General features: G+C 33.5%; 4 protein-coding genes, 2 long non-coding RNA genes and 2 pseudogenes across 6 annotated transcripts; 6 read left to right on the top strand and 2 right to left on the bottom strand.

Moving 5' to 3' along the window:
• The first annotated feature begins 17,976 nt into the window (after positions 1-17,976).
• LOC128133780 (uncharacterized) lies at positions 17,977-19,641 on the top strand. Its single transcript, XR_008232080.1, has 5 exons — positions 17,977-18,558; positions 18,634-18,764; positions 18,875-18,977; positions 19,151-19,250; positions 19,362-19,641. It is a non-coding gene; the product is annotated as an uncharacterized LOC128133780 (long non-coding RNA).
• Positions 19,567-20,606, bottom strand: LOC128133779 (probable fructokinase-7; annotated as a pseudogene).
• An 8,091-nt stretch (positions 20,607-28,697) lies between these two features.
• Positions 28,698-30,447, top strand: LOC128133375 (uncharacterized). Its single transcript, XM_052770769.1, has 2 exons — positions 28,698-29,703; positions 29,987-30,447. Exons 1-2 carry the CDS (start codon positions 28,698-28,700, stop codon positions 30,445-30,447), a joined length of 1,467 nt encoding a protein of 488 aa, XP_052626729.1.
• Positions 30,448-30,531: 84 nt separating this feature from the next.
• On the top strand, positions 30,532-31,035 carry LOC128133374 (uncharacterized). Its single transcript, XM_052770768.1, has one exon. It carries the CDS (start codon positions 30,532-30,534, stop codon positions 31,033-31,035), a length of 504 nt encoding a protein of 167 aa, XP_052626728.1.
• A 19,317-nt stretch (positions 31,036-50,352) lies between these two features.
• LOC128133778 (uncharacterized) lies at positions 50,353-51,478 on the top strand. The gene is made up of 5 exons (XR_008232079.1): positions 50,353-50,455; positions 50,531-50,661; positions 50,772-50,874; positions 50,988-51,087; positions 51,199-51,478. It is a non-coding gene; the product is annotated as an uncharacterized LOC128133778 (long non-coding RNA).
• On the bottom strand, positions 51,404-52,443 carry LOC128133777 (probable fructokinase-7; annotated as a pseudogene).
• Positions 52,444-60,584: 8,141 nt separating this feature from the next.
• On the top strand, positions 60,585-62,334 carry LOC128133373 (uncharacterized). Its single transcript, XM_052770767.1, has 2 exons — positions 60,585-61,590; positions 61,874-62,334. Exons 1-2 carry the CDS (start codon positions 60,585-60,587, stop codon positions 62,332-62,334), a joined length of 1,467 nt encoding a protein of 488 aa, XP_052626727.1.
• An 84-nt stretch (positions 62,335-62,418) lies between these two features.
• On the top strand, positions 62,419-62,922 carry LOC128133372 (uncharacterized). Its single transcript, XM_052770766.1, has one exon. It carries the CDS (start codon positions 62,419-62,421, stop codon positions 62,920-62,922), a length of 504 nt encoding a protein of 167 aa, XP_052626726.1.
• Positions 62,923-72,089: the final 9,167 nt, after the last annotated feature.

The following is a 72,089-nucleotide window of genomic DNA, read 5'->3' as shown; positions in this document are numbered from 1 at the left end:
TCATAGGTTTTCTAAATTAATGAAATATTATTTTATTATATAATTAATTTTTAAATTCAATTAGAAATCAGCACCCATGAGTTCCGAGGGTTTTAACCTAATTTCTTTAATAAAAAAAACAAAATATTTGCATCTGAGTTTTTTTTGACAAATGAATAATTTGTTAGTTTGATTGACGCAATTATGAATTAGATTAATTTTGATATATCTTAGTCAAGTGAATAACTCACCATATTTGAGCAAACTAAAAAAATCCTTTAAATTTTGTTTCAAGGTTATGATTCATTTTGCACCTCTTTATGAGTGTACACCAATCTTATTGTCTCATTTGTGTGAAAAATGCTTGTTTCACTTAGTTAAACCCCATGTATCAATTGTCGATGGTGGAGTTTTAATGATTCTTGCGAAATCTAATTTTTCCAACTTCATTGGTTTGGATTGTGCGCCAACAAGCCATTCATATTATATTGTTGGATTAACAAATGAAATTAAGAAGCCATATTCCATCAACTTGAGAATTTGACATTGTACATTTCTATATTCTATCAAGTTGAAATTGTTCAGTGATACAAACACAGTGATTTAAATTGTTAACTAACCCTATTTATTAAAATACCTATGATATATTATTTAAATTGTTAACTGGTGCAAAAAAATAATAAAAAAAAAATAACAGGATTTTGATCAAAGAAAAGAGACTTCTCATCCTGACCATTAATTCATAGTGCCTCCACTATGCATGAATAGAATGATACTTGAACATGAATGTCTTTCAAGAACAGCTTAATGGCTTACAAAAGTTTGTTCTTTATTATAATTTTATGCCTTCGTCCATATATCAGAAAATGTCCCAAGGAAGAATACAAAGAAACCCCTAGAAAGTATATGGGTGGGTTATTTTACAAAAAAAAATGAAAGGTTCATCAGAGGAAATCAACAAAGGTTCTAAACTTGGTGCCAATAACATGTATAAGCACCCAACATGTTTGATTAAGACACTGCAAACAGAATGTCATGCATCTGAAATTAGCAAGGGGCTTCATCAGATTCCATCAAATGTACATACTAATTGCTGAAAAGTGAAAACCTTATATGTATCTAGGGAACATTTGCATGAATGGGTAGCCGATTTTGGTAGGAAACAGTAATAAAGCCACAACAATCATGGATCGTCAAAACGGCACATTTATATTTCATCAAAAACATATAATTACAAGCCATAAAGAATTAATCGAAATATACTCGGTCACAAGAGCAAAGAAAGAGATTCAACAAAAATTACAGGGAAAACACATGAATGACGAACTTTGTATTAGAGACGATAGATAAAAGATTTACTTTTCTTTGGCGCCATATCAAATAAAAACTTCAAATAATGAAAGTTGTAGGATATATGAAGAAACAATGGTAATTCTTCAATAGTAACTGATTATTGATTGATTACATTGATTTAAATAACTTTCCTATTTGCTTCTGGTAGACATGTAAATCTATCTTTAATTTGTTTTCTTTTATAATTTGAACCGTTTATTGGTTCTCCATGTTAATTACTTTATACATAACGAGGAGAGTAATTTATATCAAAATTAATGTTGTATTTTAGTATATTTTTTTAATCTTTAAATTAATTTTGTAACATCCATAAATACCCAACATAGATCTTCTAAAACTCATATACATTTTTTGTTTTTAGTCCCTAATATCAATATCATTGTTCTATATTGAATACCTATGAAGCCTTTTGGCTTTCTTGTTATTTTGATGATAATTCTCACACTGCTAGCGGGAAAAGTATATCCACAATCCAGGGTTTGCAACATGCTTGATATTCAAGATTGTTTTTTACCACTAGATGACCCTGGTACACCACCAACCGAAAAATGTTGTGATGAACTCAAACAACACAGAAAATGTTTTTGTGTTTACAACCGACGCGGATTCACACTCGGTTTCCTTTCTCTTGTTGACGCTTGTCATATCGAGTTCCATGATGTTTGCCCCTTTGTATCTAAATAGTTTCTCCATTGCTCAATGAAATTTGTCATTTACAAAGAAGTGGGATATGATTCTATTATATATTCAAAAGATTGTGTGTTCATATATTCTCTTTAGTTTTGTTTGGTTTTTTAATATTCGTTCTTGTGTCCCTTAGTTTCTACTTTTCGTATCATACTTGTATCTGCATAAATAATTTCATGTGCACAAGTATTCACACAAACATTATCTTTTTTATTTAATAAAGATCAACAAGAAAATCCTAAAAACAACGTTTCACGCGAGAAACACAATTTGAAGAAAAACGAACCTTGATGTCACTATATCTAATTAAAACTTTCTCTAAAACACATATTTATCTTGAATAATCATTTTGACAACGTTTACATAACAAAAACGTATATCTTTTTGGGAAAAAATTACTTTTTAAATTGAATTAAAAAGACTAAACAAATAATTCAAATTAAAAAAACACTACATGTGTTTTCATATTGAAAATAAATAAAGCAGCTTATTTTTTATTCGAAAATCATAACTGAATCTATCGTTAGTCTTAAAGGATTAAAAAAATGAAACTTTCATGTTATAAGGTATAATTCTGAGTTTATTGGTTTTAAACATTCAACATAGTAGATGCAATCCTCCTATCAGTTTCTGTTTCGATCATCTTTGTCGACAGACCGGCTGCATTGTTGTCGAACGCGCCATGGCTCTTAAATTCGATCCTCACCAGTGATAGTGGCTACGTTAAGTGATGTCATCCTCCGATATGTTTCGATCAGTGAAGGCCCGTTCAGTTTTGTTTTTCAGATTGAGCCCAACCATATATAAGGAAAGCTTCCCCCGCTGTACCGAAAACAAAATTACAGCGACATGGGTGATGTTTTTACAGATCTTTATTTTTTTGATAATAGATTCAGAGTTGAGGATGAATTTGTAATGTGTACCCAACTAATCATTTCATGAGATAACTGATTTTAGGTGGGGAAGTTTTGCGGTGGCCGGCCTGAGCATGACAGCGGCCCATAGCATAAAAAATCTCGAAGCGTTAATTCTCTGGGTCGTGTTACCGTCACCAAAGTGGTTGAAGACAGAGAGGCAGGAAACGAAAGGCGAGTATCATAGTATGATGTCGTAGTTCTTCATGTGTTGGAAAACATAAAAAGGAAATAGTCAGAAATGTTTGAGAGAGGAAGTAGTACACAATCTTTATCTCATTTTCTAAATTTCTCTCTTTGCTTTAGTGAGTTTATGGATGCCCTAAAGTCTTTGCATCTTCATCCTCCACAGCTCCATGCTCATGCCTAAAAACTAAACATGTCACCTTCGTTCATGAGCTACTGAAAGTTATTGGCTCTGTGGTGAGTTGTGAGCAATCATTTTATGTTAGTGGTAGAAACATTTTGGATGGTCCTTTGGTAGTTAATAAACTTATCTGTTGGGCCAACAAACGGAAGAAAAAAAGTTCTCATGTTCAAGGTAAACTTTGACCTAGCTTTTAACTCGATTATTTGGAGTTACTTGCAAAATACCGTGAAGCAACCAGGGTTCGACGATATGTATTTAAGTTAGGTAAGGGCCATCCTTTCATCCTCTAAGGTCTCAGTGCTCGTTAATAGTGCTCGTTAATGGTTCCCCAACCAAGGAGTTCTTCTTGGAAAAAGGAGTGAGACAAGGAGATTCCTCTCCCTTTTTCTTTTATTATTGCAACCGAGAGTCTCAAAGTAGCTTTAGATGAGGCTACTAACAAAGCGATATTTAAGGGGATTACAATGCCTAATTTTGGGCATAGTATTTCTCTTTTCCAATATGCATATGACACGATCTTTATGGGTAAATGGTTAAGGGACAACACTAAAAATCTTATGAGAATACTCACATGCTTCCATTTAGCATCTGATCTCATGGTCAATCTACACACGAGCAATTTAATGGCTATTGGAGTTCCTTCTAGGGAAGTCTCGTCCACGGCTAAGTGGTTGAAGTGCCTTAAAAGTGAGCTTCCATTCTCCTATATTGGTATGATATACTGGTAGGAGGAAGGTCGGGTGGAGCTTCCATGTGGCTTCTTCTTATCGATAAATTCAACAAAAACTATTGATGTGGAAAGCTAGAACTCTTTCAACTGGATAGCGTTTAACGCTTGTTAAGTTTGTGCTTGGAAGCCTTGGAATGTACATTTTATCGATCTATAGTGTCCTAGAAAAATCATAACAATGCTTGAAAGTATCAGAAACGTGTTCTTTTTGGGAAATTCTATAGTTCACAAAGAAAATCACTTGGATAGCTTAGAACAAAATGATGAAATCCAAAGAACTTGGTAGGTTGCAAATTGGGAACTGAAAAGCTTTCAATCTTATTCTTATCTTGAAATGGTGGTGGAGGTTTAGGGTTCATACTAACACAATTTGGAAAAGCGTTATTAGGTGCATTTATGGTGATCGTGGGAGGTTCGGATTGTCAGCTTTAGTGTCTTATAGGATGACCATGTGGGGCATAATCAATAATGTTAACATCGATCTAGAACATCTTAACATCTACTTAAATGAATTCTTTTACAGAACCGGTGATACAGGGGGGAAGTCATTCCCATGAAATTTGTGTTGGAGTATCACTGAAGGAGGAGAGTTTATTGTATCTTCCCTAAGGAAGTAAATTGACAATAACTTCTTGGATTGCACACACTTCTTACTATCTAGTCTAAGTTGGTTCCAAAGAACATAAACGTCTTCATTTGTAGATCAGGACTTAGGAGACATTCCACTAGATCGAATCCAGCACGGAGGTAGTGAATATTTCACACATCTCATTTATGTTGTGCAATGCTTTTAAGGAGACGGAAGTACATATTTTCAAGGATTGCTCCATAACAGAGGAATTAAAAGGGAAAATGCTCACTTAGTGGAAAGACTTACCTGCCATTAATGACTCATTAGAAGACGTGTTGGGGGTGAATTTTAACTACACTAGGGGCAACAATAGAGAAAAAAATTTGGAGGCGATTTTAAGGGCGTTCTTATGGACCATCTGAATACGAACGAAATATATTCAATAACAAAGTGGAGGGATCGATTATACTAGCTTATGATGCCAAGGCTTTGGCCTTTTATGCCTAAGAATAGAGCTAATGCAGCATCCCATTTTCACAAACAAAATTTTCATGTTTAATTTAGGTAAAACCACCAGTTCCATAAAACCCATGTTAAGAAAACCCCATTTGTTCCATGATACACTAGTTTGAAAATCAGAGTAATATAGTAAATGTGTAATCTCCAAAACTGATGATGAGTGTATTGGATTAAGGTGTCTAAGCCAGTGACTAACAACTAACTTGATATATTCTTGTAATTAGAAGCGAATTCCATTTCGGGTTGCCCTCATGACCAAAACTGGCTACAAATGATTTTAGGAGAGAGAAGTATAATTTATTATATTATTATATGATTAATAAACTAAGTGGAAGTTATACGGAAATGATTTGTTAATATATTATGTGATTAATATATTAATTGGAGATACATAGTTGACTTGTTGATTTATTATGTGATTAATAAATTAATATAAGATCAAATGTGAAATAATTGTTTTGTTAATTTATATTATTAATAAATTAATCCCAATGGTTCGTGGAGATGACATAAATTGACTTATGACACTCACCAGAAAAGGAATGTTTGGACGTGTAATCGTCAGGTAGTTTAATTTTGCTACAATTCTTCTCTATTTCTCTGGTTTCTCAAGCGGATCTCCTTCATCTACTTTCAATTTCATATTTAGAACCACTGGAGACTCGTAAGGTTTTGTTTCAATCATCCCAAATTCCTTCAAAATATCCAAGCAATATTTCCGCTGAGACAAACAGATCCCTTTTCGAGTACGAGAGACTTCAATTCCCAAAAATATTTTAAAGGACCTAGGTCTTTTGTTTGAAACCGAGATGCAAGGAAATCTTTCAGCTTCTTAATTCTAGTTCCATCACTCCTTGTACTCACAATCTCATCAACATATACCACTAATAGAATGCATCCTGAAGACGACGAAGCAAAGAACACAAAATGATCATAGCAAGTGAGTATGGATGACACATAGTAACCAAACATCATACATTAAGGATACCAACATATATTGTTTACAAATTGTACTTGTTCATCGATTACCCAAAAATAACATAAATTATGGTGTCTAAAAAGAAAAGTAGTAGGATATCCAGATCCAAGGCTCGAGTACCTGTTCACTTGCTGAGTCCCTGAGAATACAAGTCGTTTTGAAAAGCGACAACATAGAATGTTAGTGAGTTCATCAGCATATTTGTAGGAAAAACTTTGTAATATCTTTGTTTATAATAAGTTATAAAACTCCATAAAAACCAATATTTTCTATAAAAAGTAGTTTTCTGAGTCTCGTTCCAAAATTGTGTATAGTTGCATGCATGTTCTTTATTTTCCTTTGTTTGTATTATAAAGAGTGTATTCCAGAAAATCCTATATTTTCTGTATATAAAAGAGTTTTGGTCTTAAAACCCTAAGACTAGAGTGGTGAGATTAGCTTGCTTACAAAGTAAACGAACATAACTTTGTGTTTTATAAAACTAGTAGAGTGTATATTCTTCGTAAATCCAAATTAATATGGTCCTTCTCTATATGAGTCGTTACAACCATATTAATATGACTAAAGTGCCTGTCTTGATGTTCTTTAGGCGTCGACTTCTAAAGATATTTGTCACCCTAAACTGGCCCGTCTAGCTATAGCGAACAACTCAGGTGTGGGGGTGTCAACCCGGTATAAATCTATACACAATTACCTCGCTCTCCCTTCAGGAGACTCTGGTTATAACTATAGGACTTATGATGTACGCTAGGTAGGTACGGCGAAGGAGAGTCTCACAAGAGCGTTAACAGATTTACGTGAACTATGACTCCGTTTTACTTGCAAAATAGGATAATTATGCCTTTAAATAACTATGTGTACCTTTGTAAGTGTGGTTTGTGACCTTCAACTATACTAATTATAGTTTATTATGCTTGTTTTTCAAGACAATTTATATAACCGTATATATAAATACATATAAGTTAACATGTCTAGATGTTTTAAAAGTATATATAAATCATATAAACTTGCATCTAACACAAGTATAACAACTTTTAGCATGATAAAGACAATTTCTTGTTTTTGACTTTTCTGTCCCTATTTTTAGCAAAATTATAGAAAAATCATCGTAAGTCGAAATTCAGATCTGCAAACTCTGAGAGTTTGGAAAATGAATCTAATTTGTTAATAATTTTTATTATTATTTTTAATGGCCTCAAACCAGTGTTAAAATGTTCATCTTCACAGACTGGTCTGAAATCATTCTTGAAATGATAGGCAGCTTTGTAAAAATCGCCAAAAATTGTAGAAAATCATATGAACACATGATAGTAGTCCTTAGAAAGGTATAATCCTAAACTATTTGCATCTTAAATAGTTTTGAAAAATATTAAGTTCAAGGTGGTCAAAACATCCCGTAAATGGACCATAACGTTTCTGTTGAAAGTTGAGGTTTAAGTTTAACTTATTTGTGTTTGAAACTTACACTCATTTTTGCTATTTTTGAGGGTATAACCCTTATCTATGATTTTTTATGCAATATATATGTTAAAAAACACATTTCTCATGATTTTTATGAATTTGTATAAGATAAACTCCATGTTCATGCAAATACCCAAAGATTGAACACATTACACACCGGTACACGCAATTATCCATTAGTTAAATGAGATTTGACTTGTATTCCTGCCCCCACCCCCCTAAATAGTATGAAAAACATAAAAAATAGTGGGGTATGAAGCTCACCTTGAGTTCTTGGTGAGATTCTTGAAATGTGGGTGTTCTAATAGTTCATATTCATGAAAATAAGAGTGTAAGAGGAAAGATATTAGAATAACATGAAACAAAACAATGGGGTTTAACCTAGAACTTACCAATTTTAAGACCCTCTGAAGAAGACTTCTTGAAGCTAACACATGCACACACACCCATGAAATCTTTGAGAGGAAGGAAGAAGAGAGACTTCTTGAGTGTTTGAGAGAAAATGAAGGAGGATTCTTGAGGCTAAGTGAGGAAATGAGAGTGCTTTGTGTGTGTGAGGGTGTGGCCGAGAATAGAGAAAGAGAGGGGAGAAGTTGACTTTGGTGATGTTTGAGGTGCGGGCTAGCATGGATATATGGGAGGTAAAAGCTTGGAACATGCTAGTTAAAAATGAGGTGTCATGGCCATTTTCCTTTCTTTTTTTCCCTTTTCTTTTCTCTCTTTTTTTGTGTCATAACCAACCCTAACCGATCCATGAAATTTTCGGCCCAAAGGGTGGCCCAAAATGGTGGTGTTCGGTTTTTGACTTGATCCAATAAGAGTTTTTGGCCCAATGATGCTTAATAATAGGTTTTCAGTTCAAAGGGCCCAAAGATAAGAGTTCTCGGCCCAAATAGGGAGTTTTCGGCCCAAATAAGGACCAAGTATGGGTTTTCGGCTCAATATAAAATCCAATAGGAGTTTTTGGCCCATTAAGGCCCAAAAAGAGGTTTCCGGCCCAAAAAGGCCAAAAGGAGAAGTTATCGGCCCAATAGGGCCTAATAAGGAAGTCTTGGTCCAATAAGGGATTTGGATTGACAATTCTTGGGCTAAGGCCCGAAAATGATTGGATTTGGCTTATTAGATCGAGTTTTGGGCTTATACGTGGTTGTTTCGACTTGAATGACAATATGTGAACGTATGAACTTAAATGGTATTGTAGTTTGAATTTCACTAAATGGGGTGTTGCAAGTTTACATGGATGAAATTGTCTTGTACAAGGATCAAAATCTTAACCCCGATTTGCTAGTTGTGACAGAACGATATAATCTAATGATTCTTATCAATATATGTTAGAAATATGGTTTAGTGGCACCTGGAAATCTGAGAATCGTGATAATCACTTTCAAATCGAAGTATTTGGGTGGTACTCCCAAATCCTCAATTGGATAAGACTCAGAGAAAATCTGAGAGAATGAAAGAGAGAATGAGATGCTGTAATTTCGTGAGTACCAGAAACAACTGACTAAAATTGGTTATAAACATTCCTTGTCTGAAAACTGACAAAACTGTCATATAACAGTTTTTCTCAACAGCTCGACCCCAGCCAAGGGCTCTGCCCCTTGGACCCCACTCCCAGGGGCGCTGCCCCCGGGCCCCCGTTCGTTCAGGGGCTTCGCCCCTAAATGACAGTATACTTTGATACTTGATCAAACTTAAACAAGTGTGTACTCCACACCTTCCTTACTTGTTTAATATTTATCAAGATCATTTTTAGTCAACAAAGTAATCTCATTACACTTAAATAACATTGATGATAACAAATCACCAACAATATACATGATAATAAATCAAGCATAGCATGGATAACTATAATACTCTAACACAATCAAAGTTAATAATTTATATTACCTAGCCCTATGATTGGATAAATTACTACTCTTAAAAATTTAATGATAAAAACAGTTAAAAATCAAGCTAATGTAACTAGATTGATCATCTAAACTACTCAATATATATATATATATATATATATATATATATATATATATATATATATATATATATATGGTTAAGTTATTTTGTTTTCATTATCTATTGTGTGCATGTATGATTGATTCTGGACCAATTATTTTAGTTATTTTAAGAAAGTAATTAATGCATATTACAGATTGAAGATATAATGAATAGTAATTACATCTTCAGCATTTAATATGCATTAATTACTTTCTTAAAATATCTAAAATGATTGGTACAGAATCAATAATACATGCACACAATAGATAGTGAAAACATTTGAACCTAACTCTCTCTCTCTCTCTCTATATATATATATATATATATATATATATATATAGGAATATAGATAATCAAAATTGTAACTTTAACATGAAAGATTAACAATCAATTGAACACAAGTTAGAATCCAACTCACATAATCCAACTAACGAAATTGAAACATATAAACTAGGGTTTATCTACACCTAATGAAAGTAAAAGGTTTGTAGCCTCGCATCATAACGAGACTGTCTAGAATAGTCCGTGGTCGTCATCTATACTCTGCTACCACATTACCGAAATACCTTCGATAAAGCTAAAAGGAAAAGGAATTAGAACAAAATAAAGGGTATACATGCCACGTCCAACATAATAATGTTCCTTAAAAAAATAGAAATTCATATTATTGTAATAAAGTAGAGGATTATAAAAAGAATATGAAGTAACAAAAAGTCAAGGCGGGTCAAAGAAAGCTATATAGAATATCAGTATGTTGATTGTCCAAAAAAATACCATAAGATGAATATGTTTGACTATCGTAATGGTTTCAAGACAATAGATGAACTTGTGTCAAATAGGCAACCAAGTTTAAGGTGACTTTGGGACTTAAAAAAATAGATGGTGTTCAAGATAAAGAATTAAGCATCATTAAAAAGGTATTTGGAAGAGCAAATTGGTAATAAACAACTAACTATTTCCTATAACAAATCTTACCGGAAGTACTCATTGAAATCAACATAATTTCACCATGCAAAATGAGGAGCTTTCCCATTTTCATTGTTATCAGCTTCCTGAAGCAAATCAAGACTTTTCAAATACAAAACAATATTCTTGAAATGGAAAAATGGCAAACTTGTAAATACATGTACAAGACATACCGCATCAATAACATCTAAAAGAAGGCATATGACTTGTTCAAGAAATGAAACACCATTTTCAATAACACTAATTGTGGCTGGCTTTACAAGCTGCTTGCTCAATAAGCCACACATTTCGTCTTAAATTTATTTATCATACTTTGAGTTAAACCTTCTAGAACATATGAAGGACTTTTTAGACATGTATATATCAAACAAAATATCTTAAAGGATGAAATATGTAGCATAAAAATTCCATGGAGAATCGAACGTTGGCAGCTTCACCCTATATCAATAAGTATAAAGAGATAACAATATATATATTTTTTCTTTACTGATATATGAACCGCAAAAGCAAAAGAAAAAAAAGCTAAGGGTTTTGTGCTCTAGTTAACCCTAAAAAGATGTGGGGGTAGAAATGACATACTTGCTCCACATTATTGGATCGTTTAGGTAAGTGCACCACAACTACCAATTGATGTAGTTATCAAGAAACTTCAAGAATACTCTCTCCATAGGAGTCACATCTAGTTTATAAAACAAATTATAAAATGTCATTTATAACAGAAGCAGATACTCATTTAGCAAAAGAGAAAAAGAATATTGGGTCCTTACTAAAGAGTGCTTTGTCAAGAAGAACGTCATCTGATCTTTCAACAACCCTTGCTGTTCTCTTTTAAAAGAAACTACAGTTCGTCTATTTAACAAAAAAAAAACTATGGTTTCATTGGTATGAGGATTAAGTTTGTTATAGCTTCATTTTAGATCTTTTGTTCTTGGTGTAATGCTTCTTATTCTAAATTAGAATGTTAGGTTGTTTTATTAGAAGTTTATGTATCATTTTTGTTTGTTAAGTATGTAAAGTATTGATCTTGACTTTAATTATCTATACTCTAAGTAAGTCCTTAGTTTCCTTGATCACGTCTTAGAAGTACCATTCACAATACATTTACTTAACACGTTAATGTATGTCTCTGCTTTATAATTGTTGACCTAATTTTCAACCCGTTTTCATTTTGATCACAAAAATGAGGTAATCTTGATAACGAAATTTAGGTAACAGGTTAATCTATGTGCCTCTTGTTGACTTATTTTGATTTACTCTCCGTTTTGATAATAAAATTTAGATTTAGAATGCATTTGATTAAAATAAGATAAACAAGAGAGAAAGTATTCTAGTATTCACATCAAACTCCTAAACTTAATCGGTATGTTAATTTGTATGGTATCAACAATCTTCGTTAATTGAAAGCTAACAAACATATAGATAACCAAATTCCAAGTGAGATCTAAACAAACTTGACCAAAATACAAAATACCCCTACAAACAAAATTGATCGAAAATACAAAAAAAAAACCTACTACAACAAAATTAGTTTCATATAATCGCTACTCTTAAAATCGAAATTACGGATTTATACCTTGATGTCAGAGAAGACGACGAGAGCATCTGCATCGTCGACGAGAGCATCTGCATCGTCGACGAGGAGCATGGCCGACGTGAGGGTAGGGCGGACGAGAGGACGAGCTGAGTCGAGAGATTGTTGATTTCCCTATTTAAAAAAAAATTATCATCAAAGTTTTTCAACGAGGGAACATGTTTTTGACTATTTTTCTCCTCTTTAAAATTTTGGGGACATAAATACGGAAACGAGGGGGGAACGAAAATTAATCTGATAAAATTTAAAGTGTCATATAAACAGTAACTTGTTAAATTTGAAAAGAAAACATTTAGCGGCATTGTATGATTCAAAATAAAAAAAAAATATAGTGGCATTTTATATTACGCAACAATTAAAATAAATATTAGCGGCATAAAATATTATGTACGATTAAATTTATTAATTTTTATAGTTGCGTATGCCGTATAGGGATGAGAATTTGGATATGTCCGACTTACTATCATCAAGTAAATAAATATTAGATACAGCTGATGCAGTTGCCTCGACTGTTGTCTCTGCAAGGGCTTCATAACGCTCATCGAAGTACTCCACCGTGAAGGTATTGATAGACCCAAACGTCTCTGGTAGCTGAGCCCGGAACAAGGTAGCAACCTCATCATGCTGGATTTCCCAAATCCTGGAATCAAGCTCATCCATCCCTATTAGAACCACAACCTCGGGCGTTGTCGGCCGCTCCTGACTGCTCTCACCTGATCCTGATCCTGATCCTGATCCAGATCTAGTCGCAAAGCACCTCGTAACCACCATACTGAAAATATAACAGGAAAATATCTGACATTTCGCATCAAAACTGAGAATCAATTTCTGACTGAGCCCTAACTGTTGTGACTTCCTTGCTACGCGTATGGGTCCTGTGCTTTCAATATTACGAGAACATACTACCTTCCACACCTACCCATATTTGTCTCAAGTATCACCACAACAACGCAACATCACACATGAACCTGATACCCGCTCAACCTCACCACTAGAGGAAGGCTAACTGTCTCACAACTGACCTACCGATCACGCCCAACCACTAGACCATGAAACTTCCACCAACCCCCTTGTAGCACTAGTGCATGCTAGCTCCACATAACGTGGACCCAATAGACATTCGAATATCCAATCCTACCCGATGTGCCCAAATGAGAATAAAACCTAAGGCCAACCCAACATTCTCGGGCGATAAGATCTTGATTATATACGGTTGGGAAGTACACACTAAGTAACTACAGTAATGATGTCAATATCATATAAGGAACCCTAGGCTAGCAGGCATCTTATAGTTAGGCAATTATATCATGCAATTCCCGAAGATCCCTAGCCTATCTCTAGCATGTTGTTCTAACACATCAAAAAAATCGAATAACAGAATGGTATTTTGGGGTCAACTTACTAGCTCTGGTTGATCGTACACTCTGCGTTCTCCTTTGTTTATTTTGAAAACCATTCTAAAATCATTTTTAAATTCCGTTCCTTGATTTGAGACTAGATTCACACGAGTGTTCCTCCAATTCTCTCAAACCAAGACTTTGATACCAACTTGTAATACCCAAAAGTTTCAAGCTAATTTAAAACTTTTTCAAAAACATATTTAAACCAATATTCATTACATATTGTTTTCAAAATACTTTATATCAGAGTTTTTCCCAGAAACATATTCAAAATGAGAAGAGTTGTACGATCATGCCTTCGCCTTGCCGCGGTCCCCGGATGTACCTGAAACATAAAATTGAAACTGTAAGCCTCAAAGCTTAGTGAGTTCTCCCCCAAAATACCAATCTCACAAAACCGAATTGACAACATATCAACAACTACATAATAGCATGCATAGTGAGCCTTCAGCCTGACTGTACCGCCTCGTAGGGCCTTCAGTCTATCTGGACCACTCCTGAGGCTTCAGCCTAACTGGACCACCTCGCAGGGCCTACAACCTATCTGAACCGCTCACTGGGTATGTTGGCCTACAACACAAAGCAGGACCGCCTCAAGCCACACCCATCCCAAAATAACTATGTGCACATAAATATCATAAGCTAGCATATATAACAGTCAAACCGATCTAACAGATCACAAAACATAGCAACATTCCTACAACCAGGATACCGACCTAACAGGTCACTAACATAGCATCATCCTAAATACCATGATAGCGACCTAACCAGGTTACTAGCATAACATCATCCTAAACATCAGGATACCGACCTACCCAGGTCACTAGCATAGCATATCACCATCCTAACTACCAGGATGTAAATCAGTAAGCATATTATAGAATAACCAGAAAACAATCCATAAAGGGCCGGCCTTGGTGCCTTAGACCCTATGGGTATAGTGAGGATAACTCACCTTGCAAATGTCGGCTTGGAAGATAAACTCAAACTCTCGGATCACTGCCACAAACTCCACCACCTATTATCACAATAGAACCATACTCATAAGTTCCAACCTTTCAAGGTGTCCCATAAGTCAACTAGTCAACCCCAAGTCAACAGTCAACAGTCAAGGTCAACAGTCCATGTTGACCTCAGCTCGTCGAGTAACCTCAACTACTTGTCGAGTTCTTGCTCAATTCTCCAACTCACCGAGCCACTTCAACTGGCTCATCGAGTCCTAGGCAATCTTCATCGGACTCGCCGAGTCACTCATTTGACTAGCCAAGCCCACGACCATCTTCAACGGACTCGCCGAGTTGACATTGCCATTCGCTGAGTCCCTTCAGTCCACAATCCATACAAATGCTTTTTATGCCATGCAAAAGCTCTAAATAGCAGATCCCACCTCCCTAGGCATGCTTATGACGTAAAGTTGCAAACTTTATGTGCATGCAAGACTTTAGAGCCCTAAAATGACAAATCTAAGCTTTCAATGAAGTCTAACACTTGAGGGAGGGTTGATAATTGACAAGGTTGATAACTTTATGGATCTAGAGACCAAAAGGAGTCCAGATCTGAAGTTACAAGTTCACATCTTAGCTCAAACATAAAAAGCCTTTCCTAAAACCCATCCAAAAGAGATTTTAGATGAAATGAGCCAAGGAAACAGTCTAATACCTTCAAGAGAGTGTCCCCTGATGTAGATCTTGAATCCCACGAGTTATTGCTTCTACTTGCTTGCTTTCCCCACGTGTTTCCTCCACCAAAAATCCCTCCTCCAAGCTTAGACACACCAAAAGGCAAAAGGACACACACAATCGATTTAGGGTTTAAGAGGGACAAGAAGCAGTAAAGGGGAGGCTGGGGGAGGCCAATGATCCTTTAAATAGGGTGCAATTCCCCGAAATTTAGGGTTTCATTAGCCAGTTCCTACTCGTTGAGTCCCTTCTTGGACCCAACGAGTAGATCATTAAAACACGCGGACCAACCTGCTGCTACTCGACGAGTAAGGCAACCAACTCGTTGAGTAGACCCAAAAATCAAGTAGATTCTTACATGAATCAATACCTGGTTATCGGGGCGTTACAAACGGTGATGATTGAATCAAAAACTGATTGGAGGATTGCATCTACTATATTGCATGTTTAAAACCACTAAGGTCAGATTTAAATATTAGGACATCAAGAGTCCCTGTTGTTTTTTAATCTTGTAAGACTATAGATTTAGTTATGATTTTCAAATAAAAAATCAGTTGCTTTATGTATTTTCAATATAAAAAGAGTTGTAACTTTTGTTTGAATTTTTTGTTTGGTCCTTTAAATTCAATTTAAACAGTAATTTTTTTCCCAAAAAGATATATTTTTTTTGTTACGTAAACGTCGTCAAAATGATTATTCAAGATAAAGATGTGTTTTAGAGAAATGTTTAATTAGATATAGTGACATCAAGGTTTTTTTTCTTCAAATTGTGTTTCTCGAAATGTTGTTTTTAAGTTTTTCTTGTTGATCTTTCTCATATAAAAAAGATAATTTTTATGTGAATGCTTGTGCACATGTAATTATTGATGGAGACACAAGTATGATACGAAAAGCAGAAACTAAGGGCCACAAGAACCAATATTATAAAACCAAACAAAATTAAAGAGAATATATGAAAACACATTCTTTTGAATATAAAATAGAATTATATCCCACTTCTTTGTAAATGACAAATTTTATTGAGTAAAATATAAACTATTTAGATAACAATGGGCAAATATCATCGAACTTGATATGGCAAGCATCAACAACAGATCCGAATGTGAAGTGACGTTCTTGATAAACACAAAAACAACGTCTATGTTGTTTGAGTTCATTACAACATTTTCGGGTTGGTGGCACATTAGGCTCTTCTATTGCTGTGAAGCAATCTTGAATATCATGAATGTTGCATTGTATAGATTGTGGATATACTTTTCCAGAGAGCAATGTGAGCATTACCATCACAATAACAAAAAAACCAAAAGGCTTCATGATTATTCCAAATAGATCAATATTGGGGAGTGATTAAAAGCAAACACTTATATGAGTTTTAGAAGATATATATGTTCGGTATTTATAGATGTTTGATAGTTATAGATGTTATAAAATGAAGTTAAAGATTTTAAATATACTAAAATACGGCATTAACTTTGACATAAATTACTTTGTTCGTTACGAATTTAAGCAATAAAGAGGTATAAATACAAAACACAATGTCAAATTCATTATGAATAAACTAATTAATAAGGAAAGCCAATCAACTAAATGGTTATAAACATTATAAAAAAAAAGCAATTAAAGATAGATTTATGTGTCTACTAGAAGCAATTAGGAAAGTTAATTAAATCAAGGAAAAATCAATCAGTGATCAGTTACTATTGAAGCATTACTATTATTTCCTCATATATAGCCCTTAACCGTTGGCCACTTTAATTTAAACACTACTAGAGAACAGCCCTTTAATGACGCGCAAACAATGACACTCGCTGATAGAGGACGTGCATTGGTGTGTGCCGTAAAAAATAATGTCAATTTTGCAAAATTTGAAGGATAGTGGACACGGATTTGTGCGTGCCCTAAAATTAGTGTAAGAAAAGAAAAAAAAAAGAAATGCGGATGGCGCATTTCATAAAGTGTGCGTCCTCTAAATGTGACGCTTTATATATATTTTTTGCCTAAACGCACGTTTTTAAAGGGGGAAAACGAAATCGTCTGAAATTCTAATATTTTGAAGAACCCCGCTTCTACCCTCTCTCCGCAGTATCTCCCTTTTCATTCACTCCTCCCTTCTCTTTGTAAACCCTAAGCTATTGCCACTGCCACCGCCATTGAACCTTAAAAACTCAATCCACACTAGAATCCTACAATAGAACCCTAAAAATCCTTTTAAATCAGCACATCCTTTTGAATCGACTTCTCTCTCTCTCTCTCTCTCTCTCTCTCTCTCTCTCTCTCTCTCTCTCTCTCTCTCTCTCTCTCTCTCTCTCTCTCTCTCTCTCTCTCTCTCTCTCTCTCTCTCTCTCTCTGTGTGTGTGTGTGTGTGCAAGCCCTAATCTGCCACCACCAACATCGAACCTGATAAGCTTTAAGAGTTTGGAGTGCATCTAGAAACCTAAGCACACACTTCCGCCATCTCAAGATACTGGTTCAAGATCGGAACGCCATGTTGTAGTCCACGATGCCATCATCATCTCCACAAACCGCCCTTAATGGCTGAGAAAACGAATGCGACTGGGTCTGGAACGAAATCAAAGCTGAAGCTCGCCATCAACCTAAGCAAGCACTTCCGCCTTCTCCTCCAACCCATCTCTCCTCTCCGCCACAGTCGCTGACCTACGTGCCGCCCGTCAAGACCTATCTGATCCTACTCCTTCTTGGTTCACTCCCAAAAGGTACATTCTTCATGTGTCTTCTCTCACAAATAAATTTTTTCTTCTTTCTGTCTTCAGTTTGACGTCCCTGCAACTTCAAGGCTTCAATCAGGTTTCATTATCTTCTCCTTATATAACGATTTCTTGTTTTTGTTTCTTCTACATTCTACCCTAGCTCCAGAGCAACTTGCTTGGTGTGGAATGGACAGTGTATTGCTGTATTGGGATGATATACTTCTGATGGTGGGCCCTTATGGAGATCCAGTTCGCTATCTTGATGATGAACCCATTATCCTTATCCCAGAGTGTGATCGAGCTAGGATATTGTCTAACTTAAACATGGAGTTTCTTCAACAGGAGGAATTTCCTCATCCTCTATCCCGTGTCAAGCAACCAGCTGGATATAGAGTAAGTTCAATCATTAATATTATTAGTTCTTTTTGTTTCTATTACATAATTAACTTTTGTATTTTACATGTGTTGTTGCAGTTGTCATATCAGATAGATAGTTGACTCTTTAATTTGGCTTGGAATTCGAGACATGATAACTGATGTTAGGAAGAAAAAGTTGAATCTGTGACCTGTCACGTATTTTAGTGGTTCTCAAGGCTCTGAGACTGTTATTCCACATGGATACATATGGAGTCCTCATCTTGTTCCTAAACCAAAAGGTAAATTTTCCCTATATTAACTATTTATTTGACTTTATTATATGAGATGGATTAATCAAATCATAATATTCACAGATTGGGGACCTAAAATTTATGTGGTTCGATTTTGTTTCCTTGATCTCGCATCAAACTACAAACCCCCTGAAGAACTTGTATGATGGCTTGAAGCTGGCCCAAAGGCTATCTACATTAGATTTGGTAGCCTTGTGAGTTTTCTTTATCCATGTCATCAGTTCTTTTATGCTTTTTATAATTGATATTATAAAAAAAAGTAATCTAAATATAAATTCCCACAATTTTATTTATCCATTGTCAGCCAGTTCAAGAGCCTGAGAAAATAACACAGACAATCATTAAAGCCCTAGAAATATCAGGACAAAGGGGCATCATCAACAAAGGATGGGGTGGTCTTGGTATCTGTAAGTAATAAGTATATATATATATATATATATATATATATATATATATATATATATATATATATATATATATATATATATATATATATATATATATATATATATATATATATATATATATATATATATATATATATATATATATATATATGGTCTTGGTATTTGTATTACAGGAAACTTTTCGGAGAAGGTCTGGGATCAAGCACCATTGGTTAACTACAAAAGCTTGAACAACAGCTAGAGAGGAGTGTATCCATCATTTGTGCTTGAAAGGTTGACTTTTATCACAGAAAAGAATAAGAAGTTGACTCTCAAATACGGATTTTCATTCATCTGAGCTCGAAATTCTTTGATTTATTTTGACTTTAATTGTTGGTGTTTCAGATGCAAGTATATAATGAACAAATTCAAGAACTACAAGCAAAGGAACAATACATAAATACAATTATATAATGAACAAATTCTATTTTTTGTTCATATTTGTTCTCTAGTACATTCTACCTTGTAGAAGACTGTTTAATAATCATTTCTTCTAATTTCAAACCAAAAAAATGACACAAGTTATTTATTTTCGGATTCTTCCAACTTCTTATGAAACAGCTTCCTTAGAAGGCAATGATGGAATCGCTCATCTCTCTGTGACTGTAATGGCCCCACAAATATTTGTAAACCTCAATGCATCTCTTAGCTTATTTTAATCATAAAATGAGGCATGACATAAATCTTTTAAAAATCAATATATTCAGAAAATGATTTTTTCAGCCAATTTGTTTAAATGTTTAACCTTAAATAATTGAGTATTTTTGGCCAAATTGAGAAGGAGTCCTCCAACAAAAGCATCACCTGCACCCGTTGTATCAACACTTCACCTTAACACCACCAACTTTCCCATGAAAATCCTGAAAATAAAACTCGCAAATTGATATCAATTAAGATAATCCAACAATCATATTAAATTTACAAAAATAACCTTGGTGTAGTATCTGGAACCATTAGGACCTTCTATGACTATCAACAACTTGAGATTTGGGTGAAAAAGTTTGGTCAAGACAACTTTGTCATCATAGGGATCATCACCTCCAGTCAAGAACATAATTTCATCTTCACTAATCTGTAATTTCCCGAAAAGTCAATAACCCATCAAAAGGTTTATGTCAAAAAAAGTCAACCCACTGTGAAATTTTGCACCTTGATAACATCTGCTTGATCCCAAATTCTCAGGATGCCTTTTCGAGCAGCCTCAGGTGATGGCCATAAAGGTAGTCTCAAATTAGGATCATATGAAAGAATGCTTCCTGCTTTTTTTAGCAATTTTCAATGCAGCTATGTGAGCTGATTTGCATGGATCTTCAATCAAACTAATGGATCCGTAGTGAAAGATTGTCGACTGGTTAAATAACAAAAAATGGTCGCAATTTAATCTTTCTAAATATACAGCCATCAAAAATGGATGATTGAATGTACCTTTTGGATCAAATCTGTATCGAGTTCTGCCTCTGTGAGAAGCATATCGGCACTTGGATGGTGGAAGAACATGAACTCACACTCTCCATCGGCTCTTAGGGTTACAAATGCTAATGCGTTTCTTGCTTGTTTGTCAAATCTCATTCCTGTGTTATCGACATTGTTTTCTTTTCCTAGCACCATTAATGTCATTTATACACCTAACCTGATCTTCCTGACTTTTTGTGTAAATTATCAAAATTATGGTTGGTGGATTGAGTTGACAGATATTTATTTGGTAACTTACGCAGGGGAATTGTCCAGCAGTGACGAGAAAAAGTATAAAGCACTGAAGCACGCTACAGAACGACAGATATCTCAGAGTGTTGATGTCATTTGTTGCACATGTGTTGGTTTCGGAGATCCTTGGTTGGCAAATTTTAGATTTTGTTGTTGACTTAATTCAGATTGTGGGACAAAAAGAGTCCCAGGGGTGTTTTTTGAATATTTAGTTTTTTAAACTTTTTTGAGTTATTTTAGGAGTCTAACTCTTTTAGTATATTTTGGAAGTAGGCCATAAATGACTTTTTGCCTATACTTTACAGGTTCAGTATGCATCCATCACTTTCAGAGTTTCCTTCCAATATATTTTCCGAAGGTACCCTCAAAAATGGAGTAACAATCAATGAGAGACAATCACCAGGAATCGATTTTCCCTGGCGTGTGCCAAACCATCCTATGTTCTTTTATGTCTAGGTATCTGCATGCTTTTCGTTCATATGTATACCTTTTACACTTGTAAGCACCAGCATCAGGTTGTTACTGCTTCAGAATTTTTCCATTCCTTAAGTATACTCTCGCGTAACTAATGCAAGTTATAACTAGTAGGGGTACCCTGATTACAGGGACCAAAATTGTAACTAATGAAAGTTATAACTAGTAGGGTTACCCTGATCACAGGGACCAAAATTGTAACTAATGCAAGTAATTAATTATAAGGACTAGAACTGTAGTTATCGAAACTAAAAATCACACGGATTAAATCTACATATTCAAAACTATAGTATAGGGAATAAAACTATACCTATCTTAAATTAACAACTACAAGGACCAAAAATCAAATTGATATAAATTATAAACTGCATGGAATGAAATATATTATTGAAATAAAAAACTACATTCGGTAAATCTATAGTTACTGAAATTTAAAACTACAGGGACCAAAAATAGACTTATTAATCCAGGGAACTAAAAACATATTACTATTCCATTAATCCAGGGACCATTTCTGTAATTTCTTACTATAGTCCAGTGTCCATTCACTGTTAAAAAAAGAAGCATCACAACTATAGGTAAAAATGGAAATAACAACAAAATTAAATTCACTGCTAATGAAAGTTGGGACCTTGAATGAGAGAATTCAACTTCAATATGATGTCATTTTCTTGATTTTGTGAATATTTGTCTTCTTTGTCTTGAGGGTGTCCACACTTGTATTTTTCTTTTCTTGGTAAATTTGAATGAAATATAACGTTAAAAACATGAATAATACATATTTCGTTTATTAATAAAAGTAGAAAAAAAATGAAAGCATGTCTTCATGGATTCATAAAGTCTCCTCTTTTACGTTGCATAGCAACCTTTGACATCTTCTCATCATCATATGTAAGTTGTTGGAGATTTGCATCACCTGTGTCTTTATCAACAGTCTTTTTCTTGTGCTCTGTAGGGGTAATGGGTGTGAGTTATATGAAAAAGTGAGTGAGAGTGATATAAATAATCTAAACTTCAAAATGAAAAATTAAAAATTAACAGATGCAGGTTCTAACCATCTTGAAAATGTCAAAATATTTGAAACGCTAAAAACAAATATAAATGTGCTAATAAGTCATCACTCATGTATGAGATAAATATTGATACAATCATAGGATATGCCTAATGCTTGAAATAAACTTGCCCTGTTCATATTAACCTTTATTTCTTAAGAATTTAATATAATTCTAATTAGATTTAAAATGTGAAAAGAGAATGGACACTTAAGAGTCTTACGGTTTTCCAAAAAAAATTTAAAGTTCATGTCTGGATTATAGATGTAAGTTTAGGTATATTTATTATTACTTACTTGTCATTGTTGAAGAAAACCTCTCCGAAATAATCCATATCCAAATATTAACTAATGTGTCTCCTACATGACTGATTCAAGCATTATTTTTCAGAAATGAGTATTCATAAGTAAAGGCATCATAAATCATAATAATAATAATTGATGGTTGTTTATTATTTGAACATATGGTTTTGGGTTTCAGGTATATAGAGTTTCAGATATGGAACTTGTGAGTGTGCTTCCGAGTGCAGAAGATGAGGTCAATGTAGCTTGCTTTCATCCTCTTGCTGGAGTTGGTCTTTTTTATGGAACCAAGGTCTGTACTTTATCTAATAAAAAAAACTTTAGTCTATATTTTTATTTTTATTATTTATTTTTGGTTGTAGGAAGGAAAACTTAGAATCCTTCAGCATGATGGTGGTCATGCGCCCATACATGATCACTTTTTTGAAGCAAGAGCAGTTGAGGTACAACAGCTCTTGTATTTGTAATACATTTGCTAAAACTGGGTAGATTTGCTCAAGGAGCTTTTCTATTCTATTCTTTTTCATGAATAAACTTAATAAGTCCATGCGTATGTTAAATAGGTCCAATAATAAAACCATTTCTCAGATTTGGTTTTCATTTGCAACAGGAATGAGAGGTGTATGGTGTTTCAGGTGAGTTTGGTGGTGAAGTTTTGAAGGCTGAAACAGATAATGAGTGTAGTGGCGAAGGATAGAACAGGTACCATGCATTTCTGTAGTTTTGTTTGGTATTTTTGGTGTTGATCCAAATGGATAAAACTTTTTCCTGAACACATTTTCTAGAATAAACCACAGCCTGATTAAATAATAAACACAAACAAATAAATAAAATGAATGTTGCATTCACTTAAGGGATCCCAAGGTTGCATTCAAGTGTTAATCCAAGTGGAATTGCAATCTTACCTGTGAACTTGGTATGTTTAAAAGTAGAGTGTCGTAATAAGAATTAATTTTACAGGATTGATGAAAGAGAATAGCTCTAGAGTTAGAAGAGGAAAAGAAAGCTCAAGCTGAAAGAGATAAGATGCTGCAAATACACGTGTTGCATTCTTCATTTCAATTGTTACTATGAAACACAGAGTAGATTAGATGAATACAAATTTATATATTGTAATGAAATAGAATTGTATGACACTAAATTTTATGCAATGGATTGTATTTTTTGTATATCGTAATTTATTTATATTATGAGACATTAAATGCAAATTTAATTTAAAAATTAATAAACATATAAATATATTTTTTTAAACATTTAAAATTATGATACCCAAAAATGTGTGTCATCTTCATTTATGACACGGCCTTTCTTGACAGGGGCTTTCTTGATACGCATTACGTGTCATTAACACGCGCGTCGTAAGGTTTAAACACACAAATGCGTGTCGTCTTCCTTTATGACAGGGCCTTCCTTGATACGCACTGCGTGTCGTAAACGCGCGTCGTAATTGCGCATCATAAATGAGCGTCGTAAATGCGCGTCGTCTATAGACGACGCGCAAAAGCGCATCGTATCTCTATATGATAGGGCCTTCCTTGACGCGCATTTGCGCGTCATCTGAGCCTTTTACGACGCGAAATGAGCGTCGTTAAAGGTTGTTTTTCTAGTAGTGAACATATCCAATCCAGAAAATATCGAGCGTTGACTTATATTTATCCCATATACCATATAATCTTCCTTATTTTGGAATTTTTATTTGATATGGCGCCAAAGAAAGTGAATATTTTTGTTATTGTCCCTATACAAGTTCGTCATTCATGTGTTTTGCCTATAATTTTGGTGGGATCTATTTCCTTGCTCTTGTTAGTGTGTAGATTTCAGTTAATCCTTTTTAGTTTCTATGGCTTTTAATTATGTGTGTTTGATGAAATATAATGTACCCTTTTGACTGTCCTTGATTTTTGTGGCTTCTTTGCAGTTTCCTACTAAAACCAGCTACCCACTCATGCAAATGATCCCTAGATACATATAATGTTTTCACTTTCAAGTAATTAGTCTGTATATTTGATAGAATCTGATGAAGCCCCTTGCTAATTTCTGATGCATGACATTCTGTTTGCAACGTCTTAATGAAACATGTTGGGTTCTTATCCAAATAATTGGCACCAAGTTTAGAACTTTTGACCAATCTGTAATATTGTCATTTACATTCAGGGCATCCACAATGCATTGAAATCCATAGAGTTCAATGGATTCCATATCATTTTTTTTACATTCTATGCAACTCTATCAACGTTTTTCTACAATGCATTGAACTCAATATAGATTTCAATAGAAAATTACAAAAGCTAATTTATTTTATATATTTAAGAATTAAAAACTTTCCTTTTTTCTCAGTGAAGAGTTCAATGGTGATTGAACTGCAAATCCATTGAATGTCAAAGTGGCATCTCACTATGATAGAGTTTAATCCATTTTTGATATTTTACTTTAGGTTTTAAATTTTACACTAAATTTTTAGGCTTATTTGATATATTAATGTAGGTTATTTATTTAACTGTATATTGAAGTTAACAAATTAAGTATATCATATTGATAAGTCACAAATTCTTCCATTTATGATAATGTTTACAACTAAAAGCATATTTAAGTTAATAAATTAAGTATATTGTATGGAAATATGAAGAACTCGGGAGTTTCAAATGAATGTGGTGAAAGAAAAAATGATTCCTTTATAATATAGTATGATATGATGATTATAGTTTTAATTTTTAAGTCATTGTGATATATACAATTATTTGATAATTTTATAAAACATTTAAAATTGTGTAAATTATATATCAAACATATGATAATCTATATATAACGGTTAACAAAATGTATGAACAAAAATATGAACTACAACTCTTAGTAACATAAATATACAAAATATCTATTATAACATTTGTATTAAAAAATATAGATATACAACGAATAATAAAAACTACGAAAAATAAACACTACAACTTTTAATAACATAAAACCACTAAAACATTTATTATAACATTTATATTAACTTTTCATATTTAAATCACAAATCTATTCAAATACATTATTGTTTTTAATGAGCAAAACTTTACAACCTTATATAAGAAAGGAAAATAAAAATTTATTAGTGATTACGAATTAATAATCATAAGTTAAAAACTCTTAAGTTGTAACTAATAAATATACATAAATTAGAAAGCTCTTGACAGTACTTGGAAATGTAATATTTATATTTGTAATTTCCATCCAATTTGTTTTCTATTTGGTGGCTATTATATTTATGTTACAACCAATTAAAATTAAAAACTCAAAGACTTTGCTATTTTCTTTATAACTTTTTCAGTGTTTAAATCATATATTTATATGTGATATCAGTGTGTCAAAATCCAGATAATATTTTTCAATTTGATAATGGACAAAAATAAAGAATAAAAAAATAATAAGAGTCGGACTAGATGATTAGTTTAATTATTATTTTCAATAGGTTAAATTCAGATCCAGACCAAATTCGACCGAGAACCAAATAAACGAGAACCGATTAATATTGCTAACTATAATCACTATGGAATATTTTAAAACACATAATTCAATATAAACTTTAACATAAGTATTATTTTAAATAAATAAAAACCACAACTTTGTTTTTTTGGTGGAGTATCCAAATAAAAAAAATGAACCGTAACGACATAAAATTAAAAAAAACATTATCGGTTCAATATACAAAAAACAAAAATTAAAGAAAAAACAGTTCCGACATAGTTTATCGAATTTAAGTTCATTTACTTGAATTTAAATAAAAAAGCATTAGAAAAACCATAAATAACTAAAATAAAAAACAAAATATCAAAAAGGCAAGAAAATTATCAAATTGTTGGAAAAAAACTAATATATATATATATATATATATATATATATATATATATATTCAAATTTATATTTGTAATTAATATATATATAAAAAATTTCAAATTTTCATAATGGATCCTTGAGGTATATATACATAACTTTCAGACTTGGTCCAAGGGCATTTTGGTCTTTTAGAAAAAAAAACTAGTTACTCAAAAGTTAAAATTAACATCGGAATGACCATTCATGCATTTTTCGAAACCATAATGACCAGTGGCGTGACATTTTTCATAAAATTCCTTATAGTGCAATATTTTGCAAATCATAGGGACAAATTATGAAATTTTGTCTAAAAACTAACAGCTCAATCATGGAAACCCAACTGATATGTGTCCATTACTATACGAAGAAACTTTTGCGTTAAAGGTTGTTGGAGGATATCAGCATAAATTTTTTTTATTAGCAAAATAATCAAGGATGGAATGGTAATTTGTGGCAAAAGCAACTATTTCAGCATCTGGATTTTAGTAGTAGTCTAATTTTCAGCATCAACAAAATTTTCCGAATGAGCAACAACGCCAGTTTCAGAATACGAAATCCAATCAGCAATTTGGCAGGTCCAATATGTCCTTGGAAGATACAATAAAGAGCCTCGCCACCAACACTCATGTAACACTCGTTTTCCAGAATGAATCAAATTAGGGTTTCAAGGAGTAAAAGTTGGATTTTTGAGAAAAAGAGCCTCACGACGTGAGACATAGGGGGCTCATGACGTGAGATGGGTTGCTTGAAGATTTTTTCCAAGACTAATCTCATAACTTGAGAAATGGAGCTCATGAAGTGAGAGCTGATGGAGCCCAAGCCCATGATCATTTTAGGGTTTCCTTCGTATCTAAGCATTTCTAACCTCATTTTTGGGTTTGAGAACCTTGTATGAAAATTGGATGCCTTTTCTTCAACTTTTGAAGTAAATGAGATCTAGACATGTATTGCACATATATGTCCTAAAAACATCACCTTTTTGGTGTATTAAGAAGTTAAAGACCCTTTGGAACGTTTGGGTTCAAGGCTTAATGGATTTATGTCTTAAAAGTTGAACTTTTGGCTTCAAACTAATCTCACGATGTGAGACATGACATGTCATGAAGTAAGGGTTGAATGACCCTTTTTTCTGGTTATATTCTTGGAGCTCACAACATGAGAGGAGGCTTCTCACGACGTGAGGTCAGTCCCTTTGAATTTCTTGATTGATTTGTGTAACGCCTGTAGATTCGGGCTAGTCAATTTAGAGACAATAAGCATCAAAAAATGAGTTTTTGATGGAATATTATTTAAAAGGAGCATTCTTAACCAAGTTGTAGTATATATTACAAGGGTTGAGTACATATAAAGAACGCCGAAATTCGAGTTATAACAAAGAAGTTATGGTCCATCGAAGTTCGCGACAAAACCAGCACGACACTGTGCGTTGTAAATAGTGAATTTACGATAGAGGAATTTTTAGCCTTAGAAATCAAAACAAAAGTTATAGTAGACGTTAAACCGAGAGCTTGCATAAAAAGAACGCTCAAATCTGATTTCGTATAAGGAAGTTATGATTTTTCTAAGATTTGGCCTAACAGTGCACAGCCCGAAATTCGAATTTTAGATCGAGTGGTTTTTGGCCTACGCGACCTAAATGAGAGTTGAAGATCTCGTTAATAGGAACTCAACGATAGAAAGACAGACGAAAATGGAAGTCAAAATGAAAGTTGTAGATCTTACTATTTCCTATGCGTGGATATAAAAAACGTCGAAAACGGAGCTTGTATGCGAAAGTTATGAATTTTTGAAAATCGGCTGATTTTCACAAATGTGCGATGCCACGTGTCAGCACTATAACGCCCGTAGATCAGGGCTAGTCAATTTAGAGATGATAAGCGTCAAAAATGATTTTTTTTATAGAAGATTATTTGTAATGAATAATCTTACTGAAGTTGTAGTGGTCGTGACAAGGATTCTAGATGTATAAAGAATGTCGAAATCCGAGTTATAACGAAGAAGTTATGACCTGTCGAAGTTTCGCGACAGAACCGGCACGACACATCGCGATGTAAATTGTGAATATACGATAGAGATATATTTGGGCTTAGCGATCTAAACGAAAGTCGTAGACTACGTTAAATCGAGAGTGTGCATAAAAAGAACGTCCAAATCTGACTTCGTATGAGGAAGTTATGATTTTTCTAAGTTTCAGCTTAACAGTATGAAGCCCGAAGTTCGATTTTGAGATCGAGTGAGTTCTAGCCGAAACAATATAAACGAGAGGTTTGCTGCATAGTCATATATGTCTATTTATGCATTCTGACAACAATCTACCAACTGTTGAATTTATCGATCCGATAATTTCCGCCGAGATACTAGACAGAATTGAAGATCCTGAATTGTATTCACTTGTGAATGAGTTTATGATTCATGGTCCATGTGGAGGTGAAAATATGAATTGTCCATGCATGGTGGATAAAAAGTGCTCTAAAAGCTTTCCAAAACAATTATGTAATCATTCGTCTTTTGATCAAAATGGTTTTCCATTATATATGCGAAGAAACAATAGTCATTTTGTAGAAATATTGGGTGTTAAGTTGGATAACAGAAATGTTGTTCCATACAACAAATATCTATTGAAAAGATATCAGGCACATATTAATGTTGAATGGTGTAATCAGGGATCTTCAATAAAGTATTTGCTTAAATACACAAATAAGGGTCCTGATAGAGCGACAGTTGCTGTTGTACCAACCAACAATGAATGTGAAAATAATGATGTTGTCGATGAAATAGCTGAATATTACGATTGTAGATATTTATCAGCATGTGAAGCATCATGTCGAATTTTTAAATATGATGTTCAGTGCAGATATCCTTCTGTGGTCAGACTACCTTTTCATCTTCCAAATCAACAACAGATTGTATATGGTAAAGACGATGATATTGACAATGTTCTGGACAAACCTTCTGTTGTTGCTTCAAAGTTCACATCTTGGATGGAATGTAATGTAATCGATAGTGAAGCACGAATACTTACATATGTTGAATTTCCTATAAAGTTTGTTTGGATATTAAATGGTCGGTTTTGGAAGCGAAGGAAAGTAGGAAAAGCCATTGGTAGAATTCATTCGGTTTCACCTAATCTAGGGGAAGCATATTTCTTAAGGATTCTTTTAAATAAAGTAAAAGGTCCGACGTCATTTGATGATATTCGCACGGTAAATGGTGAAACACATTCTTCTTTTAGAGATGTTTGTTATGCACTCGGGCTATTATATGATGACAAGGAATACGTTGATGCAATTAAAGAAGCAAGTCATTCTGATCTGGTTTCTATCTACGCTTCTTATTTGCTACATTGTTAATGTGTAATAGTATGTCTAAACCAGAGGTCGTTTAGGAAAATACAAGGGAATATTTGGCAGATAGAATTCTACATAACCAAAGACAAAGATTTAAGTCTGCAGATGTTACATTTTTTTCTTATTTTTTATTTAAAATATTTTCTTTTTATTATTCAACACCCATTAAATAATTAGTAACAAAATTATTAAATATTGACCACATATTTTCTAAATAATTATATATTTTGGTGCAGAATTATCACTCGGTGTAGATGAACTTAAGAACTTAACTTTGTTCGAAATAGAACAAATTTTACTTCGAAACAACTCCACTCTCAAAAACTTCACAAAGATGCCATACCCAGATGTTGAATCTGTTTCTTCTTCAAACAATCAACTTATCACCAAGGAGCTAGATTACGACATTCCTGTTATAAAGATTAACTTTGATCGTATGTTTCTTGCATTAACAAATGAGCAACGTAACATTTTCCTTAAAATCATGAGTGTTGTTAAAGAAAATAAAGGAGATGTCTTCTTCGTTTATGGTTATGGTGGAACGGATAAAACTTTTTTATGGAAGACAATATCTGCAGCAATTAGATCTGATGGTAATATTGTTTTAAATGTTGCTTCAAGCGATATTGCTTCCTTATTATTGCCCGGTGGTAAAACAGCACACTCTCGATTTATACTTCCATTTGAACTTTCATAGGATTCTTTTTGTAAAATAAATCCAGATGGTGAGTTGGCTAGCTTAATAAGAAAAACCTCTTTAATAATTTGGGATTAAGCACCTATGGTCCATAAGCATGCATTTGAATCTTTAGATCGAACTTTGAAAGATGAATTAAGGTGCGGAAATTCAAGCATCTCAAATATTCCATTTGGAGGGAAAGGTATTGTCTTTGGAGGAGATTTCAGACAAATTCTACCTGTTGTTCCGGTTGACAGTAGACAGAACATTGTAAATGCTTCTTTGAGTTCTTCATATTTATGGCAACATGGCAAAGTCCATAGATTAACAAAACAACATGAGGCTAACTGTTGGAAGGATCAATCGGATATAGAAAAAATAAGAGATTATGCAAATTGGCTATTGGATATAGGAGAAGGCAAACTTGGTGGTCCGAACGACGGTGAAACGATTATCGATATTCTGGATGATATGGTCATTAATGATTCACATGATCCTATAGGTTCCTTAATTAAGTTTTTATATCCTTCAATTTTCAAGAACTATAGCAATACAAATTATTTCCAAGAAAGAGCGATACTTGCTCCAAAAAATGAAGTTGTTTAGGAAATAAACGACCGTTTGCTTAAGAAGTTTCTAGGAGACGAGGTTGAATATTTATGTTCAGACAGCATATGTGAATCCAAATTTGTCCATGATCAGTTTGATGCAACTTTATACTCCCCTGATGTATTAAATGGTCTCAAAGTATCCGGTCTACTAAATCATAAGTTAGTTTTAAAAATTGGTGTTCCGGTAATGTTACTAAGAAATATTGATCAGAAAAACAGATTATGTAATGGCACAAGACTACAGTTGATATCATTGGGAAAACGTGTTATTGAGGCACATAGAATAACTGGAACTAATATTGGAAACCGGACTTTTATTCCAAGAATGTTTTTAACTCCATTAGAAAAAAAAAATCCGTTCGAATTCACAAGAAGATAGTTTCCTTTGGTCGTATGTTTTACAATGACTATTAATAAAAGTAAAGGACAGTCATTATCAAAGGCTGGTTTGTTTCTCAAAGATCCAATTTTTTCACATGGACAATTGTATGTTGCCTTATCTAGAGTTCCAAGCAGAAAGGGATTAAAATTATTAATTTTAGATAAAAATGGCGGACTCACAAATAAAACTTCCAAAGTTGTTTATAAGGAAGTTTTTCGAAATATATAGCCTACTTTTTTGTAGCACCTTTTAGTCATTTTTAGCAAATCACACTTAATCCGTCATATTACTTTATTTATATATAATTATGTATTGTATTTTTTATGTTAATTTCATTACACACATTGATAATGCATCATTTGTGAATGTTCAACGAGAACCATACACCAAAAATTAAGGTTTTAAAAATCTCCAATTCTAATTAAATACTTATCATTTACTGTGTAATTAAATACTTATAAATCATAAAGTTATTGAAAAATGCAATATTGCAATTCATAGGTTTTCTAAATTAATGAAATATTATTTTATTATATAATTAATTTTTAAATTCAATTAGAAATCAGCACCCATGAGTTCCGAGGGTTTTAAACTAATTTCTTTAATAAAAAAAACAAAATATTTGCATCTGAGTTTTTTTTGACAAATGAATAATTTGTTAGTTTGATTGACGCAATTATGAATTAGATTAATTTTGATATATCTTAGTCGAGTGAATAACTTACCATATTTGAGCAAACTAAAAAAATCCTTTAAATTTTGTTTCAAGGTTATGATTCATTTTGCACCTCTTTATGAGTGTACACCAATCTTATTGTCTCATTTGTGTGAAAAATGCTTGTTTCACTTAGTTAAACCCCATGTATCAATTGTCGATGGTGGAGTTTTAATGATTCTTGCGAAATCTAATTTTTCCAACTTCATTGGTTTGGATTGTGCGCCAACAAGCCATTCATATTATATTGTTGGATTAACAAATGAAATTAAGAAGCCATATTCCATCAACTTGAGAATTTGACATTGTACATTTCTATATTCTATCAAGTTGAAATTGTTCAGTGATACAAACACAGTGATTTAAATTGTTAACTAACCCTATTTATTAAAATACCTATGATATATTATTTAAATTGTTAACTGGTGCAAAAAAATAATAAAAAAAAATAACAGGATTTTGATCAAAGAAAAGAGACTTCTCATCCTGACCATTAATTCATAGTGCCTCCACTATGCATGAATAGAATGATACTTGAACATGAATGTCTTTCAAGAACAGCTTAATGGCTTACAAAAGTTTGTTCTTTATTGTAATTTTATGCCTTCGTCCACATATCAGAAAATGTCTCAAGGAAGAAAACAAAGAAACCCCTAGAAAGTATATGGGTGGGTTATTTTACAAAAAAAAATGAAAGGTTCATCAGAGGAAATCACCAAAGGTTCTAAACTTGGTGCCAATAACATGTATAAGCACCCAACATGTTTGATTAAGACACTGCAAACAGAATGTCATGCATCTGAAATTAGCAAGGGGCTTCATCAGATTCCATCAAATGTACATACTAATTGCTGAAAAGTGAAAACCTTATATGTATCTAGGGAACATTTGCATGAATGGGTAGCCGATTTTGGTAGGAAACAGTAATAAAGCCACAACAATCATGGATCGTCAAAACGGCACATTTATATTTCATCAAAAACATATAATTACAAGCCATAAAGAATTAATCGAAATATACTCGGTCACAAGAGCAAAGAAAGAGATTCAACAAAAATTACAGGGAAAACACATGAATGACGAACTTTGTATTAGAGACGATAGATAAAAGATTTACTTTTCTTTGGCGCCATATCAAATAAAAACTTCAAATAATGAAAGTTGTAGGATATATGAAGAAACAATGGTAATTCTTCAATAGTAACTGATTATTGATTGATTACATTGATTTAAATAACTTTCCTAATTGCTTCTGGTAGACATGTAAATCTATCTTTAATTTGTTTTCTTTTATAATTTGAACCGTTTATTGGTTCTCCATGTTAATTACTTTATACATAACGAGGAGAGTAATTTATATCAAAATTAATGTTGTATTTTAGTATATTTTTTTAATCTTTAAATTAATTTTGTAACATCCATAAATACCCAACATAGATCTTCTAAAACTCATATACATTTTTTGTTTTTAGTCCCTAATATCAATATCATTGTTCTATATTGAATACCTATGAAGCCTTTTGGCTTTCTTGTTATTTTGATGATAATTCTCACACTGCTAGCGGGAAAAGTATATCCACAATCCAGGGTTTGCAACATGCTTGATATTCAAGATTGTTTTTTACCACTAGATGACCCTGGTACACCACCAACCGAAAAATGTTGTGATGAACTCAAACAACATAGAAAATGTTTTTGTGTTTACAACCGACGCGGATTCACACTCGGTTTCCTTTCTCTTGTTGACGCTTGTCATATCGAGTTCCATGATGTTTGCCCCTTTGTATCTAAATAGTTTCTCCATTGCTCAATGAAATTTGTCATTTACAAAGAAGTGGGATATGATTCTATTATATATTCAAAAGATTGTGTGTTCATATATTCTCTTTAGTTTTGTTTGGTTTTTTAATATTCGTTCTTGTGTCCCTTAGTTTCTACTTTTCGTATCATACTTGTATCTGCATAAATAATTTCATGTGCACAAGTATTCACACAAACATTATCTTTTTTATTTAATAAAGATCAACAAGAAAATCCTAAAAACAACGTTTCACGCGAGAAACACAATTTGAAGAAAAACGAACCTTGATGTCACTATATCTAATTAAAACTTTCTCTAAAACACATATTTATCTTGAATAATCATTTTGACAACGTTTACATAACAAAAACGTATATCTTTTTGGGAAAAAATTACTTTTTAAATTGAATTAAAAAGACTAAACAAATAATTCAAATTAAAAAAACACTACATGTGTTTTCATATTGAAAATAAATAAAGCAGCTTATTTTTTATTCGAAAATCATAACTGAATCTATCGTTAGTCTTAAAGGATTAAAAAAATGAAACTTTCATGTTATAAGGTATAATTCTGAGTTTATTGGTTTTAAACATTCAACATAGTAGATGCAATCCTCCTATCAGTTTCTGTTTCGATCATCTTTGTCGACAGACCGGCTGCATTGTTGTCGAACGCGCCATGGCTCTTAAATTCGATCCTCACCAGTGATAGTGGCTACGTTAAGTGATGTCATCCTCCGATATGTTTCGATCAGTGAAGGCCCGTTCAGTTTTGTTTTTCAGATTGAGCCCAACCATATATAAGGAAAGCTTCCCCCGCTGTACCGAAAACAAAATTACAGCGACATGGGTGATGTTTTTACAGATCTTTATTTTTTTGATAATAGATTCAGAGTTGAGGATGAATTTGTAATGTGTACCCAACTAATCATTTCATGAGATAACTGATTTTAGGTGGGGAAGTTTTGCGGTGGCCGGCCTGAGCATGACAGCGGCCCATAGCATAAAAAATCTCGAAGCGTTAATTCTCTGGGTCGTGTTACCGTCACCAAAGTGGTTGAAGACAGAGAGGCAGGAAACGAAAGGCGAGTATCATAGTATGATGTCGTAGTTCTTCATGTGTTGGAAAACATAAAAAGGAAATAGTCAGAAATGTTTGAGAGAGGAAGTAGTACACAATCTTTATCTCATTTTCTAAATTTCTCTCTTTGCTTTAGTGAGTTTATGGATGCCCTAAAGTCTTTGCATCTTCATCCTCCACAGCTCCATGCTCATGCCTAAAAACTAAACATGTCACCTTCGTTCATGAGCTACTGAAAGTTATTGGCTCTGTGGTGAGTTGTGAGCAATCATTTTACGTTAGTGGTAGAAACATTTTGGATGGTCCTTTGGTAGTTAATAAACTTATCTGTTGGGCCAACAAACGGAAGAAAAAAAGTTCTCATGTTCAAGGTAAACTTTGACCTAGCTTTTAACTCGATTATTTGGAGTTACTTGCAAAATACCGTGAAGCAACCAGGGTTCGACGATATGTATTTAAGTTAGGTAAGGGCCATCCTTTCATCCTCTAAGGTCTCAGTGCTCGTTAATAGTGCTCGTTAATGGTTCCCCAACCAAGGAGTTCTTCTTGGAAAAAGGAGTGAGACAAGGAGATTCCTCTCCCTTTTTCTTTTATTATTGCAACCGAGAGTCTCAAAGTAGCTTTAGATGAGGCTACTAACAAAGCGATATTTAAGGGGATTACAATGCCTAATTTTGGGCATAGTATTTCTCTTTTCCAATATGCATATGACACGATCTTTATGGGTAAATGGTTAAGGGACAACACTAAAAATCTTATGAGAATACTCACATGCTTCCATTTAGCATCTGATCTCATGGTCAATCTACACACGAGCAATTTAATGGCTATTGGAGTTCCTTCTAGGGAAGTCTCGTCCACGGCTAAGTGGTTGAAGTGCCTTAAAAGTGAGCTTCCATTCTCTTATATTGGTATGATATACTGGTAGGAGGAAGGTCGGGTGGAGCTTCCATGTGGCTTCTTCTTATCGATAAATTCAACAAAAACTATTGATGTGGAAAGCTAGAACTCTTTCAACTGGATAGCGTTTAACGCTTGTTAAGTTTGTGCTTGGAAGCCTTGGAATGTACATTTTATCGATCTATAGTGTCCTAGAAAAATCATAACAATGCTTGAAAGTATCAGAAACGTGTTCTTTTTGGGAAATTCTATAGTTCACAAAGAAAATCACTTGGATAGCTTAGAACAAAATGATGAAATCCAAAGAACTTGGTAGGTTGCAAATTGGGAACTGAAAAGCTTTCAATCTTATTCTTATCTTGAAATGGTGGTGGAGGTTTAGGGTTCATACTAACACAATTTGGAAAAGCGTTATTAGGTGCATTTATGGTGATCGTGGGAGGTTCGGATTGTCAGCTTTAGTGTCTTATAGGATGACCATGTGGGGCATAATCAATAATGTTAACATCGATCTAGAACATCTTAACATCTACTTAAATGAATTCTTTTACAGAACCGGTGATACAGGGGGGAAGTCATTCCCATGAAATTTGTGTTGGAGTATCACTGAAGGAGGAGAGTTTATTGTATCTTCCCTAAGGAAGTAAATTGACAATAACTTCTTGGATTGCACACACTTCTTACTATCTAGTCTAAGTTGGTTCCAAAGAACATAAACGTCTTCATTTGTAGATCAGGACTTAGGAGACATTCCACTAGATCGAATCCAGGACGGAGGTAGTGAATATTTCACACATCTCATTTATGTTGTGCAATGCTTTTAAGGAGACGGAAGTACATATTTTCAAGGATTGCTCCATAACAGAGGAATTAAAAGGGAAAATGCTCACTTAGTGGAAAGACTTACCTGCCATTAATGACTCATTAGAAGACGTGTTGGGGGTGAATTTTAACTACACTAGGGGCAACAATACAGAAAAAAATTTGGAGGCGATTTTAAGGGCGTTCTTATGGACCATCTGAATACGAACGAAATATATTCAATAACAAAGTGGAGGGATCGATTATACTAGCTTATGATGCCAAGGCTTTGGCCTTTTATGCCTAAGAATAGAGCTAATGCAGCATCCCATTTTCACAAACAAAATTTTCATGTTTAATTTAGGTAAAACCACCAGTTCCATAAAACCCATGTTAAGAAAACCCCATTTGTTCCATGATACACTAGTTTGAAAATCAGAGTAATATAGTAAATGTGTAATCTCCAAAACTGATGATGAGTGTATTGGATTAAGGTGTCTAAGCCAGTGACTAACAACTAACTTGATATATTCTTGTAATTAAAAGCGAATTCCATTTCGGGTTGCCCTCATGACCAAAACTGGCTACAAATGATTTTAGGAGAGAGAAGTATAATTTATTATATTATTATATGATTAATAAACTAAGTGGAAGTTATACGGAAATGATTTGTTAATATATTATGTGATTAATATATTAATTGGAGATACATAGTTGACTTGTTGATTTATTATGTGATTAATAAATTAATATAAGATCAAATGTGAAATAATTGTTTTGTTAATTTATATTATTAATAAATTAATCCCAATGGTTCGTGGAGATGACATAAATTGACTTATGACACTCACCAGAAAAGGAATGTTTGGACGTGTAATCGTCAGGTAGTTTAATTTTGCTACAATTCTTCTCTATTTCTCTGGTTTCTCAAGCGGATCTCCTTCATCTACTTTCAATTTCATATTTAGAACCACTGGAGACTCGTAAGGTTTTGTTTCAATCATCCCAAATTCCTTCAAAATATCCAAGCAATATTTCCGCTGAGACAAACAGATCCCTTTTCGAGTACGAGAGACTTCAATTCCCAAAAAATATTTTAAAGGACCTAGGTCTTTTGTTTGAAACCGAGATGCAAGGAAATCTTTCAGCTTCTTAATTCTAGTTCCATCACTCCTTGTACTCACAATCTCATCAACATATACCACTAATAGAATGCATCCTGAAGACGACGAAGCAAAGAACACAAAATGATCATAGCAAGTGAATATGGATGAAACATAGTAACCAAACATCATACATTAAAGATACCAACATATATTGTTTACAAATTGTACTTGTTCATCGATTACCCAAAAATAACATAAATTATGGTGTCTAAAAAGAAAAGTAGTAGGATATCCAGATCCAAGGCTCGAGTACCTGTTCACTTGCTGAGTCCCTGAGAATACAAGTCGTTTTGAAAAGCGACAACATAGAATGTTAGTGAGTTCATCAGCATATTTGTAGGAAAAACTTTGTAATATCTTTGTTTATAATAAGTTATAAAACTCCATAAAAACCAATATTTTCTATAAAAAGTAGTTTCTGAGTCTCGTTCCAAAATTGTGTATAGTTGCATGCATGTTCTTTATTTTCCTTTGTTTGTATTATAAAGAGTGTATTCCAGAAAATCCTATATTTTCTGTATATAAAAGAGTTGTGGTCTTAAAACCCTAAGACCAGAGTGGTGAGATTAGCTTGCTTACAAAGTAAACGAACATAACTTTGTGTTTTATAAAACTAGTAGAGTGTATATTCTTCGTAAATCCAAATTAATATGGTCCTTCTCTATATGAGTCGTTACAACCATATTAATATGACTAAAGTGCCTGTCTTGATGTTCTTTAGGCGTCGACTTCTAAAGATATTTGTCACCCTAAACTGGCCCGTCTAGCTATAGCGAACAACTCAGGTGTGGGGGTGTCAACCCGGTATAAATCTATACACAATTACCTCGCTCTCCCTTCAGGAGACTCTGGTTATAACTATAGGACTTATGATGTACGCTAGGTAGGTACGGCGAAGGAGAGTCTCACAAGAGCGTTAACAGATTTACGTGAACTATGACTCCGTTTTACTTGCAAAATAGGATAAGTATGCCTTTAAATAACTATGTGTACCTTTGTAAGTGTGGTTTGTGACCTTCAACTATACTAATTATAGTTTATTATGCTTGTTTTTCAAGACAATTTATATAACCGTATATATAAATACATATAAGTTAACATGTCTAGATGTTTTAAAAGTATATATAAATCATATAAACTTGCATCTAACACAAGTATAACAGCTTTTAGCATGATAAAGACAATTTCTTGTTTTTGACTTTTCTGTCCCTATTTTTAGCAAAAATTATAGAAAAATCATCGTAAGTCGAAATTCAGATCTGCAAACTCTGAGAGTTTGGAAAATGAATCTAATTTGTTAATAATTTTTATTATTATTTTTAATGGCCTCAAACCAGTGTTAAAATGTTCATCTTCACAGACTGGTCTGAAATCATTCTTGAAATGATAGGCAGCTTTGTAAAAATCGCCAAAAATTGTAGAAAATCATATGAACGCATGATAGTAGTCCTTAGAAAGGTATAATCCTAAAATATTTGCATCTTAAATAGTTTTGAAAAATATTAAGTTCAAGGTGGTCAAAACATCCCGTAAATGGACCATAACGTTTCTGTTGAAAGTTGAGGTTTAAGTTTAACTTATTTGTGTTTGAAACTTACACTCATTTTTGCTATTTTTGAGGGTATAACCCTTATCTATGATTTTTTATGCAATATATATGTTAAAAAACACATTTCTCATGATTTTTATGAATTTGTATAAGATAAACTCCATGTTCATGCAAATACCCAAAGATTGAACACATTACACACCGGTACACGCAATTATCCATTAGTTAAACGAGATTTGACTTGTATTCCTTCCCCCACCCCCCCAAATAGTATGAAAAACATAAAAAATAGTGGGGTATGAAGCTCACCTTGAGTTCTTGGTGAGATTCTTGAAATGTGGGTGTTCTAATAGTTCATATTCATGAAAATAAGAGTGTAAGAGGAAAGATATTAGAATAACATGAAACAAAACAATGGGGTTTAACCTAGAACTTACCAATTTTAAGACCCTCTGAAGAAGACTTCTTGAAGCTAACACATGCACACACACCCATGAAATCTTTGAGAGGAAGGAAGAAGAGAGACTTCTTGAGTGTTTGAGAGAAAATGAAGGAGGATTCTTGAGGCTAAGTGAGGAAATGAGAGTGCTTTGTGTGTGTGAGGGTGTGGCCGAGAATAGAGAAAGAGAGGGGAGAAGTTGACTTTGGTGATGTTTGAGGTGCGGGCTAGCATGGATATATGGGAGGTAAAAGCTTGGAACATGCTAGTTAAAAATGAGGTGTCATGGCCATTTTCCTTTCTTTTTTTCCCTTTTCTTTTCTCTCTTTTTTTGTGTCATAACCAACCCTAACCGATCCATGAAATTTTCGGCCCAAAGGGTGGCCCAAAATGGTGGTGTTCGGTTTTTGACTTGATCCAATAAGAGTTTTTGGCCCAATGATGCTTAATAATAGGTTTTCAGTTCAAAGGGCCCAAAGATAAGAGTTCTCGGCCCAAATAGGGAGTTTTCGGCCCAAATAAGGACCAAGTATGGGTTTTCGGCTCAATATAAAATCCAATAGGAGTTTTTGGCCCATTAAGGCCCAAAAAGAGGTTTCCGGCCCAAAAAGGCCAAAAGGAGAAGTTATCGGCCCAATAGGGCCTAATAAGGAAGTCTTGGTCCAATAAGGGATTTGGATTGACAATTCTTGGGCTAAGGCCCGAAAATGATTGGATTTGGCTTATTAGATCGAGTTTTGGGCTTATACGTGGTTGTTTCGACTTGAATGACAATATGTGAACGTATGAACTTAAATGGTATTGTAGTTTGAATTTCACTAAATGGGGTGTTGCAAGTTTACATGGATGAAATTGTCTTGTACAAGGATCAAAATCTTAACCCCGATTTGCTAGTTGTGACAGAACGATATAATCTAATGATTCTTATCAATATATGTTAGAAATATGGTTTAGTGGCACCTGGAAATCTGAGAATCGTGATAATCACTTTCAAATCGAAGTATTTGGGTGGTACTCCCAAATCCTCAATTGGATAAGACTCAGAGAAAATCTGAGAGAATGAAAGAGAGAATGAGATGCTGTAATTTCGTGAGTACCAGAAACAACTGACTAAAATTGGTTATAAACATTCCTTGTCTGAAAACTGACAAAACTGTCATATAACAGTTTTTCTCAACAGCTCGACCCCAGCCAAGGGCTCTGCCCCTTGGACCCCACTCCCAGGGGCGCTGCCCCCGGGCCCCCGTTCGTTCAGGGGCTTCGCCCCTAAATGACAGTATACTTTGATACTTGATCAAACTTAAACAAGTGTGTACTCCACACCTTCCTTACTTGTTTAATATTTATCAAGATCATTTTTAGTCAACAAAGTAATCTCATTACACTTAAATAACATTGATGATAACAAATCACCAACAATATACATGATAATAAATCAAGCATAGCATGGATAACTATAATACTCTAACACAATCAAAGTTAATAATTTATATTACCTAGCCCTATGATTGGATAAATTACTACTCTTAAAAATTTAATGATAAAAACAGTTAAAAATCAAGCTAATGTAACTAGATTGATCATCTAAACTACTCAATATATATATATATATATATATATATATATATATATATATATATATATATATATATATATATATATATATATATATATATATGGTTAACTTATTTTGTTTTCACTATCTATTGTGTGCATGTATGATTGATTCTGGACCAATTATTTTAGTTATTTTAAGAAAGTAATTAATGCATATTACAGATTGAAGATATAATGAATAGTAATTACATCTTCAGCATTTAATATGCATTAATTACTTTCATAAAATATCTAAAATGATTGGTACAGAATCAATAATAGATGCACACAATAGATAGTGAAAACATTTGAACCTAACTCTCTCTCTCTCTCTCTCTCTCTCTATATATATATATGTATATATATATATATATATATATATATAGGAATATAGATAATCAAAATTGTAACTTTAACATGAAAGATTAACAATCAATTGAACACAAGTTAGAATCCAACTCACATAATCCAACTAACGAAATTGAAACATATAAACTAGGGTTTATCTACACCTAATGAAAGTAAAAGGTTTGTAGCCTCGCATCATAACGAGACTGTCTAGAATAGTCCGTGGTCGTCATCTATACTCCGCTACCACATTACCGAAATACCTTCGATAAAGCTAAAAGGAAAAGGAATTAGAACAAAATAAAGGGTATACATGCCACGTCCAACATAATAATGTTCCTTAAAAAAAATAGAAATTCATATTATTGTAATAAAGTAGAGGATTATAAAAAGAATATGAAGTAACAAAAAGTCAAGGCGGGTCAAAGAAAGCTATATAGAAAATCAGAATGTTGATTGTCCAAAAAAATACCATAAGATGAATATGTTTGACTATCGTAATGGTTTCAAGACAATAGATGAACTTGTGTCAAATAGGCAACCAAGTTTAAGGTGACTTTGGGACTTAAAAAAATAGATGGTGTTCAAGATAAAGAATTAAGCATCATTAAAAAGGTATTTGGAAGAGCAAATTGGTAATAAACAACTAACTATTTCCTATAACAAATCTTACCGGAAGTACTCATTGAAATCAACATAATTTCACCATGCAAAATGAGGAGCTTTCCCATTTTCATTGTTATCAGCTTCCTGAAGCAAATCAAGACTTTTCACATACAAAACAATATTCTTGAAATGGAAAAATGGCAAACTTGTAAATACATGTACAAGACATACTGCATCAATAACATCTAAAAGAAGGCATATGACTTGTTCAAGAAATGAAACACCATTTTCAATAACACTAATTGTGGCTGGCTTTACAAGCTGCTTGCTCAATAAGCCACACATTTCGTCTTAAATTTATTTATCATACTTTGAGTTAAACCTTCTAGAACATATGAAGGACTTTTTAGACATCTATATATCAAACAAAATATCTTAAAGGATGAAATATGTAGCATAAAAATTCCATGGAGAATCGAACGTTGGCAGCTTCACCCTATATCAATAAGTATAAAGAGATAACAATATATATATTTTTTCTTTACTGATATATGAACCGCAAAAGCAAAAGAAAAAAAAGCTAAGGGTTTTGTGCTCTAGTTAACCCTAAAAAGATGTGGGGGTAGAAATGACATACTTGCTCCACATTATTGGATCGTTTAGGTAAGTGCACCACAACTACCAATTGATGTAGTTATCAAGAAACTTCAAGAATACTCTCTCCATAGGAGTCACATCTAGTTTATAAAACAAATTATAAAATGTCATTTATAACAGAAGCAGATACTCATTTAGCAAAAGAGAAAAAGAATATTGGGTCCTTACTAAAGAGTGCTTTGTCAAGAAGAACGTCATCTGATCTTTCAACAACCCTTGTTGTTCTCTTTTAAAAGAAACTACAGTTCGTCTATTTAACAAAAAAAAACTATGGTTTCATTGGTATGAGGATTAAGTTTGTTATAGCTTCATTTTAGATCTTTTGTTCTTGGTGTAATGCTTCTTATTCTAAATTAGAATGTTAGGTTGTTTTATTAGAAGTTTATGTATCATTTTTGTTTGTTAAGTATGTAAAGTATTGATCTTGACTTTAATTATCTATACTCTAAGTAAGTCCTTAGTTTCCTTGATCACGTCTTAGAAGTACCATTCACAATACATTTACTTAACACGTTAATGTATGTCTGTGCTTTATAATTGTTGACCTGATTTTCAACCCGTTTTCATTTTGATCACAAAAATGAGGTAATCTTGATAACAAAATTTAGGTAACAGGTTAATCTATGTGCCTCTTGTTGACTTATTTTGATTTACTCTCCGTTTTGATAATAAAATTTAGATTTAGAATGCATTTGCTTAAAATAAGATAAACAAGAGAGAAAGTATTCTAGTATTCACGTCAAACTCCTAAACTTAATCGGTATGTTAATTTGTATGGTATCAACAATCTTCATTAATTGAAAGCTAACAAACATATAGATAACCAAATTCCAAGTGAGATCTAAACAAACTTGACCAAAATACAAAATACCCCTACAAACAAAATTGATCGAAAATACAAAAAAAAACCTACTACAACAAAATTAGTTTCATATAATCGCTACTCTTAAAATCGAAATTACGGATTTATACCTTGATGTCAGAGAAGACGACGAGAGCATCTGCATCGTCGACGAGGAGTATGGCCGACGTGAGGGTAGGGCGGACGAGAGGACGAGATGAGTCGAGAGATTGTTGATTTCCCTATTTAAAAAAAAAATTTATCATCAAAGTTTTTCAACGAGGGAACATGTTTTTGACTATTTTTCTCCTCTTTAAAATTTTGGGGACATAAATACGGAAACGAGGGGGGAACGAAAATTAATCTGATAAAATTTAAAGTGTCATATAAACAGTAACTTGTTAAATTTGAAAAGAAAACATTTAGCGGCATTGTATGATTCAAAATAAAAAAAAATATAGTGGCATTTTATATTACGCAACAATTAAAATAAATATTAGCGGCATAAAATATTATGTACGATTAAATTTATTAATTTTTATAGTTGCGTATGCCGTATAGGGATGAGAATTTGGATATGTCCGACTTACTATCATCAAGTAAATAAATATTAGATACAGCTGATGCAGTTGCCTCGACTGTTGTCTCTGCAAGGGCTTCATAACGCTCATCGAAGTACTCCACCGTGAAGGTCTTGATAGACCCAAACATCTCTGGTAGCTGAGCCCGGAACAAGGTAGCAACCTCATCATGCTGGATTTCCCAAATCCTGGAATCAAGCTCATCCATCCCTATTAGAACCACAACCTCGGGCGTTGTCGGCCCCTCCTGACTGCTCTCACCTGATCCTGATCCTGATCCAGATCTAGTCGCAAAGCACCTCGTAACCACCATACTGAAAATATAACAGGAAAATATCTGACATTTCGCATCAAAACTGAGAATCAATTTCTGACTGAGCCCTAACTGTTGTGACTTCCTTGCTACGCGTATGGGTCCTGTGCTTTCAATATTGCGGGCCCATACTACCTTCCACACCTACCCATATTTGTCTCAAGTATCACCACAACAACGCAACATCACACATGAACCTGATACCCGCTCAACCTCACCACTAGAGGAAGGCTAACTGTCTCACAACTGACCTACCAATCACGCCCAACCACTAGACCATGAAACTTCCACCAACCCCCTTGTAGCACTAGTGCATGCTAGCTCCACATAACGTGGACCCAATAGACATTCGAATATCCAATCCTACCCGATGTGCCCAAATGAGAATAAAACCTAAGGCCAACCCAACATTCTCGGGCGATAAGATCTTGATTATATACGGTTGGGAAGTACACACTAAGCAACTACAGTAATGATGTCAATATCATATAAGGAACCCTAGGCTAGCAGGCATCTTATAGTCAGGCAATTATATCATGCAATTCCCGAAGATCACTAGCCTATCTCTAGCATGTTGTTCTAACACATCAAAAAAATCGAATAACAGAATGGTATTTTGGGGTCAACTTACTAGCTCTGGTTGATCGTACACTCTGTGTTCTCCTTTGTTTATTTTGAAAACCATTCTAAAATCATTTTTAAATTCCGTTCCTTGATTTGAGACTAGATTCACACGAGTGTTCCTCCAATTCTCTCAAACCAAGACTTTGATACCAACTTGTAATACCCAAAAGTTTCAAGCTAATTTAAAACTTTTTCAAAAACATATTTAAACCAATATTCATTACATATTGTTTTCAAAATACTTTATATCAGAGTTTTTCCCAGAAACATATTCAAAACGAGAAGAGTTGTACGATCATGCCTTCGCCTTGCCGCGGTCCCCGGATGTACCTGAAACATAAAATTGAAACTGTAAGCCTCAAAGCTTAGTGAGTTCTCCCCCAAAATACCAATCTCACAAAACCGAATTGACAACATATCAACAACTACATAATAGCATGCATAGTGAGCCTTCAGCCTGACTGTACCGCCTCGTAGGGCCTTCAGTCTATCTGGACCACTCCTGAGGCTTCAGCCTAACTGGACCACCTCGCAGGGCCTACAACCTATCTGAACCGCTCACTGGGTATGTTGGCCTACAACACAAAGCAGGACCGCCTCAAGCCACACCCATCCCAAAATAACTATGTGCACATAAATATCATAAGCTAGCATATATAACAGTCAAACCGATCTAACAGATCACAAAACATAGCAACATTCCTACAACCAGGATACCGACCTAACAGGTCACTAACATAGCATCATCCTAAATACCATGATAGCGACCTAACCAGGTTACTAGCATAACATCATCCTAAACATCAGGATACCGACCTACCCAGGTCACTAGCATAGCATATCACCATCCTAACTACCAGGATGTAAATCAGTAAGCATATTATAGAATAACCAGAAAACAATCCATAAAGGGCCGGCCTTGGTGCCTTAGACCCTATGGATATAGTGAGGATAACTCACCTTGCAAATGTCGGCTTGGAAGATAAACTCAAACTCTCGGATCACTGCCACAAACTCCACCACCTATTATCACAATAGAACCATACTCATAAGTTCCAACCTTTCAAGGTGTCCCATAAGTCAACTAGTCAACCCCAAGTCAACAGTCAACAGTCAAGGTCAACAGTCCATGTTGACGTCAGCTCGTCGAGTAACCTCAACTACTTGTCGAGTTCTTGCTCAATTCTCCAACTCACCGAGCCACTTCAACTGGCTCATCGAGTCCTAGGCAATCTTCATCGGACTCGCCGAGTCACTCATCTGACTAGCCGAGCCCACGACTATCTTCAACGGACTCGCCGAGTTGACATTGCCATTCGTCGAGTCCCTTCAGTCCACAATCCATACAAATGCTTTTTATGCCATGCAAAAGCTCTAAATAGCAGATCCCACCTCCCTAGGCATGCTTATGACGTAAAGTTGCAAACTTTATGTGCATGCAAGACTTTAGAGCCCTAAAATGACAAATCTAAGCTTTCAATGAAGTCTAACACTTGAGGGAGGGTTGATAATTGACAAGGTTGATAACTTTATGGATCTAGAGACCAAAAGGAGTCCAGATCTGAAGTTACAAGTTCACATCTTAGCTCAAACATAAAAAGCCTTTCCTAAAACCCATCCAAAAGAGATTTTAGATGAAATGAGCCAAGGAAACAGTCTAATACCTTCAAGAGAGTGTCCCCTGATGTAGATCTTGAATCCCACGAGTTATTGCTTCTACTTGCTTGCTTTCCCCACGTGTTTCCTCCACCAAAAATCCCTCCTCCAAGCTTAGACACACCAAAAGGCAAAAGGACACACACAATCGATTTAGGGTTTACGAGGGACAAGAAGCAGTAAAGGGGAGGCTGGGGGAGGCCAATGATCCTTTAAATAGGGTGCAATTCCCCGAAATTTAGGGTTTCATTAGCCAGTTCCTACTCATTGAGTCCCTTCTTGGACCCAACGAGTAGATCATTAAAACACGCGGACCAACCCGCTGCTACTCGACGAGTAAGGCAACCAACTCGTTGAGTAGACCCAAAAATCAAGTAGATTCTTACATAAATCAATACCTGGTTATCGGGGCGTTACAAACGGTGATGATTGAATCAAAAACTGATTGGAGGATTGCATCTACTATATTGCATGTTTAAAACCACTAAGGTCAGATTTAAATATTAGGACATCAAGAGTCCCTGTTGTTTTTTAATCTTGTAAGACTATAGATTCAGTTATGATTTTCAAATAAAAAATCAGTTGCTTTATGTATTTTCAATATAAAAAGAGTTGTAACTTTTGTTTGAATTTTTTGTTTGGTCCTTTAAATTCAATTTAAACAGTGATTTTTTTCCCAAAAAGATATATTTTTTTTGTTATATAAACGTCGTCAAAATGATTATTCAAGATAAAGATGTGTTTTAGAGAAATGTTTAATTAGATATAGTGACATCAATGTTTTTTTTCTTCAAATTGTGTTTCTTGAAATGTTGTTTTTAAGTTTTTCTTGTTGATCTTTCTCATATAAAAAAGATAATTTTTATGTGAATGCTTGTGCACATGTAATTATTGATGGAGACACAAGTATGATACGAAAAGCAGAAACTAAGGGCCACAAGAACCAATATTATAAAACCAAACAAAATTAAAGAGAATATATGAAAACACATTCTTTTGAATATAAAATAGAATTATATCCCACTTCTTTGTAAATGACAAATTTTATTGAGTAAAATATAAACTATTTAGATAACAATGGGCAAATATCATCGAACTTGATATGGCAAGCATCAACAACAGATCCGAATGTGAAGTGACGTTCTTGATAAACACAAAAACAACGTCTATGTTGTTTGAGTTCATTACAACATTTTCGGGTTGGTGGCACATTAGGCTCTTCTATTGCTGTGAAGCAATCTTGAATATCATGAATGTTGCATTGTATAGATTGTGGATATACTTTTCCAGAGAGCAATGTGAGCATTACCATCACAATAACAAAAAAACCAAAAGGCTTCATGATTATTCCAAATAGATCAATATTGGGGAGTGATTAAAAGCAAACACTTATATGAGTTTTAGAAGATATATATGTTCGGTATTTATAGATGTTTGATAGTTATAGATGTTATAAAATGAAGTTAACGATTTTAAATATACTAAAATACGGCATTAACTTTGACATAAATTACTTTGTTCGTTACGAATTTAAGCAATAAAGAGGTATAAATACAAAACACAATGTCAAATTCATTATGAATAAACTAATTAATAAGGAAAGCCAATCAACTAAATGGTTATAAACTTTATAAAAAAATCAATTAAAGATAGATTTATGTGTCTACTAGAAGCAATTAGGAAAGTTAATTAAATCAAGGAAAAATCAATCAGTGATCAGTTACTATTGAAGCATTACTATTATTTCCTCATATATAGCCCTTAACCGTTGGCCACTTTAATTTAAACACTACTAGAGAACAGCCCTTTAATGACGCGCAAACAATGACACTCGCTGATAGAGGACGTGCATTGGTGTGTGCCCTAAAAAATAATGTCAATTTTGCAAAATTTGAAGGATAGTGGACACGCATTTGTGCGTGCCCTAAAATTAGTGTAAGAAAAGAAAAAAAAAAAAAGAAATGCGGATGGCGCATTTCATAAAGTGTGCGTCCTCTAAATGTGACGCTTTATATATATTTTTTGCCTAAACGCGCGTTTTTAAAGGGGGAAAACGAAATCGTCTGAAATTCTAATATTTTGAAGAACCCCGCTTCTACCCTCTCTCCGCAGTATCTCCCTTTTCATTCACTCCTCCCTTCTCTCTGTAAACCCTAAGCTATCGCCACTGCCACCGCCATTGAACCTTAAAAACTCAATCCACACTAGAATCCTACAATAGAACCCTAAAAATCCTTTTAAATCAGCACATCCTTTTGAATCGACTTCTCTCTCTCTCTCTCTCTCTCTCTCTCTCTCTCTCTCTCTCTCTCTCTCTCTCTCTCTCTCTCTCTCTCTCTCTCTCTCTCTCTCTCTCTCTCTCTGCAAGCCCTAATCTGCCACCACCAACATCGAACCTGATAAGCTTTAAGAGTTTGGAGTGCATCTAGAAACCTAAGCACACACTTCCGCCATCTCAAGATACTGGTTCAAGATCGGAACGCCATGTTGTAGTCCACGATGCCATCATCATCTCCACAAACCGCCCTTAATGGCTGAGAAAACGAATGCGACTGGGTCTGGAACGAAATCAAAGCTGAAGCTCGCCATCAACCTAAGCAAGCACTTCCGCCTTCTCCTCCAACCCATCTCTCCTCTCCGCCACAGTCGCTGACCTACGTGCCGCCCGTCAAGACCTATCTGATCCTACTCCTTCTTGGTTCACTCCCAAAAGGTACATTCTTCATGTGTCTTCTCTCACAAATAAATTTTTTCTTCTTTCTGTCTTCAGTTTGACGTCCCTGCAACTTCAAGGCTTCAATCAGGTTTCATTATCTTCTCCTTATATAACGATTTCTTGTTTTTGTTTCTTCTACATTCTACCCTAGCTCCAGAGCAACTTGCTTGGTGTGGAATGGACAGTGTATTGCTGTATTGGGATGATATACTTCTGATGGTGGGCCCTTATGGAGATCCAGTTCGCTATCTTGATGATGAACCCATTATCCTTATCCCAGAGTGTGATCGAGCTAGGATATTGTCTAACTTAAACATGGAGTTTCTTCAACAGGAGGAATTTCCTCATCCTCTATCCCGTGTCAAGCAACCAGCTGGATATAGAGTAAGTTCAATCATTAATATTATTAGTTCTTTTTGTTTCTATTACATAATTAACTTTTGTATTTTACATGTGTTGTTGCAGTTATCATATCAGATAGTTGACTCTTTAATTTGGCTTGGAATTCGAGACATGATAACTGATGTTAGGAAGAAAAAGTTGAATCTGTGACCTGTCACGTATTTTAGTGGTTCTCAAGGCTCTGAGACTGTTATTCCACATGGATACATATGGAGTCCTCATCTTGTTCCTAAACCAAAAGGTAAATTTTCCCTATATTAACTATTTATTTGACTTTATTATATGAGATGGATTAATCAAATCATAATATTCACAGATTGGGGACCTAAAATTTATGTGGTTCGATTTTGTTTCCTTGATCTCGCATCAAACTACAAACCCCCTGAAGAACTTGTATGATGGCTTGAAGCTGGCCCAAAGGCTATCTACATTAGATTTGGTAGCCTTGTGAGTTTTCTTTATCCATGTCATCAGTTCTTTTATGCTTTTTATAATTGATATTATAAAAAAAAGTAATCTAAATATAAATTCCCACAATTTTATTTATCCATTGTCAGCCAGTTCAAGAGCCTGAGAAAATAACACAGACAATCATTAAAGCCCTAGAAATATCAGGACAAAGGGGCATCATCAACAAAGGATGGGGTGGTCTTGGTATCTGTAAGTAATAAGTATATATATATATATATATATATATATATATATATATATATATATATATATATATATATATATATATATATATATATATGGTCTTGGTATTTGTATTACAGGAAACTTTTCGGAGAAGGTCTGGGATCAAGCACCATTGGTTAACTACAAAAGCTTGAACAACAGCTAGAGAGGAGTGTATCCATCATTTGTGCTTGAAAGGTTGACTTTTATCACAGAAAAGAATAAGAAGTTGACTCTCAAATACGGATTTTCATTCATCTGAGCTCGAAATTCTTTGATTTATTTTGACTTTAATTGTTGGTGTTTCAGATGCAAGTATATAATGAACAAATTCAAGAACTACAAGCAAAGGAACAATACATAAATACAATTATATAATGAACAAATTCTATTTTTTGTTCATATTTGTTCTCTAGTACATTCTACCTTGTAGAAGACTGTTTAATAATCATTTCTTCTAATTTCAAACCAAAAAAATGACACAAGTTATTTATTTTCGGATTCTTCCAACTTCTTATGAAACAGCTTCCTTAGAAGGCAATGATGGAATCGCTCATCTCTCTGTGACTGTAATGGCCCCACAAATATTTGTAAACCTCAATGCATCTCTTAGCTTATTTTAATCATAAAATGAGGCATGACATAAATCTTTTAAAAATCAATATATTCAGAAAATGATTTTTTCAGCCAATTTGTTTAAATGTTTAACCTTAAATAATTGAGTATTTTTGGCCAAATTGAGAAGGAGTCCTCCAACAAAAGCATCACCTGCACCCGTTGTATCAACACTTCACCTTAACACCACCAACTTTCCCATGAAAATCCTGAAAATAAAACTCGCAAATTGATATCAATTAAGATAATCCAACAATCATATTAAATTTACAAAAATAACCTTGGTGTAGTATCTGGAACCATTAGGACCTTCTATGACTATCAACAACTTGAGATTTGGGTGAAAAAGTTTGGTCAAGACAACTTTGTCATCATAGGGATCATCACCTCCAGTCAAGAACATAATTTCATCTTCACTAATCTGTAATTTCCCGAAAAGTCAATAACCCATCAAAAGGTTTATGTCAAAAAAAGTCAACCCACTGTGAAATTTTGCACCTTGATAACATCTGCTTGATCCCAAATTCTCAGGATGCCTTTTCGAGCAGCCTCAGGTGATGGCCATAAAGGTAGTCTCAAATTAGGATCATATGAAAGAATGCTTCCTGCTTTTTTTAGCAATTTTCAATGCAGCTATGTGAGCTGATTTGCATGGATCTTCAATCAAACTAATGGATCCGTAGTGAAAGATTGTCGACTGGTTAAATAACAAAAAATGGTCGCAATTTAATCTTTCTAAATATACAGCCATCAAAAATGGATGATTGAATGTACCTTTTGGATCAAATCTGTATCGAGTTCTGCCTCTGTGAGAAGCATATCGGCACTTGGATGGTGGAAGAACATGAACTCACACTCTCCATCGGCTCTTAGGGTTACAAATGCTAATGCGTTTCTTGCTTGTTTGTCAAATCTCATTCCTGTGTTATCGACATTGTTTTCTTTTCCTAGCACCATTAATGTCATTTATACACCTAACCTGATCTTCCTGACTTTTTGTGTAAATTATCAAAATTATGGTTGGTGGATTGAGTTGACAGATATTTATTTGGTAACTTACGCAGGGGAATTGTCCAGCAGTGACGAGAAAAAGTATAAAGCACTGAAGCACGCTACAGAACGACAGATATCTCAGAGTGTTGATGTCATTTGTTGCACATGTGTTGGTTTCGGAGATCCTTGGTTGGCAAATTTTAGATTTTGTTGTTGACTTAATTCAGATTGTGGGACAAAAAGAGTCCCAGGGGTGTTTTTGGAATATTTAGTTTTTTAAACTTTTTTGAGTTATTTTAGGAGTCTAACTCTTTTAGTATATTTTGGAAGTAGGCCATAAATGACTTTTTGCCTCTACTTTACAGGTTCAGTATGCATCCATCACTTTCAGAGTTTCCTTCCAATATATTTTCCGAAGGTACCCTCAAAAATGGAGTAACAATCAATGAGAGACAATCACCAGGAATCGATTTTCCCTGGCGTGTGCCAAACCATCCTATGTTCTTTTATGTCTAGGTATCTGCATGCTTTTCGTTCATATATATACCTTTTACACTTGTAAGCACCAGCATCAGGTTGTTACTGCTTCAGAATTTTTCCATTCCTTAAGTATACTCTCGCGTAACTAATGCAAGTTATAACTAGTAGGGGTACCCTGATTACAGGGACCAAAATTGTAACTAATGAAAGTTATAACTAGTAGGGTTACCCTGATCACAGGGACCAAAATTGTTACTAATGCAAGTAATTAATTATAAGGACTAGAACTGTAGTTATCGAAACTAAAAATCACACGGATTAAATCTACATATTCAAAACTATAGTATAGGGAATAAAACTATACCTATCTTAAATTAACAACTACAAGGACCAAAAATCAAATTGATATAAATTATAAACTGCATGGAATGAAATATATTATTGAAATAAAAAACTACATTCGGTAAATCTATAGTTACTGAAATTTAAAACTACAGGGACCAAAAATAGACTTATTAATCCAGGGAACTAAAAACATATTACTATTCCATTAATCCAGGGACCATTTCTGTAATTTCTTACTATAGTCCAGTGTCCATTCACTGTTAAAAAAAGAAGCATCACAACTATAGGTAAAAATGGAAATAACAACAAAATTAAATTCACTGCTAATGAAAGTTGGGACCTTGAATGAGAGAATTCAACTTCAATATGATGTCATTTTCTTGATTTTGTGAATATTTGTCTTCTTTGTCTTGAGGGTGTCCACACTTGTATTTTTCTTTTCTTGGTAAATTTGAATGAAATATAACGTTAAAAACATGAATAATACATATTTCGTTTATTAATAAAAGTAGAAAAAAATGAAAGCATGTCTTCATGGATTCATAAAGTCTCCTCTTTTACGTTGCATAGCAACCTTTGACATCTTCTCATCATCATATGTAAGTTGTTGGAGATTCGCATCACCTGTGTCTTTATCAACACTCTTTTTCTTGTGCTCTGTAGGGGTAATGGGTGTGACTTATATGAAAAAGTGAGTGAGAGTGATATAAATAATCTAAACTTCAAAATGAAAAATTAAAAATTAACAGATGCAGGTTCTAACCATCTTGAAAATGTCAAAATATTTGAAAAGATAAAAACAAATATAAATGTGCTAATAAGTCATCACTCATGTATGAGATAAATATTGATACAATCATAGGATATGCCTAATGCTTGAAATAAACTTGCCCTGTTCATATTAACCTTTATTTCTTAAGAATTTAATATAATTCTAATTAGATTTAAAATGTGAAAAGAGAATGGACACTTAAGAGTCTAACGGTTTTCCAAAAAAAATTTAAAGTTCATGTCTGGATTATAGATGTAAGTTTAGGTATATTTATTATTACTTACTTGTCATTGTTGAAGAAAACCTCTCCGAAATAATCCATATCCAAATATTAACTAATGTGTCTCCTACATGACTGATTCAAGCATTATTTTTCAGAAATGAGTATTCATAAGTAAAGGCATCATAAATCATAATAATAATAATTGATGGTTGTTTATTATTTGAACATATGGTTTTGGGTTTCAGGTATATAGAGTTTCAGATATGGAACTTGTGAGTGTGCTTCCGAGTGCAGAAGATGAGGTCAATGTAGCTTGCTTTCATCCTCTTGCTGGAGTTGGTCTTTTTTATGGAACCAAGGTCTGTACTTTATCTAATAAAAAAAACTTTAGTCTATATTTTTATTTTTATTATTTATTTTTGGTTGTAGGAAGGAAAACTTAGAATCCTTCAGCATGATGGTGGTCATCCGCCCATACATGATCACTTTTTTGAAGCAAGAGCAGTTGAGGTACAACAGCTCTTGTATTTGTAATACATTTGCTAAAACTGGGTAGATTTGCTCAAGGAGCTTTTCTATTCTATTCTTTTTCATGAATAAACTTAATAAGTCCATGCGTATGTTAAATAGGTCCAATAATAAAACCATTTCTCAGATTTGGTTTTCATTTGCAACAGGAATGAGAGGTGTATGGTGTTTCAGGTGAGTTTGGTGGTGAAGTTTTGAAGGCTGAAACAGATAATGAGTGTAGTGGCGAAGGATAGAACAGGTACCATTTCTGTAGTTTTGTTTGGTATTTTTGGTGTTGATCCAAATGGATAAAACTTTTTCCTGAACACATTTTCTAGAATAAACCACAGCCTGATTAAATAATAAACACAAAGAAATAAATAAAATGAATGTTGCATTCACTTAAGGGATCCCAAGGTTGCATTCAAGTGTTAATCCAAGTGGAATTGCAATCTTACCTGTGAACTTGGTATGTTTAAAAGTAGAGTGTCGTAATAAGAATTAATTTTACAGGATTGATGAAAGAGAATAGCTCTAGAGTTAGAAGAGGAAAAGAAAGCTCAAGCTGAAAGAGATAAGATGCTGCAAATACACGTGTTGCATTCTTCATTTCAATTGTTACTATGAAACACAGAGTAGATTAGATGAATACAAATTTATATATTGTAATGAAATAGAATTGTATGACACTAAATTTTATGCAATGGATTGTATTTTTTGTATATCGTAATTTATTTATATTATGAGACATTAAATGCAAATTTAATTTAAAAATTAATAAACATATAAATATATTTTTTTAAACATTTAAAATTATGATACACAAAAATGTGTGTCATCTTCATTTATGACATGGCCTTTCTTGACAGGGGCTTTCTTGATACGCATTACGTGTCATTAACACGCGCGTCGTAAGGTTTAAACACACAAATGCGTGTCGTCTTCCTTTATGACAGGGCCTTCCTTGATACGCACTGCGTGTCGTAAACGCGCGTCGTAATTGCGCATCATAAATGAGCGTCGTAAATGCGCGTCGTCTATAGACGACGCGCAAAAGCGCATCGTATCTCTATATGATAGGGCCTTCCTTGACGCGCATTTGCGCGTCATCTGAGCCTTTTACGACGCGAAATGAGCGTCGTTAAAGGTTGTTTTTCTAGTAGTGAACATATCCAATCCGGAAAATATCGAGCGTTGACTTATATTTATCCCATATACCATATAATCTTCCTTATTTTGGAATTTTTATTTGATATGGCGCCAAAGAAAGTGAATATTTTTGTTATTGTCCCTATACAAGTTCGTCATTCATGTGTTTTGCCTATAATTTTGGTGGGATCTATTTCCTTGCTCTTGTTAGTGTGTAGATTTCAGTTAATCCTTTTTAGTTTCTATGGCTTTTAATTATGTGTGTTTGATGAAATATAATGTACCCTTTTGACTGTCCTTGATTTTTGTGGCTTCTTTGCAGTTTCCTACTAAAACCAGCTACCCACTCATGCAAATGATCCCTAGATACATATAATGTTTTCACTTTCAAGTAATTAGTCTGTATATTTGATAGAATCTGATGAAGCCCCTTGCTAATTTCTGATGCATGACATTCTGTTTGCAACGTCTTAATGAAACATGTTGGGTTCTTATCCAAATAATTGGCACCAAGTTTAGAACTTTTGACCAATCTGTAATATTGTCATTTACATTCAGGGCATCCACAATGCATTGAAATCCATAGAGTTCAATGGATTCCATATCATTTTTTTTACATTCTATGCAACTCTATCAACGTTTTTCTACAATGCATTGAACTCAATATAGATTTCAATAGAAAATTACAAAAGCTAATTTATTTTATATATTTAAGAATTAAAAACTTTCCTTTTTTCTCAGTGAAGAGTTCAATGGTGATTGAACTGCAAATCCATTGAATGTCAAAGTGGCATCTCACTATGATAGAGTTTAATCCATTTTTGATATTTTACTTTAGGTTTTAAATTTTACACTAAATTTTTAGGCTTATTTGATATATTAATGTAGGTTATTTATTTAACTGTATATTGAAGTTAACAAATTAAGTATATCATATTGATAAGTCACAAATTCTTCCATTTATGATAATGTTTACAACTAAAAGCATATTTAAGTTAATAAATTAAGTATATTGTATGGAAATATGAAGAACTCGGGAGTTTCAAATGAATGTGGTGAAAGAAAAAATGATTCCTTTATAATATAGTATGATATGATGATTATAGTTTTAATTTTTAAGTCATTGTGATATATACAATTATTTGATAATTTTATAAAACATTTAAAATTGTGTAAATTATATATCAAACATATGATAATCTATATATAACGGTTAACAAAATGTATGAACAAAAATATGAACTACAACTCTTAGTAACATAAATATAAAAAATATCTATTATAACATTTGTATTAAAAAATATAGATATACAACGAATAATAAAAACTACGAAAAATAAACACTACAACTTTTAATAACATAAAACCACTAAAACATTTATTATAACATTTATATTAACTTTTCATATTTAAATCACAAATCTATTCAAATACATTATTGTTTTTAATGAGCAAAACTTTACAACCTTATATAAGAAAGGAAAATAAAAATTTATTAGTGATTACGAATTAATAATCATAAGTTAAAAACTCTTAAGTTGTAACTAATAAATATACATAAATTAGAAAGCTCTTGACAGTACTTGGAAATGTAATATTTATATTTGTAATTTCCATCCAATTTGTTTTCTATTTGGTGGCTATTATATTTATGTTACAACCAATTAAAATTAAAAACTCAAAGACTTTGCTATTTTCTTTATAACTTTTTCAGTGTTTAAATCATATATTTATATGTGATATCAGTGTGTCAAAATCCAGATAATATTTTTCAATTTGATAATGGACAAAAATAAAGAATAAAAAAATAATAAGAGTCGGACTAGATGATTAGTTTAATTATTATTTTCAATAGGTTAAATTCAGATCCAGACCAAATTCGACCGAGAACCAAATAAACGAGAACCGATTTAGTGGGAAATGAAAAAAAAGTCAAATAATGATAATTATAATTGCAAACTTAATATTGCTAACTATAATCACTATGGAATATTTTAAAACACATAATTCAATATAAACTTTAACATAAGTATTATTTTAAATAAATAAAAACCACAACTTTGTTTTTTTGGTGGAGTATCCAAATAAAAAAAATGAACCGTAACGACATAAAATTAAAAAAACATTATCGGTTCAATATACAAAAAACAAAAATTAAAGAAAAAACAGTTCCGACATAGTTTATCGAATTTAAGTTCGTTTACTTGAATTTAAATAAAAAAGCATTAGAAAAACCATAAATAACTAAAATAAAAAACAAAATGGAAAACAAAATATCAAAAAGGCAAGAAAATTATCAAATTGTTGGAAAAAAACTAATATATATATATATATATATATATATATATATATTCAAATTTATATTTGTAATTAATATATATATAAAAAATTTCAAATTTTCATAATGGATCCTTGAGGTATATATACATAACTTTCAGACTTGGTCCAAGGGCATTTTGGTCTTTTAGAAAAAAAACTAGTTACTCAAAAGTTAAAATTAACATCGGAATGACCATTCATGCATTTTTCGAAACCATAATGACCAGTGGCGTGACATTTTTCATAAAAGTCCTTATAGTGCAATATTTTGCAAATCATAGGGACAAATTATGAAATTTTGTCTAAAAACTAACAGCTCAATGATGGAAACCCAACTGATATGTGTCCATTACTGTAAGAAGAAACTTTTGCGTTAAAGGTTGTTGGAGGATATCAGCATAAATTTTTTTTATTAGCAAAATAATCAAGGATGGAATGGTAATTTGTGGCAAAAGCAACTATTTCAGCATCTGGATTTTAGTAGTAGTCTAATTTTCAGCATCAACAAAATTTTCCGAATGAGCAACAACGCCAGTTTCTGAATACGAAATCCAATCAGCAATTTGGCAGGTCTAATATGTCCTTGGAAGATACAATAAAGAGCCTTGCCACCAACACTCATGTAACACTCGTTTTCCAGAATGAATCAAATTAGGGTTTCAAGGAGTAAAAGTTGGATTTTTGAGAAAAAGAGCCTCACGACGTGAGACATAGGGGGCTCATGACGTGAGATGGGTTGCTTGAAGATTTTTTCCAAGACTAATCTCATAACTTGAGAAATGGAGCTCATGAAGTGAGAGCTGATGGAGCCCAAGCCCATGATCATTTTAGGGTTTCCTTCGTATCTAAGCATTTCTAACCTCATTTTAGGGTTTGAGAACCTAGTATGAAAATTGGATGCCTTTTCTTCAACTTTTGAAGTAAATGAGATCTAGACATGTATTGCACATATATGTCCTAAAAACATCACCTTTTTGGTGTATTAAGAAGTTAAAGACCCTTTGGAACGTTTGGGTTCAAGGCTTAATGGATTTATGTCTTAAAAGTTGAACTTTTGGCTTCAAACTAATCTCACGATGTGAGACATGACATGTCATGAAGTAAGGGTTGAATGACCCTTTTTTCTGGTTATATTCTTGGAGCTCACAACATGAGAGGAGGCTTCTCACGACGTGAGGTCAGTCCCTTTGAATTTCTTGATTGATTTGTGTAACGCCTGTAGATTCGGGCTAGTCAATTTAGAGACAATAAGCATCAAAAAATGAGTTTTTAATGGAATATTATTTAAAAGGAGCATTCTTAACCAAGTTGTAGTATATATTACAAGGGTTCCGTACATATAAAGAACGCCGAAATTCGAGTTATAACAAAGAAGTTATGGTCCATCGAAGTTCGCGACAAAACCAGCATGACACTGGGCATTGTAAATAGTGAATTTACGATAGAGGAATTTTTAGCCTTAGAAATCAAAACAAAAGTTGTAGTAGACGTTAAACCGAGAGCTTGCATAAAAAGAACGCTCAAATCTGATTTCGTATGAGGAAGTTATGATTTTTCTAAGATTTGGCCTAGTAGTGCACAGCCCGAAATTCGAATTTTAGATCGATTGGTTTTTGGCCTACGCGACCTAAATGAGAGTTGAAGATCTCGTTAATAGGAACTCAACGATAGAAAGACAGACGAAAATGGAAGTCAAAATGAAAGTTGTAGATCTTATTATTTCCTACGCGTGGATATAAAAAACGTCGAAAACGGAGCTTGTATGCGAAAGTTATGAATTTTTGAAAATCGGCTGATTTTCACCTGTGTGCGATGCCACGTGTCAGCACTATAACGCCCGTAGATCAGGGCTAGTCAATTTAGAGATGATAAGCGTCAAAAATGATTTTTTTTATAGAAGATTATTTGTAATGAATAATCTTACTGAAGTTGTAGTGGTCGTGACAAGGATTCTGGATGTATAAAGAATGTCGAAATCCGAGTTATAACGAAGAAGTTATGACCTGTCGAAGTTTCGCGACAGAACCGGCACGACACATCGCGATGTAAATTGTGAATTTACGATAGAGATATATTTGGGCTTAGCGATCTAAACGAAAGTCGTAGACTACGTTAAATCGAGAGTGTGCATAAAAAGAACGTCCAAATCTGACTTCGTATGAGGAAGTTATGATTTTTCTAAGTTTCAGCTTAACAGTATGAAGCCCGAAGTTCGATTTTGAGATCGAGTGAGTTCTAGCCGAAACAAAATAAACGAGAGGTTTGCTGCATAGTCATATATGTCTATTTATGCATTCTGACAACAATCTACCAACTGTTGAATTTATCGATCCGATAATTTCCGCCGAGATACTAGACAGAATTGAAGATCCTGAATTGTATTCACTTTTGAATGAGTTTATGATTCATGGTCCATGTGGAGGTGAAAATATGAATTGTCCATGCATGGTGGATAAAAAGTGCTCTAAAAACTTTCCAAAACAATTATGTAATCATTCGTCTTTTGATCAAAATGGTTTTCCATTATATATGCGAAGAAACAATAGTCATTTTGTAGAAATATTGGGTGTCAAGTTGGATAACAGAAATGTTGTTCCATACAACAAATATCTATTGAAAAGATATCAGGCACATATTAATGTTGAATGGTGTAATCAGGGATCTTCAATAAAGTATTTGCTTAAATACACAAATAAGGGTCCTGATAGAGCGACAGTTGCTGTTGTACCAGCCAACAATGAATGTGAAAATAACGATGTTGTCGATGAAATAGCTGAATATTACGATTGTAGATATTTATCAGCATGTGAAGCATCATGTCGAATTTTTAAATATGATGTTCAGTGCAGATATCCTTCTGTGGTCAGACTACCTTTTCATCTTCCAAATCAACAACAGATTGTATATGGTAAAGACGATGATATTGACAATGTTCTGGACAAACCTTCTGTTGTTGCTTCAAAGTTCACATCTTGGATGGAATGTAATGTAATCGATAGTGAAGCACGAATACTTACATATGTTGAATTTCCTATAAAGTTTGTTTGGATATTAAATGGTCGGTTTTGGAAGCGAAGGAAAGTAGGAAAAGCCATTGGTAGAATTCATTCGGTTTCACCTAATCTAGGGGAAGCATATTTCTTAAGGATTCTTTTAAATAAAGTAAAAGGTCCGACGTCATTTGATGATATTCGCACGGTAAATGGTGAAACACATTCTTCTTTTAGAGATGTTTGTTATGCACTCGGGCTATTATATGATGACAAGGAATACGTTGATGCAATTAAAGAAGCAAGTCATTCTGATCTGGTTTCTATCTACGCTTCTTATTTGCTACATTGTTAATGTGTAATAGTATGTCTAAACCAGAGGTCGTTTAGGAAAATACAAGGGAATATTTGGCAGATAGAATTCTACATAACCAAAGACAAAGATTTAAGTCTGCAGATGTTACATTTTTTTCTTATTTTTTATTTAAAATATTTTCTTTTTATTATTCAACACCCATTAAATAATTAGTAACAAAATTATTAAATATTGACCACATATTTTCTAAATAATTATATATTTTGGTGCAGAATTATCACTCGGTGTAGATGAACTTAAGAACTTAACTTTGTTCGAAATAGAACAAATTTTACTTCGAAACAACTCCACTCTCAAAAACTTCACAAAGATGCCATACCCAAATGTTGAATCTGTTTCTTCTTCAAACAATCAACTTATCACCAAGGAGCTAGATTACGACATTCCCGTTATAAAGATTAACTTTGATCGTATGTTTCTTGCATTAACAAATGAGCAACGTAACATTTTCCTTAAAATCATGAGTGTTGTTAAAGAAAATAAAGGAGATGTCTTCTTCATTTATGGTTATGGTGGAACGGATAAAACTTTTTTATGGAAGACAATATCTGCAGCAATTAGATCTGATGGTAATATTGTTTTAAATGTTGCTTCAAGCGGTATTGCTTCCTTATTATTGCCCGGTGGTAAAACAGCACACTCTCGATTTATACTTCCATTTGAACTTTCATAGGATTCTTTTTGTAAAATAAATCCAGATGGTGAGTTGGCTAGCTTAATAAGAAAAACCTCTTTAATAATTTGGGATTAAGCACCTATGGTCCATAAGCATGCATTTGAATCTTTAGATCGAACTTTGAAAGATGAATTAAGGTGCGGAAATTCAAGCATCTCAAATATTCCATTTGGAGGGAAAGGTATTGTCTTTGGAGGAGATTTCAGACAAATTCTACCTGTTGTTCCGGTTGGCAGTAGACAGAACATTGTAAATGCTTCTTTGAGTTCTTCATATTTATGGCAACATGGCAAAGTCCATAGATTAACAAAACAACATGAGGCTAACTGTTGGAAGGATCAATCGGATATAGAAAAAATAAGAGATTATGCAAATTGGCTATTGGATATAGGAGAAGGCAAACTTGGTGGTCCGAACGACGGTGAAACGATTATCGATATTCTGGATGATATGGTCATTAATGATTCACATGATCCTATAGGTTCCTTAATTAAGTTTGTATATCCTTCAATTTTCAAGAACTATAGCAATACAAATTATTTCCAAGAAAGAGCGATACTTGCTCCAAAAAATGAAGTTGTTTAGGAAATAAACGACCGTTTGCTTAAGAAGTTTCTAGGAGACGAGGTTGAATATTTATGTTCAGACAGCATATGTGAATCCAAATTTGTCCATGATCAGTTTGATGCAACTTTATACTCCCCTGATGTATTAAATGGTCTCAAAGTATCCGGTCTACTAAATCATAAGTTAGTTTTAAAAATTGGTGTTCCGGTAATGTTACTGAGAAATATTGATCAGAAAAATAGATTATGTAATGGCACAAGACTACAGTTGATATCATTGGGAAAACGTGTTATTGAGGCACATAGAATAACTGGAACTAATATTGGAAACCGGACTTTTATTCCAAGAATGTTTTTAACTCCATTAGAAAAAAAAATCCGTTCGAATTCACAAGAAGATAGTTTCCTTTGGTCGTATGTTTTACAATGACTATTAATAAAAGTAAAGGACAGTCATTATCAAAGGCTGGTTTGTTTCTCAAAGATCCAATTTTTTCACATGGACAATTGTATGTTGCCTTATCTAGAGTTCCAAGCAAAAAAGGATTAAAATTATTAATTTTAGATAAAAATTGCGGACTCACAAATATAACTTCCAAAGTTGTTTATAAGGAAGTTTTTCGAAATATATAGCCTACTTTTTTGTAGCGCCTTTTAGTCATTTTTAGCAAATCACACTTAATCCGTCATATTATTTTATTTATATATAATTATGTATTGTATTTTTTATGTTAATTTCATTACACACATTGATAATGCATCATTTGTGAATGTTCAACGAGAACCATACACCAAAAATTAAGGTTTTAAAAATCTCCAATTCTAATTAAATACTTATCATTTACTGTGTAATTAAATACTTATAAATCATAAAGTTATTGAAAAATGCAATATTGCAATTCATAGGTTTTCTAAATTAATGAAATATTATTTTATTATATAATTAATTTTTAAATTCAATTAGAAATCAGCACCCATGAGTTCCGAGGGTTTTAACCTAATTTCTTTAATAAAAAAAACAAAATATTTGCATCTGAGTTTTTTTTGACAAATGAATAATTTGTTAGTTTGATTGACGCAATTATGAATTAGATTAATTTTGATATATCTTAGTCAAGTGAATAACTTACCATATTTGAGCAAACTAAAAAAATCCTTTAAATTTTGTTTCAAGGTTATGATTCATTTTGCACCTCTTTATGAGTGTACACCAATCTTATTGTCTCATTTGTGTGAAAAATGCTTGTTTCACTTAGTTAAACCCCATGTATCAATTGTCGATGGTGGAGTTTTAATGATTCTTGCGAAATCTAATTTTTCCAACTTCATTGGTTTGGATTGTGCGCCAACAAGCCATTCATATTATATTGTTGGATTAACAAATGAAATTAAGAAGCCATATTCCATCAACTTGAGAATTTGACATTGTACATTTCTATATTCTATCAAGTTGAAATTGTTCAGTGATACAAACACAGTGATTTAAATTGTTAACTAACCCTATTTATTAAAATACCTATGATATATTATTTAAATTGTTAACTGGTGCAAAAAAATAATAAAAAAAAAAATAACAGGATTTTGATCAAAGAAAAGAGACTTCTCATCCTGACCATTAATTCATAGTGCCTCCACTATGCATGAATAGAATGATACTTGAACATGAATGTCTTTCAAGAACAGCTTAATGGCTTACAAAAGTTTGTTCTTTATTATAATTTTATGCCTTCGTCCATATATCAGAAAATGTCCCAAGGAAGAATACAAAGAAACCCCTAGAAAGTATATGGGTGGGTTATTTACAAAAAAAAAATGAAAGGTTCATCAGAGGAAATCAACAAAGGTTCTAAACTTGGTGCCAATAACATGTATAAGCACCCAACATGTTTGATTAAGACACTGCAAACAGAATGTCATGCATCTGAAATTAGCAAGGGGCTTCATCAGATTCCATCAAATGTACATACTAATTGCTGAAAAGTGAAAACCTTATATGTATCTAGGGAACATTTGCATGAATGGGTAGCCGATTTTGGTAGGAAACAGTAATAAAGCCACAACAATCATGGATCGTCAAAACGGCACATTTATATTTCATCAAAAACATATAATTACAAGCCATAAAGAATTAATCGAAATATACTCGGTCACAAGAGCAAAGAAAGAGATTCAACAAAAATTACAGGGAAAACACATGAATGACGAACTTTGTATTAGAGACGATAGATAAAAGATTTACTTTTCTTTGGCGCCATATCAAATAAAAACTTCAAATAATGAAAGTTGTAGGATATATGAAGAAACAATGGTAATTCTTCAATAGTAACTGATTATTGATTGATTACATTGATTTAAATAACTTTCCTATTTGCTTCTGGTAGACATGTAAATCTATCTTTAATTTGTTTTCTTTTATAATTTGAACCGTTTATTGGTTCTCCATGTTAATTACTTTATACATAACGAGGAGAGTAATTTATATCAAAATTAATGTTGTATTTTAGTATATTTTTTTAATCTTTAAATTAATTTTGTAACATCCATAAATACCCAACATAGATCTTCTAAAACTCATATACATTTTTTGTTTTTAGTCCCTAATATCAATATCATTGTTCTATATTGAATACCTATGAAGCCTTTTGGCTTTCTTGTTATTTTGATGATAATTCTCACACTGCTAGCGGGAAAAGTATATCCACAATCCAGGGTTTGCAACATGCTTGATATTCAAGATTGTTTTTTACCACTAGATGACCCTGGTACACCACCAACCGAAAAATGTTGTGATGAACTCAAACAACACAGAAAATGTTTTTGTGTTTACAACCGACGCGGATTCACACTCGGTTTCCTTTCTCTTGTTGACGCTTGTCATATCGAGTTCCATGATGTTTGCCCCTTTGTATCTAAATAGTTTCTCCATTGCTCAATGAAATTTGTCATTTACAAAGAAGTGGGATATGATTCTATTATATATTCAAAAGATTGTGTGTTCATATATTCTCTTTAGTTTTGTTTGGTTTTTTAATATTCGTTCTTGTGTCCCTTAGTTTCTACTTTTCGTATCATACTTGTATCTGCATAAATAATTTCATGTGCACAAGTATTCACACAAACATTATCTTTTTTATTTAATAAAGATCAACAAGAAAATCCTAAAAACAACGTTTCACGCGAGAAACACAATTTGAAGAAAAACGAACCTTGATGTCACTATATCTAATTAAAACTTTCTCTAAAACACATATTTATCTTGAATAATCATTTTGACAACGTTTACATAACAAAAACGTATATCTTTTTGGGAAAAAATTACTTTTTAAATTGAATTAAAAAGACTAAACAAATAATTCAAATTAAAAAAACACTACATGTGTTTTCATATTGAAAATAAATAAAGCAGCTTATTTTTTATTCGAAAATCATAACTGAATCTATCGTTAGTCTTAAAGGATTAAAAAAATGAAACTTTCATGTTATAAGGTATAATTCTGAGTTTATTGGTTTTAAACATTCAACATAGTAGATGCAATCCTCCTATCAGTTTCTGTTTCGATCATCTTTGTCGACAGACCGGCTGCATTGTTGTCGAACGCGCCATGGCTCTTAAATTCGATCCTCACCAGTGATAGTGGCTACGTTAAGTGATGTCATCCTCCGATATGTTTCGATCAGTGAAGGCCCGTTCAGTTTTGTTTTTCAGATTGAGCCCAACCATATATAAGGAAAGCTTCCCCCGCTGTACCGAAAACAAAATTACAGCGACATGGGTGATGTTTTTACAGATCTTTATTTTTTTGATAATAGATTCAGAGTTGAGGATGAATTTGTAATGTGTACCCAACTAATCATTTCATGAGATAACTGATTTTAGGTGGGGAAGTTTTGCGGTGGCCGGCCTGAGCATGACAGCGGCCCATAGCATAAAAAATCTCGAAGCGTTAATTCTCTGGGTCGTGTTACCGTCACCAAAGTGGTTGAAGACAGAGAGGCAGGAAACGAAAGGCGAGTATCATAGTATGATGTCGTAGTTCTTCATGTGTTGGAAAACATAAAAAGGAAATAGTCAGAAATGTTTGAGAGAGGAAGTAGTACACAATCTTTATCTCATTTTCTAAATTTCTCTCTTTGCTTTAGTGAGTTTATGGATGCCCTAAAGTCTTTGCATCTTCATCCTCCACAGCTCCATGCTCATGCCTAAAAACTAAACATGTCACCTTCGTTCATGAGCTACTGAAAGTTATTGGCTCTGTGGTGAGTTGTGAGCAATCATTTTACGTTAGTGGTAGAAACATTTTGGATGGTCCTTTGGTAGTTAATAAACTTATCTGTTGGGCCAACAAACGGAAGAAAAAAAGTTCTCATGTTCAAGGTAAACTTTGACCTAGCTTTTAACTCGATTATTTGGAGTTACTTGCAAAATACCGTGAAGCAACCAGGGTTCGACGATATGTATTTAAGTTAGGTAAGGGCCATCCTTTCATCCTCTAAGGTCTCAGTGCTCGTTAATAGTGCTCGTTAATGGTTCCCCAACCAAGGAGTTCTTCTTGGAAAAAGGAGTGAGACAAGGAGATTCCTCTCCCTTTTTCTTTTATTATTGCAACCGAGAGTCTCAAAGTAGCTTTAGATGAGGCTACTAACAAAGCGATATTTAAGGGGATTACAATGCCTAATTTTGGGCATAGTATTTCTCTTTTCCAATATGCATATGACACGATCTTTATGGGTAAATGGTTAAGGGACAACACTAAAAATCTTATGAGAATACTCACATGCTTCCATTTAGCATCTGATCTCATGGTCAATCTACACACGAGCAATTTAATGGCTATTGGAGTTCCTTCTAGGGAAGTCTCGTCCACGGCTAAGTGGTTGAAGTGCCTTAAAAGTGAGCTTCCATTCTCCTATATTGGTATGATATACTGGTAGGAGGAAGGTCGGGTGGAGCTTCCATGTGGCTTCTTCTTATCGATAAATTCAACAAAAACTATTGATGTGGAAAGCTAGAACTCTTTCAACTGGATAGCGTTTAACGCTTGTTAAGTTTGTGCTTGGAAGCCTTGGAATGTACATTTTATCGATCTATAGTGTCCTAGAAAAATCATAACAATGCTTGAAAGTATCAGAAACGTGTTCTTTTTGGGAAATTCTATAGTTCACAAAGAAAATCACTTGGATAGCTTAGAACAAAATGATGAAATCCAAAGAACTTGGTAGGTTGCAAATTGGGAACTGAAAAGCTTTCAATCTTATTCTTATCTTGAAATGGTGGTGGAGGTTTAGGGTTCATACTAACACAATTTGGAAAAGCGTTATTAGGTGCATTTATGGTGATCGTGGGAGGTTCGGATTGTCAGCTTTAGTGTCTTATAGGATGACCATGTGGGGCATAATCAATAATGTTAACATCGATCTAGAACATCTTAACATCTACTTAAATGAATTCTTTTACAGAACCGGTGATACAGGGGGGAAGTCATTCCCATGAAATTTGTGTTGGAGTATCACTGAAGGAGGAGAGTTTATTGTATCTTCCCTAAGGAAGTAAATTGACAATAACTTCTTGGATTGCACACACTTCTTACTATCTAGTCTAAGTTGGTTCTAAAGAACATAAACGTCTTCATTTGTAGATCAGGACTTAGGAGACATTCCACTAGATCGAATCCAGCACGGAGGTAGTGAATATTTCACACATCTCATTTATGTTGTGCAATGCTTTTAAGGAGACGGAAGTACATATTTTCAAGGATTGCTCCATAACAGAGGAATTAAAAGGGAAAATGCTCACTTAGTGGAAAGACTTACCTGCCATTAATGACTCATTAGAAGACGTGTTGGGGGTGAATTTTAACTACACTAGGGGCAACAATAGAGAAAAAAATTTGGAGGCGATTTTAAGGGCGTTCTTATGGACCATCTGAATACGAACGAAATATATTCAATAACAAAGTGGAGGGATCGATTATACTAGCTTATGATGCCAAGGCTTTGGCCTTTTATGCCTAAGAATAGAGCTAATGCAGCATCCCATTTTCACAAACAAAATTTTCATGTTTAATTTAGGTAAAACCACCAGTTCCATAAAACCCATGTTAAGAAAACCCCATTTGTTCCATGATACACTAGTTTGAAAATCAGAGTAATATAGTAAATGTGTAATCTCCAAAACTGATGATGAGTGTATTGGATTAAGGTGTCTAAGCCAGTGACTAACAACTAACTTGATATATTCTTGTAATTAGAAGCGAATTCCATTTCGGGTTGCCCTCATGACCAAAACTGGCTACAAATGATTTTAGGAGAGAGAAGTATAATTTATTATATTATTATATGATTAATAAACTAAGTGGAAGTTATACAGAAATGATTTGTTAATATATTATGTGATTAATATATTAATTGGAGATACATAGTTGACTTGTTGATTTATTATGTGATTAATAAATTAATATAAGATCAAATGTGAAATAATTGTTTTGTTAATTTATATTATTAATAAATTAATCCCAATGGTTCGTGGAGATGACATAAATTGACTTATGACACTCACCAGAAAAGGAATGTTTGGACGTGTAATCGTCAGGTAGTTTAATTTTGCTACAATTCTTCTCTATTTCTCTGGTTTCTCAAGCGGATCTCCTTCATCTACTTTCAATTTCATATTTAGAACCACTGGAGACTCGTAAGGTTTTGTTTCAATCATCCCAAATTCCTTCAAAATATCCAAGCAATATTTCCGCTGAGACAAACAGATCCCTTTTCGAGTACGAGAGACTTCAATTCCCAAAAATATTTTAAAGGACCTAGGTCTTTTGTTTGAAACCGAGATGCAAGGAAATCTTTCAGCTTCTTAATTCTAGTTCCATCACTCCTTGTACTCACAATCTCATCAACATATACCACTAATAGAATGCATCCTGAAGACGACAAAGCAAAGAACACAAAATGATCATAGCAAGTGAGTATGGATGACACATAGTAACCAAACATCATACATTAAGGATACCAACATATATTGTTTACAAATTGTACTTGTTCATCGATTACCCAAAAATAACATAAATTATGGTGTCTAAAAAGAAAAGTAGTAGGATATCCAGATCCAAGGCTCGAGTACCTGTTCACTTGCTGAGTCCCTGAGAATACAAGTCGTTTTGAAAAGCGACAACATAGAATGTTAGTGAGTTCATCAGCATATTTGTAGGAAAAACTTTGTAATATCTTTGTTTATAATAAGTTATAAAACTCCATAAAAACCAATATTTTCTATAAAAAGTAGTTTTCTGAGTCTCGTTCCAAAATTGTGTATAGTTGCATGCATGTTCTTTATTTTCCTTTGTTTGTATTATAAAGAGTGTATTCCAGAAAATCCTATATTTTCTGTATATAAAAGAGTTGTGGTCTTAAAACCCTAAGACCAGAGTGGTGAGATTAGCTTGCTTACAAAGTAAACGAACATAACTTTGTGTTTTATAAAACTAGTAGAGTGTATATTCTTCGTAAATCCAAATTAATATGGTCCTTCTCTATATGAGTCGTTACAACCATATTAATATGACTAAAGTGCCTGTCTTGATGTTCTTTAGGCGTCGACTTCTAAAGATATTTGTCACCCTAAACTGGCCCGTCTAGCTATAGCGAACAACTCAGGTGTGGGGGTGTCAACCCGGTATAAATCTATACACAATTACCTCGCTCTCCCTTCAGGAGACTCTGGTTATAACTATAGGACTTATGATGTACGCTAGGTAGGTACGGCGAAGGAGAGTCTCACAAGAGCGTTAACAGATTTACGTGAACTATGACTCCGTTTTACTTGCAAAATAGGATAATTATGCCTTTAAATAACTATGTGTACCTTTGTAAGTGTGGTTTGTGACCTTCAACTATACTAATTATAGTTTATTATGCTTGTTTTTCAAGACAATTTATATAACCGTATATATAAATACATATAAGTTAACATGTCTAGATGTTTTAAAAGTATATATAAATCATATAAACTTGCATCTAACACAAGTATAACAGCTTTTAGCATGATAAAGACAATTTCTTGTTTTTGACTTTTCTGTCCCTATTTTTAGCAAAATTATAGAAAAATCATCGTAAGTCGAAATTCAGATCTGCAAACTCTGAGAGTTTGGAAAATGAATCTAATTTGTTAATAATTTTTATTATTATTTTTAATGGCCTCAAACCAGTGTTAAAATGTTCATCTTCACAGACTGGTCTGAAATCATTCTTGAAATGATAGGCAGCTTTGTAAAAATCGCCAAAAATTGTAGAAAATCATATGAACGCATGATAGTAGTCCTTAGAAAGGTATAATCCTAAACTATTTGCATCTTAAATAGTTTTGAAAAATATTAAGTTCAAGGTGGTCAAAACATCCCGTAAATGGACCATAACGTTTCTGTTGAAAGTTGAGGTTTAAGTTTAACTTATTTGTGTTTGAAACTTACACTCATTTTTGCTATTTTTGAGGGTATAACCCTTATCTATGATTTTTTATGCAATATATATGTTAAAAAACACATTTCTCATGATTTTTATGAATTTGTATAAGATAAACTCCATGTTCATGCAAATACCCAAAGATTGAACACATTACACACCGGTACACGCAATTATCCATTAGTTAAACGAGATTTGACTTGTATTCCTGCCCCCACCCCCCCAAATAGTATGAAAAACATAAAAAATAGTGGGGTATGAAGCTCACCTTGAGTTCTTGGTGAGATTCTTGAAATGTGGGTGTTCTAATAGTTCATATTCATGAAAATAAGAGTGTAAGAGGAAAGATATTAGAATAACATGAAACAAAACAATGGGGTTTAACCTAGAACTTACCAATTTTAAGACCCTCTGAAGAAGACTTCTTGAAGCTAACACATGCACACACACCCATGAAATCTTTGAGAGGAAGGAAGAAGAGAGACTTCTTGAGTGTTTGAGAGAAAATGAAGGAGGATTCTTGAGGCTAAGTGAGGAAATGAGAGTGCTTTGTGTGTGTGAGGGTGTGGCCGAGAATAGAGAAAGAGAGGGGAGAAGTTGACTTTGGTGATGTTTGAGGTGCGGGCTAGCATGGATATATGGGAGGTAAAAGCTTGGAACATGCTAGTTAAAAATGAGGTGTCATGGCCATTTTCCTTTCTTTTTTTCCCTTTTCTTTTCTCTCTT

Source organism: Lactuca sativa, chromosome 4 (genome assembly GCF_002870075.4).
Source record: "Lactuca sativa cultivar Salinas chromosome 4, Lsat_Salinas_v11, whole genome shotgun sequence".
Classification (NCBI taxonomy): Eukaryota; Viridiplantae; Streptophyta; class Magnoliopsida; order Asterales; family Asteraceae; genus Lactuca; species Lactuca sativa.
The sequence above is the reverse complement of the archived record's forward strand: the minus strand, read 5'-3'. Positions and strand labels throughout refer to the sequence as shown.

Coding starts and splice junctions, on each gene's coding strand:
- LOC128133375 (XM_052770769.1), top strand. CDS start 28,698: ATGCATTCTGACAACAATCTACCAACTGTTGAATTTATCGATCCGATA. Junction 29,704..29,986: donor TGATGCAATTAAAGAAGCAA/GTCATTCTGATC, acceptor ATTTTGGTGCAG/AATTATCACTCGGTGTAGAT.
- LOC128133372 (XM_052770766.1), top strand. CDS start 62,419: ATGGTCCATAAGCATGCATTTGAATCTTTAGATCGAACTTTGAAAGAT.
- LOC128133373 (XM_052770767.1), top strand. CDS start 60,585: ATGCATTCTGACAACAATCTACCAACTGTTGAATTTATCGATCCGATA. Junction 61,591..61,873: donor TGATGCAATTAAAGAAGCAA/GTCATTCTGATC, acceptor ATTTTGGTGCAG/AATTATCACTCGGTGTAGAT.
- LOC128133374 (XM_052770768.1), top strand. CDS start 30,532: ATGGTCCATAAGCATGCATTTGAATCTTTAGATCGAACTTTGAAAGAT.